Source organism: Oncorhynchus keta, chromosome 19 (assembly GCF_023373465.1).
Source record: "Oncorhynchus keta strain PuntledgeMale-10-30-2019 chromosome 19, Oket_V2, whole genome shotgun sequence".
NCBI classification, from domain to species: domain Eukaryota; kingdom Metazoa; phylum Chordata; class Actinopteri; order Salmoniformes; family Salmonidae; genus Oncorhynchus; species Oncorhynchus keta.
The window spans coordinates 33,011,890-33,072,837 of NC_068439.1; the positions used below are offsets into that span (position 1 = coordinate 33,011,890).

Here is a 60,948-nt window from a genome sequence, read left to right on the forward strand (position 1 = left end):
CTTCTTGCCCTTTGTGCTGTTGTCTGTCTCAACAATGTTTGTACCCTGTTTTGTGCGGTTACCATGTTGTGTTGCTACCATGTCGTTGTTATGTTGTGTTGCTACCATGCTGTGTTTTCATGTGTTGCTGCCATGCTGTTGTCGTCTTAGTGTAGTCTTTATGTAGTATTGTGTCGTCTCTCTTGTCCTGATGTGTGTTTTGTCCTATATTTTTATTCCCAGCCCCCATCCCCACAGGAGGGCTTTATTGTCGTTATTGTAAATAATAATTTGTTCTTAACTGACTTGCTAGTTAAATAAAGTTTTTATTTTATTTTTATGCCTATGTGAAGACGTCACTCACCCCCAAGGTTTTAGGCTCCACCTTCTGGAAGGAGCCCACTTGTCCTGAGGTGAGATTGCTAGTGGGAGGCAGGGGGTCCTGGCTTTTGAGGCCCATGTTGTCGAGGCTGACAAGGCTTTAGATGCAGAAAAGCTACACAAAATGGCATAGATAAACAGTAATGAACTGAGAAAATGATGGACAAGGCAATGAATGGAAGCTGCAGTAAATTACTGGAGGAGTATACAAAGATGAAAATGGTTATGAGGAGGGGAAAATGTATGTTTTTTGAGGAGCCCAGCAATAATAAAGACAGCTAAAATGAAACTACAGGAAATCTTTTTGCAGGATAATATGAGGAATTTGGGATACTTCATTGACATTGGTTGTAAACACGCCATATTTAGTTTGAACAAATATGCATATGCATTAGTGGGCAAAACCTGCAATTTGTCTTGACAAAGGTTATTATGAACTCTGGGAACAACAGGCAATTACAGGTCATTGTGATCTTGAACATGCAGGCTCTCAATTATATTTAAAAAATAACAAATATATGACGTAAATGATCAAGAACTCTTCGTTAACATAAATCAATATCATGTTTGCATTCCAATTAACTTCAAAATATTTCAGATGGAGGTAAATTGAGACGTCTGCCGCCGGTGACAAAAGAGCAACATCAGGACCACAGTCGATTCTGGCAATTCTCCAAACCCTGTACTGCGCCATCATCACACAACTTTAACCCATGTGAGGACGAGCACATCACCATAACTATAGATTATCTTCTAAACAAATATCGAACATAAAGCTTTAGTCAGAAAACCGATAAATATCTGCAATGTTCTGTGGTCGTCAAATTAGATACATACGGGTAGGATATTGTAAGTTTAACCATACACCTGCTAATTTGGGCTACATAAAACAGGAACGTGCTACGTCATGTCCCAGTTAGACCATCTCACAAAGCATGCCGCATTAAAGTGTGTATTCTGTCTTACCTCCTCTGGTTCGAACAAGAAAGTTATTCCTTTATTTATTTTCTGATTTATAATGTCGATAAGGCGCGTTCAGCTACTCCTAACGCGTTGGTGTTGATGGGAGCTAAAAAAAATAACTAGCGGAGACGCAATGCGTGTGTGCTGTAGGTGGATGGGACGTTTTTCACTGCAGTGAGGCGCGGGATGCGCTGCTGCACCGAACTGCGTGTGCATGTGTGCGCGTGTGTGCTGCGGCACTCTGGAAGAAAGACATGCATGACTCATGCTTTTTAAAAAACTTGCAAAGCAATGGAGTAGTTGAGATGAGACCCGTGTAAAATAAAATAACATATATTCACTATTTGCTGCTAGACCAGAGAGATAAAAATCAGAGAGATAAAAACGCCTGTAGTTAATAGTGATCAAACGTATTCCCAAAAACGCAGCACAGGGGCAATGTCCTACATTTTATCGGACATTTATCCCACATTTTTATCTGATGCAAGACGACAAGCATCATGGCGGTTCCATACTGAATGCAGGTATCATGTATAGTAGCGTGCTCTATGCAATCTAAACTCAAGGACATGTGAAGCTTTACCTAAAGGGGGTTCCTCTGCTCAGATGCATGCCAGATTTTACACCGCATCAGATTTACCACCACATCTGCTAACCACATTTTATGTTATAGCAATCTGTGGCAACACGTCATTCAGGGAACGTGGGGGGGCCTTCCTGTTTTGCATGTTATTTTGGCTTTAATATGTGTCCCATATCAGTTTGCAAACAATGTAAAAAAATATATATAATTGAGTTAATAAAGCCGCATACAAACATGGTCTCTTTTTGTTTTCTTGAGTAAGGCAGCTCCAAAAGGCAGGTGTTTCAGCCTAGCGCAGTGCTTTCTGTGGAGGTGAGGCAAACCAGCAGAAATATGGAGCATTGCACCGTGATTGGCTCAGTGTTCTGTCACCCATGGAGACAATACGTCAGCACCAAGTCTAAGGGTAGACCTAAAAGATTCTAGCCCCTGGGGTGCTGCCGTGGAGTTGCATTAGAAGTGCCCATCCAAGAAGGCTCAAGGTCATTGGCCACAGATAAATGACATCAAATCACATTATATGTACAGTAGCTTTGATTGGACTGATCATGTCAACATCATACTTTCAAAATCTTAGCTAGCAGTCATCATCATAAATCAAGTCAACAATCTACTGGCAAATCCTTTTTAATCCTTGTCATATGAAAATAAATAATGAAGAGAAATTATAGATAAAATGTTTCGGTGCTCATCGGCCATTGGACATAAGCATTCCACAACAAATTCAACAATGAGTGGTTTGAAAGGAATCCATGGCTAACTGCAAGCATTGCAAAGCCTGCTATTCAGTGGAGTGGCTGTGTGGTCCCAAGTCTAAGATTAAGGGTCTCTTCTCCTAGTTTAAAATTATAAACATTCAACATTGACCATGCTGTCAATGAAGCATGATTTGTGCCATGCCCAAAAGAACTGTTGAACTCGGAACTGCAAAATCTGACTTTAGTGAGTTCAAGACAACTGGGAACTTGGGAAAAAACGATCTACGACTGGGAAAATAAATGTTTAAGTTTCTAGAGCTATGACCTGAAGATCACTGACATCATCACGATTCAACCCTTTTTATTCTTTGAGTTCCCAGTTATCTTGAAAGCACCATAAATCCAGAAAATGGCAGCCTTTGATGACAAAATTTGCCCACGAAGGAATGTCGCTCCACCTTCCTGTTCCTGCCGGGGCGGCAGGGTAGCCTAGCGGTTAGAGCGTTGGACTAGTAACCGGAAAGTTGCGAGTTCAAACCCCTGACCTGACAAGGTACAAATCTGTCGTTCTGCCCCTGAACAGGCAGTTAACCCACTGTTCCCAGGCCGTCATTGAAAATAAGAATGTGTTCTTAACTGACTTGCCTGGTTAAATAAAGGTTAAAAAAAAAAGTGAGCACAGCACAAGTCCAAAAATGTATTGTATGCTGCTGCATAAATTATGTAATATGCCAAGGAGATATGTATACTGTAGCTAAGAAAGTAATACTAAGTATATGTTGTGTAGTAAGCCTTGTGCCTCACCCTAAGAATTTGGTCTATTTTCACCCAATAAAATTCCACCTACTGTTCTGACTTGTTGGTGCACATGTAGCCTATAACCTGTTTCTGAGAAAAATAATAATTTAATATTGTAATAGCCTTCATTGTTTGCTTATATGCCCCCTTTATTTATTCTACAGTTCTGCTTTGGTGTACAGGGAGAACATCTGGATTCATCTGGATATGTATGCAGCAAAAGTTAAACATTCACCTTCCGCTACCATTTCGGTCAAGCCATCTAGGCATACAGTTTGAAGCATACAGTTTGATGCATATGTTCGATAAATCCAATGTATGCACCACACCGAAATCTCTGCAACTGCCTCTACAACGCAATGCTGCAAGGCAAACAGTGTTTCATTGCAAATTAATGTAATTCTGGTGTACTAAAATGCAATGACGCTGTCGGTGTGATCGAAGTGTTATGGATTACGGATTGCCTCTTATACGCTTGTCGTCCCTTTATGCCATAGTTTGTACATCTCAATTGTCAGTAGAAACCAATTTTTTTTAAGCAAGTCAGCCATATCAGTTGGTAGAGCATGGCGCTTGTAACGCCAGGGTAGTGGGTTCGATTCCCGGGACCACCCATACGTAGAATGTATGCACACATTACTGTAAGTCGCTTTGGATAAAAGCATCTGCTAAATGGCATATATTATTATTATTATATCAGCTATGTTTTTTTAAAGGCAGTAAATGAGGCTGATTGAACTGTTTCGCTGCCAGATAAGGCTCAGCTGATAGACAGGTGTAGCAGTGGTAAGGTGTTGGGACTGCTGTTGGGGCTCTGTTGTTGGGAGAGCTTTATATAGGGCTCCCGGGTCGCGCAGCGGTCTAAGGCACTACATCTCAGTTCAAGATGTGTCACTACAGTCCCTGGTTCGAATCCAGGCTGTATCACATCTGGCCGTGCTTGGATGGAGCACAATTAACCCAGCATTGTCCGGGGTAGGCCGTCATTGTAAATAAGAATTTGTTCTTAACTGACTTGCCTAAACCTGTTGTGACGAGCCATCCCGGATCCGGGATCGTGAATACAGCCTCAAGCTCATTACCATAACGCAACGTTAACTATTCATGAAAATCTCAAATTAAATTAAATCAATATGCTAGCTCTCAAGCTTAGATTTTTGTTAACAACACTGTCATCTCAGATTTTCAAAATATGCTTCTCAACCATAGCAAAACAAGCATTTGTGTAACAGTATTGATAGCTAGCGTAGCATTTAGCATAGCATTTAGCGTTAGCATTCAGCAGGCAACGTTTTCACAAAAACCAGAAAAGCATTCAAATAAAATCATTTACCTTTGAAGAACTTCGGATGTTTTCAATGAGGAGACTCTCAATTAGATCGCAAATGTTCAGTTTTTCCTGAAAGATTATTTGTTTAGGACAAATCGCTCCGTTTTCTGCGTCACGTTTAGCTACGAAAAAAACCTGTATCTAGGATTGTGTAAATCTATCCACAAGCTCATTAGCGTAACGCAACGTTAACTATTCATGAAAATCGCAAATGAAATGAAATAAATCTATTTGCTCTCAAGCTTAGCCTTTTGTTAACAACACTGTCATCTCAGATTTTCAAAAATATGCTTCTCAACCATAGCAAAACAAGCATTTTTGTAACAGTATTGATAGCCTAGCATAGGATTATGCCTGACATTCAGCAAGCAACATTTTCACAAAAAACAGAAAAACATTCAAATAAAATCATTTACCTTTGAAGAACTTCAGATGGTTTCAATGAGGAGACTCTCAGTTAGATAGCAAATGTTCAGTTTTTACAAAAATATTATTTGTGTTGACAAATCGCTCCGTTTTCTTCATCACGTTTGGGTAAGAAAAAAAACTAAAATTAAGTCATTAAAACGCGAGCGTTTTTCCAAATTTACTCCATAATAATCGACAGAAACATGGTAAACCGATGTTTAGAATCAATCCTCAAGGTGTTTTTCACATATCTATCGACAATAAATCCATCCTGGCAGTTGACTTTCTCTTCTGAAGAAATGGAACGGCGCATGGACCTAAAGATTACGCAATCATTTTTACACAGGACACCGGGCGGACACCTGGTAAATGTAGTCTCTTATGGTCAATCTTCCAATGATATGCCTACAAATACGTCACAATGCTGCAGACACCTTGGAGAAACGACACAAAGGGCAGGCTCATTCCTGGCGCATTCACAGCCATATAAGGAGACATTGGAACACAGCACCTTCAGAATCTGGGGCATTTCCTGTATGAAACTTCATCTTGGTTTCGCCTGTAGCATTAGTTCTGGGGCACTCACAGATAATATCTTTGCAGTTTTGGAAACGTCAGAGTTTTTTCTTTCCAACGCTGTCAATTACATGCATAATCGAGTAATTTTCGTGACAAAATATCTTGTTTAAAACGGGAACGTTTTTTATCCAAAAATTAAAAGAGCGCCCCCTATCTCAATGTAGGCCCTAACAATTGTGGGCAACGTTATAGTGCAATTTTAGTGTTGTGTAAGTGGCTTTGCTGGCATGCATCCCACACAACAACAAAAAAAATCCCCCCCACCAAAACAGATGTCTGCCCGCTTCCCTTTTTAGTTGAATTCTCCTGCACTCTCTCTCTCCTCATTAATACATCTCCAACAGCATCCTGTAGAGGTGTGCTGGGCATGGACAATCTAAATATTTTGCGCCACTGCATTTGGTAAAGTGGGCACTGTTTATCACCGGGCGTCATCAGCACTCACCTAAATAGCCCTCATGCCACTGGGTGAGAGAAGTTTCAATGTTTTTAGGCAGAACATTTAAAAAAAAAAAAACATTTTGTTGTCATATTATTGTGATAGGCTCATGTTTTACAGGTATAGAGTACCCTCACTATTTATTTTGCCGGGATGCTATACCGGACCGTACCGTTTTATATTCACTGCTTGCAGTGTATGTAAAGTGCTACCCCCTTCAGTAACAGAACTGGCCTTGTAAAGTTCAAATTAATTGGGCATTAGAGAGGCCCAAACTTTGTTCTTTGGAGCTGGTTTTCCTTATCCTTAAAAGCAGATTAATCATGTAGGCCACTAGCAACCATGCACAAAATATTAAACTGAACAAAACTATTAATGCAACATTCAACAATTTCAATGATTTTACTGAGTTACGGTTCATATAAGCAAATGAGTCAATTTAAACAAATTAATTACACCCTAATCTATGGATTTCATATGACTGAGCAGGGGCACGTAGGCCTACCCACTTGGGAGCCAGGCCCACCCACTGGGGAGCCAGGCGCAGCCAATCAGAATGACTTTTTCCCCTCAAAAGGGCTTTATTACAGGCAGAAATACTCCTCAGTTTCATCAGCCATCCGGATGGCTGGTCTCAGACAATCCCGCAGGTGAAGAAGCCGGATGTGGAGGTCCTGGGCTGGCGTGGTTACACATGGTCTGCGGTCCTGAGGCCGGGTTGGACGTACTGCCAAATTCTCCAAAATGACATTGGAGGCAGCTTATGGTAGAGAAATAAACATTCAATTATCTGTAAACAGCTCTGGTGGACATTCGTGCAGTCAGCATGCCAATTGCACGCTCCCTCAAAACTTGTTTTGTGTGACATAACTGCACATTTTAGAGTGGCCTTTTATTTTCCCCAGCACAAGGTGCACCTGTGATAATGATCATGCTGTTTAATTAACTTCTTGATTATGCCACACCTATCAGGTGGATAGATTATCTTGGCAAATGCTCACTAACAGAGATGTAAACATGTGTTTACATAATTTGAGAGAAAGAAGCTTTTTGTGCATATGGAACATTTCTGGGATCTTTTATTTCAGCTCATGAAACATGGGACCAACACTTTATACATGTTGCGTTTATATTATTGCAGTATATTATCCCGCTTTTTAGAGTTGCTTTCAACACGAATGACAGATCTATAACTCACATGGCTATGTGACCTTGGTCAGCTCACCCAAGAAGTTCCATATTGCAACTTTAAGAGTCCTCGTTTCCATATATGTTTTTGTTTAAAAAACAAAAGAATGTGTCAATTTTTCATTGTTTGAATGGGGGGGTGTCTGGAACTATTGGTCAGGCAGTTTCTATGCCCTGAGAGGCTGACGCTGGTCATGTTCACAGCACTCTGTGCCCATATCATGAGAAGTTTGCACGTCCTTGTTGAGCCCCATTGTCCTGAAGATGTTGGAATTACTGTTTCGCAAAACCGTGGATTTCCATACTCCATAATGCAATCCACCATTTGCATGATGACAGCCCCCGTCAGATGGGTGGCAATCAACTCGTATTCCTCAGCGTGGCAGTCCGACAGTCCGACAACTTTTTGTGTTCTCTCCGATTGTTGTTGCTGAAGTTCCAGAGGTCTACGGTGACCCCTTCCAACTTACAAAGTGTCAGGGCCAAGTCGACCTTTCCACGAAAGATTGGGACAGTTCTCTGCTACACGGAGCCTTTTAAATTGTCTTCGCCGCAGGTCGAGAGGTTTGACTGTGAACACCTTGCTCAGTTGCATCAGACGGGGTTGCCCTGGTTGGCTGCAAGTAAATAGGTCAAAAGATTTTTGGAGATTAGTGGCCTCAACGGTGGCCTCGGACAATACCTTGCCATGGTCAATGATTTACAGAATCTTCATGTTTACTGCTCGTTTTACCTCAGAGCTCGTTCCAGTCTCATTGACCTCCACATCTGTGAAGATACAACCCAACTGTATAGTAAAGTAGAGGTAGCCATAGTAAAACTGAGCACAGAATTAGAATTACTGATTGTCTGTACTGTAGGTGTGTATTACCTGGCATTCTCAGTAGCTGTATGGTTGCTGCCTGCACCCTTGCTCTTAGTATCAAAACACAGATACACACATTTAAGAAAAGCCTACCCTTACCCTACAAAATAACATACCTACCATAAGCATAAACATCACTTTTCAAAAATACCTTTGGATGACAGATTGATAACCACAGGTCTTTGAGTGACATCAACCTTCATTTATTTTCTGTTAATTGGGGTACTAATATTACTCAAACACACGTTATTAAATCAACCAACAGGACTTGGCACTTCAATAACTATACCTTTTTCGATTTGTTCCCTCCCATGGTTGACCACCTTAAGTTGAAAATGTTACTGGAACGTTGCATTCAGAGAACAATGGTAGTAGGTAACATGTCATAATGCATGATGTCAGTTATTCCAGGGTGGAACATTCTAAATGATCCACATGTTCTGAATGGATTTCTATAATAAGTTAGCAGAGGTCTTAAATGATACGGCTACGGAACACACGGCTAGCATTAATGGGATGTTTATAATCGACTTGTGTGTTTGATCTTCACCGGTTATTGTGTACCATTAAAACTAATATATATATATATATATATATATAAAAACATTACACTACATAGAGTTCCATGCCTCAATCCAAGTCATATCAGGAAGGAATTACAATGTATTATGGCTAACATCTTGTGGCCAGAACAGGACACAACAGTTAACCATACATCATTGTGAAATAAAATGGCTGTCATAAATACACTGAAGAGTTCATTTATTAACCCATTGAAATCACTTATGATTTACCCATTCCCAGGATAAATAAGAAAATGCTTTGACAGGAATCTACAAACATATTTTCCACAAGTCAAGAATGACACTGTCGGAGAGTGGACTCTTCAGTAAAAGATGCAGGTGTTCTCGTACCCCCCCCCCTATCTTACATTTGGTGGCAGCTGTGGGATGAACGTTAATGTCCAGGTGGAACGATAAGAGGGGAAGATGCACATTCTATAAGGAAAGGCACTCCTGGTGAAAGTTAAACATGGCAGGCAGGTGGACTCATTTTGTAATCAACATGTTTATTGGTTTGAAATAAAATGGACTGGCGGCTAGCTACAAATGGTAGAACTAAGCAAGAAGCGTGGCGGATTGACAATCAGTGAAAAAGATCCAAAGAAAGTAACTGGAATTTTACTCCCCTTACATTTTTGGGGGATTTTAAGTCCACTGTGAATTGCTGAGGATCTGGCTATGACCCACCAAAAATAGAATCCTTTTGACAGCATTAGGTTTTGAATGTTGAAATGTAAAAGGGAAAAAATAATGAAAGGTCCAGAATCACGGAGCAGGTCAATCAGCGTACAAAGTTGACTATGAATGAGTGACGGTCTAGAAGTTGAAAGGGAAGCCTGGTGTAAAGGTCTGGGCCATATTCAGTACAGACAGAGCAGTTCTAAGGCCTGTTCCTGAAACGCCCCTCTGTGTGTCGTGGTTCAGTTAATTAATGACTTATGGAATTCTAAAAAGACCTGATGATTGAATGCATGTATGGATTTCACCAAACAAGGGCCACAAAATTGCAACAACGAATTAATAACATATCCAAAAATCATCCAATCATAAAACTGAAGACGCAAAGCATACATAAGGGAGGGACCAATAAATGTGACAAAAAGCCCCCCCTGAAAAAAAGAAAGACATTCACATATTGCATTTCAAATATCAACACAAGGGTTATATTCTTACGACAACACAAAATAATAAAACATTTGGTTTAGCAGCCAAAATCACAGGACAAGTCTCACTCTGTTTCAGTTCAAAAGGTTTGAAGGGCAAGTCACTCACACCAAAATATTAAGCTACACACAGTTACCATACTCTAAGTATGCCCCACAGTGAATAGTATAAGGGAAAAAGCAGAGCAACTTCAAATCAGAATTGTGACAATCATGTACCCAAAGACAGAGCTATTCTGCACAGTGTTGAAGTGTTCGGTTTTCACAGGTGCCCCAATATCAAAATAACCTGAACACCATCTTGTTGGCCACAAGGCTGATGTCCTTTTCACAACATTGTCACCATTAAAGCACCATAAGAGATGGATGACATGAGATTGTAAAATGTCTGGACCAATGAACAGTGCAGTTTCTATCAAGAAATGTAAATATTTTTTTCAAGAACTCATTAAAATCTGAACCTTCCACTGCTTTTTTCCACTTTTCATTATTCCCTTTCTAAATCAGGTTTAACCTGGGATATCAGGTAAACTAAATGAATTAGGTGCCATTAATAGAACTGAAAACCAGCAGTACTCCAGACCTCCAGGGTAGGAGTGAATGCCCCTTCCATAGAACATAGTCCCCTTCCTAGTCATCTTCCAGACCTGAAAGTATTGCGCTTCATCAAACATGTCACTGGTTAATACCAACATTGTCACAGAAACATTCAGGAATGTTTTTCTTGCTTTTAACAATGCACATTTCATTTTGGGGTAGTTTTTGAAATATAGATTTCCCTTCATTATTTAAATGTCGGAATTTACCTATATGGACAGTGATAAAGTGTAATGGTTCTGATAGAAGCAATATGAAAATGCATAAGCATGGTAGCAATTGAAAGGGAAGAGTTTGGAGATTATGGAATCATGTTTAGACCAACGCTGAGGACAACAGTTCACCTGACATCCAAACATTACACTGCTGATTTTATGTGTATTTTACATTTAGTGTGCATTTCTTCGCATTTGTTGATACCAAAATCTGAAATATACTCTGGATACAACCAGTACGGGAGAGATGGGGACAACTTCTGAACTTGAGCACCGCACACGACAAGAAAGGCTGTCAGTCAAAACCCATACAGCGCTGTGACACGCAGAGCCAGAGCTCTGACGTCATTTATAGCATGTTACTGTAGAGCCACTGCGTTCCAATTTAAACTTATCAGTGCCCAAATCTGCCATTTTCAACCCATATATGGGTTTGAGTGTAAAGGGTTAAGAGAGGGGTTTGCAAAGTGGTTTTCGTTTCCTTGTGCTTCTCTAAATAGATGTGACATTCAATCAAAATAGGGAATTCGGTGTCATTGAAGGCGCATCATTTGGTCACCTACCATGTACAGGTAACATGCAACATGTTATATAGCATTAAAACGATAGTTGTCGCTAGAAAAACTTGCTAATGATCTAGGCAATGTTAAATATCTTAAAAGTGCAACACACCATGAGTAAGAAAATACATCGTCTGTTTCAAAGTCAGGCCGAGGAAAGGGGAAGAAAAGCAAGTACAATTACTATTATGTATACACCTTAAAGCCAAGAACACATCTTTTTATAAAGCACAACGACATAGCAAAAAGCTATCAAGTCTAACACCAACAACCCTCATAACTAAAAACCTATTCAAAAACAGGATTTTTATGTTAAATGGAAATTAATTATGAATGTAATGTTTACTAGATTTCCCCAAATTTGTTTTGTTTTTGTATTCATTTGCTTATGTTTAGATTCTTGTTAAAGAAACCGTATGTGTAAACTGTAATGCATTTGACACCTAGCAGCCAGACATCATTGGACAAAAAAAAATAATTATACATCCGAAACACATTTCCTCTTGAGCCTTGAATTTCTCATCACTATTGGTTTGACTTGACAATTTCAATCCTGGGATATACAATATCCCCAACTGGCAAGTAAGTTTTTTTTGCCTTTCAATATATATCTATCGATATATAGCAAGTACAATTTCTATATAGGTCTTAACACTTTCCAGTTACTTAAACAGCAGAAAACTAGCATTCAAAGATTAGCTAATTACTGTGTGTTGTCACCCCAAATTCCACAGAGAAGAACCAAGGGTTCTTGGTCATCCTCAGAGGCTTGATGTTAAGCACTGTCCGTCACAGGCTGAGAAGAAAGCATGGAGAAAATATTACATCGCATCAGTAATTTCATACTTTTTAAAAATAATGTTGGATATGAACCAGGTGCGAGTTTCTCGAAAGCCTCGTTGCCAGTGCAGTAGTATATACAGTATCTATTGATGAACAATTCCGCGTAGAACAGCAAAGTGCTTCATTTGTTCAATTTCGTTAGTTCAAGCACAGAAGATTGTCAACAGAAATAACAGGCCACATTAGCTAGAAGGCTTTTGGGAAACTCACCCTGGACCAGGCCCAAGAAGAAGACCAAATTAATAGATCTCCTCTGAACAGGAGATCGATGTAACTCATCGGTCAAAAGACAACTTCCCTTACCTTCTCTGATGTTAGTTGGCCCTCGGTCGGTGGTTTTGATTCACCCGGCGCAGAAGAGAGCTCAGTGGGCTTATGCCCTGCCTTGTCATTAAGCTTCAGCTCACTGTCAGACTTCTTACTATCCACCTTCGAGTCACCTTTGCCCTCTGTGTCCTTAGGTCGTTTAGGAGAGCTCTTCAGGGAAAGAGAAAGACGCATCACCCTTATTCAAGTGACATGTTTCCCCAAGTGGCAAGAAAAAGCATGTGAACCCTTTGGAAATATCTGGATTTCTACATGAAATGGTCATAAAATTTGATCGGATCTTCATCTAGGTCACAACAATAGACAAACAGTCTGCTTAAACTAACAACACACATACAGTGATGTGTTTTCAAGTCTTTGTTGAACCCCCCGTGTAAACATTCACAGTGCAAGGTGGAAAAGTAAGTGAAACCTTGGATTTAATAACTGGTTGACCCTCCTTTGGCAGCAATAACCTCAACCAAACCTTTTCTGTAGTGGAATTTTGGACCATTCCTCTTTACAAAACTGTTTCAGTTCAGCAATATTCTTGGGATATCTGGTGTGAACTGCTCTCTTGAGGTCATGCCACAGCATCTCAGTCATGTCGAGGTCAGGACTCTGACTGGGCCACTCCAGAAGGTATATTTTCTTCTGTTGAAGCCATTATGTTGTTGATTGACTTCTGTGTTTTGGGTCGTTGTCCTGTTGCATCACCCAACTTCTGTTGAACTTCAATTGGCGGACAGATAGCCTTACATTCTCCTGCAAAAAGTCTTGATAAATTGAGAATTCATTTTCCCGTCGATGATAGCAAGCTGTCCAGGCCCTGAGGCAGCAAAGCAGCTCCAAACCATGATGCTCCCTCCACCATACTTTACAGTTGGGGGGTTTTGATGTTGGTGTGCTGTGCATTTTTTCTCCACACATAGTGTTATGTGTTCCCTCCAAACAACTCAACTGTAGTTTCATCTGTCTACAGAATATGTTGCCAGTAGCGCTGTGGAACATCCAGGTGCACTTTTGCAAACTTCAGACGTGCAGCAATGGGTTTTTTTTGGACAGAAGTGGCTTCTTCCGTGGTGTCCTCCCATGAACACCATTCTTGTTTAGTGTTTTATGTATTTGCGCTGTGCTCTTGCAGTAATCTTTGCAGGGCGGACACTCCTGGGTAGAGTAGCAACAGTGCTGAACTTTCTCCATTTATAGACAATTTGTCTTACCATGGTCTGATGAACATCAAGGTTTTTAGAGATACTTTTGTAACCCTTTCCAGCTTTATGCAAGTCAACAATTCTTCATCTTAGGTCTTCTGAGATCTCTTTTGTTTGAGGCATAGTTCACATCAAGCAATGCTTCTTTTGAATAGCAAAATATTTTTTTTGTTGAGTGTTTTTTAAATGGCAAGGCAGCTCTAACCAACATCTCCAATCTCACCTCATTGATTGGACTCCAGGTTAGCTGACTCCAATTACCTTTTGGAGAAGTCATTAGCCTTGGGGTTCACATTCATTTTGTAGGTTGGGAAAAGTATGTTTAAATTCTGTATTCAATGTAGACAAGAAAAATACAATAATTTGTGTGTTATTAGTTTAAGCACACCGTTTGTCTATTGTTGTAACTTCGACGAAGATCAGATCAAATTTTATGACCAATTTATGCAGAAATCCAGGTAATTCCAATGGGTTCACATACTTTGTCTTGCCACTCACTGTACACGATTGCTTATTTGTTCGTTTTTATTTTATTTGACTTTTTTACTGTTTTAAATAAACAACAAAAACTTTAAAATGCCATGCAATGATAGTTTCATTATGACAAGCAAAGTGACCCACACCTGCCACTCGTCTATTGAAGTCAGTAGTACTTTGTTAGAACACCTTGAAATACATTTCACAAGGGATTAGTTAATAGCTTATTCATCATTACTCCCACATTTGTTAATGTTAGCAAGCTAGTTATTCACACATGTGTAAACAACTTTAAAAAGTAATAATGATCATATCATTTAGAAGATGTTTAATAGTAGGTTCATAAACCATTTACTAATCATTTATACTTTATAAATGCTTTGAGTGAACAGTGTAATTTATCACAAAAATAACTTCATTGGTAGACATTCCAGCCGTATCCGATTATACTTAAGGTCTCAAAATAGCCTAGAACATATCAATGGTAAAAGAATAAGCACACAGGATGTTGAAGGAAATGTAAAGCATATTGTTTGTAAATGAAGAAGTGTTGTAATGCAAATGTTTTGCTAATGTCAACCTTGCAAACCCAAACTAATCATAAATCAGGGAGATGTAACCTACACAACAGCTGGCCGGATCGGCCCGTTTTCCTCTAGTGGTTTTTCATTCCTTCATTACAGCTGATATGTGATTGAAGTAGAAATGTTACATGTATGATTTGCAGGTGGAAATGTTACATGTATAACCTTTAAACGCAGACTATTTTCACACTTTGGTTTTGGTATATCACTGGCAAGAAAAAGTTAATACAGTGGGGCAAAAAAAGTATTTAGTCAGCCACCAATTGTTTTCCACCATAATTTGCAAATAAATTCATTAAAAATCCTACAATGTGATTTTCTGGATTTTTTTTCTCATTTTGTCTGTCATAGTTGAAGTGTACCTATGATGAAAATTACAGGCCTCTCATCTTTTTAAGTGGGAGAACTTGCACAATTGGTGGCTGACTAAATACTTTTTTGCCCCACTGTAATTCCGTTTTTGGACGAAAATGTTACTTGACCAGCATAGAGTGCGTCTGAAGTTACACATCACACTATTACAAGTGTGACTGTTTGAATGAAATTATAAATAGATTTCCTTAAACATCCTCTGTAGTGTGTGATTGTTTAACCAATGATATGTTCAAGGCCATTCTAGGATAAAATATGCACTACATATTCTGCTGTTCTTTCCCCCACCTTGCACGATGCTCCTCACCTCCACTTCGTTCAAAAAAGAAAGATTCCCTTACTGCAGATTCAGTCTAAAGAGCATCAGGTACTGCTGAATGGTATACCAAATGGCATTATTTTATGAGAATGTGCACTGTTCACTCAAGACATTATGAATAATTATTGCATACTTAAAAAGGTTGTTTATAAATGTGTGAATAACTAGCTTACTAACATTTACACATGTGGGAGTAATTATTAATTAATTATGAATAAACTATTATATACTACTTATCGTTATTATAAAGTGTTGCAAAATATTCCTGTGGAACATGTAACTCCGTTTAAAGCAGAAAATGGTAACGTAACATTGCCTGTGAGGCAGTTCTTCTGCGATACCGGCCATCAATGTTTCCAAACATTTTTTGGGCACTGAGCAAATTTCAGGTCTTATGAGCAGAATCTTGAACACTGTGAGCATTCTGTGCAACTTACAGCATGCTTTTACTGTGAACACTGAGTCTGTGCCCACTTTCAGTTACAGTTTTAGAAAATGTCCAAGTAGACAACTGAAGCTATTTGGAGCCTATCAGGACATTCACAGTTGCCTATCAGCAAAAACAATGGATCAAATGCATTGCATAACCTTTTCAGATGAAAATAGTTATTGGTTGAGGCCTGTATTCCATGAGACTTTTTAAAAAACATGATGCAGGGCTTAACATTAACCTTAGGTTTTTTATTTGTCTGAAAGCTCAAGTCACATATCAGAAAACAGAAAAACTTATCTGTAAACAGTGAACACCATGGGCAAAATATGTGACTGGAAATTGTGTTGTATTGTGACGAATGAAGGAAGAAACTACTATACAAAATAAAAGTATCATTATTGGTACCATACAGAGAATTGTAAAAAATATTGTCTTCTCTGAATATTCAAGCCCGTCTCAAAATACACTACTGCCCATTTGAGACAAAAACAAAGGTCTTAACCTGACGTGCTTTTGAAAGATGGCAAGAAACGCGTCGCGGCGGTCTAAGGCACTGCGTCTCAGTGCAAGAGACGTCACTACAGTCCCCGGTTCAATTCCAGGCTGTATCACATCCGGCTGTGATTTGGAGTACCATAGGGCAGCGCACAATTGGCCTAGCGTCGTCTGGGGTTGGCCGTCATTGTAAATAAGAATTTGTACAGACATGCCTAGTTAAATAAAGGTTAACAAATGAATAGCGTTTGTATTAGCTATAACCTGCCTAATAACTTGCTAACTAGCAAAGAATATGAAAACATTTTCACACTCGGCTCTGCTCTTTGATCTCAAAAGAGCTTCTATTCCAACAGTGGGTGATTCCTGATGGGCTGGCCCCAGGTGGTAAGTGTATGCAACAACACATCTGCCACACTGAACTTCAACAAGGGGGCCCATCAGGGGTGCATGCTTAGTCCCCTCCTGTACTCCCTATTCACCCACGACTGCTGTGCCAAGCACGACTCCAACACCATCATTGAGTTTGCTGACGACAACAGTGGTAGGCCTGCCTGACCACTAACAACGATGAGTCAGCCTATAAGGAGGAGGTCAGAGACCGGCAGTGTGGTGCCAGGAGAACAACCTCAACGTAATCAAGACAAAAGAGCTGATCGTGGACTACAGGAAAAGGAGGGCCGAACATGCCCCCATTAACATCGACAGGACTGTAGTGGAGAGGGTCAAGAGTTTCAAGTTCCTTGGCGTCCACATCACCAACAAACTATTATGGTTCAAACACTCACCAAAACAGTCGTGAAGAGGGCACGACAACACCTTTTCCCCTTCAGGAGACTGAAAAGATTTGTCATGGGCCCAGAGATCCTCAAACATTTCTACAGCTGCACCATCGAGAGCATGCTGACCGGTTGCATCACTGCCTGGTATGGCAACTGCTCGGCATCTGACCGTAAGATGCTACAGATGGTAGTGCGTATGGCCCAGTACATCACTGGGGCCAAGCTTCCTGCCATCCAGTACCTATAATACTAGGCAGTATCAGAGGAAAGCCCAAAAAATGGTCAAAGACTTCAGTCATCCAAATCATAGACTGTTCTCTCCACTACCGCACGGCAAGCGGTACCGGAACGCCAAGTCTAGGTCCCGAAAGGCAACTTAACAGCTTCTACCCGCAAGCCATAAGACTGCTGAACAATTAATCAAAATGTCCACCTGGACTGTTTACATCGACACCCCTTGCCCCTTTGTTTTTACACTGATGCTACTCATGGTTTATTATCTATGCAGTCACTTTACCCCTACTTACATGTACAAATTACACCAACTAACCTGTACCCTTGCACATGGACTCAGTACCGGTACCAGATGTATATAGCCTCTGTTATTTTATTGTGTTACTTTTTATTTTTTTAATTACTTTAGCTTATAAGGTAAATGTTTTCTTTATTATATTTCTTGAACTGCACTGTTGGTTAAGGACTCGTAAGTAAGCATTTTACGGTAAGGTTATATTCGGCGCATGTGACAAATACAATTTGATTTTGAAACGGCTTGTGCCGGCCAATGCAATAGAATGCTATTCTGATGCGCTCTGCCTACGAAAAAATCACTGACAATCTTGCCAAGTTGGGTTTGATGCATTGAAAAAGACTGATATGTTCATTTGATAATAATTCCCACACTACTGTAGAAGGAAACGTTGATCTGTTTCAGGAAAGAATGTAAACTAACGGGGCAACTAAAGGTCAGTAAAGTTAAATTTCATGCAACAGGATCTCTGCGCAGGCTGGAATTTCTTCTCCACTGCAGACCTGAAGGAGCTGCGCAGCTTAGAGGGGACATTGTCATAAATTACTACCTACAATAGTGGCTATATAGCCAATTGACTTCTTAGTAAATGCTCAGCCGTTTGAATGCCCAATCAATTGAAATTGGCAAAATATAAACAAATACAGTAGCGATATGGGGTATGGTTCTACTTGTTAAGACTGACTAGACATGTGAATGTTTGACACTTACCTCGCTGGAACCCCCAGCTTTCCTCTTGGCCACTCCCTTGTCATTCTTCTCATCGATGACAAGGGTCCCTTCGTCCTCGTCACTGCTTCCTTCTGCATCCCCCTTTTGTGCCCCTCCTGCCTCCACCGCCCCCTCTGCTGGAGTCTCCTTCTTTGCTGGCTGGGGGAGAAAGAACAGAATTAAGGATGGGAAACGTGGTGAACTATTCCCAATGCACACCTGTATTTGCTGAGGTTGAGTATAGGTAAATGTGTATTTGGGAGTACTTTATCATTGATGATGAAATAGTAGGGTTTTTGTGTTCCCAGAATAACAAAGAAAAACATTGGGTGGTGTGCGTCTTAATATCTGCTAAAATCATATACCATCATGTGTTACACAGGAACAAAGGCTCAAGCATGTCAGCAGGCACACAAACAGACACGTCCCTTTCAGTCTCTAAGCACACACCTCATAGCCCACGGGTTCGTGTATCACTGTAGGGTTGTTCTCAATTTCCCAGAGACCCTCGCTGAAGCCTTTCCTCTTGGTGGGCTTGCCAAACTTCTCCTTGCCCTCCTCATAAGGGAACAGGTCCTTGGGACCCAGGAATGCCCTGAGAGGTTGAAGGTTATAAAGTTCAAAAGTTGACGCATGCAACCACCTACAGTGCTTCAAAATACTGTTCTATGGAACTACCAGGTAAACGACTAATGTGTCATTCCAAATGAACCACCCAGTGCACTCATGGAGATCTGGAGAGAATTTGATAGGTGTAAGGAACGATATGGTGGTAGCTCCAACTTGTTCTCCGATAGGTATAAGTAATATGGAGAAAATACAGACTAGCCTATTAAAGCCTCTCATATCACGACTATTGTATAGAAGGTAGGGGCTAGGGATTCATTTGGAATTAGGCAAGACTATGTGATAGGATTCATTGCATCAAAAATGATTTACTTACGTCTCATGTGTCCCAAAGAAGAACACTTGGTACTTGTTGGAGGGGGACTTGACCACTCCTTCGGGTAACTCGTTAATCTGCGGAAGAAGGAAACAATGAGTGTAATTGTTAGGGAGTGCTTCAAACTAAATAACTAGGGGCAAAAGTGCAAATATGGTGATTTATGAATTTCAGGAGCTACCGCAAACAATATAAGTTCATATAAAATATTTTGTTTGGCTACTGAAACAAAGAAAAAGGCAGACCAGCGTAAACTAAAAGGCCAGAGCTGCTTTAAGAATTAGGTCATTAAAAATGTACTTCATACACTCACTTGAGAGGCCAGGTTTCAAGTTCTTTAATGACTGACACACACTTTCATTTTCTCAGTCAAATACACACATAGCGTAAATGACTGACATTCAGAGTTCTGTCAAAATGGTGTCTCTCCCCCCAAGGCAAATATTGGGCACTGGACACAGTGGCACATCAATGAGTCTCTTCACCGACCCCCTTCACCCAATTTGAGCTGAACAACAAAACAGATAGCCCTGTGTGTATATGTATGGCATAGTTTAGGGAATAGTAAATAATTGTTGTTTTGTGTCCTGTGAATGTATTATGAATGTGAATGGGATCATGCACAAATGTATTGATAACCCAACGCTTGGGTGTGTAGTGAGTGTATACTTTTCTGAGGGCTCATTTGAAAAATTATTTGGTGTAGTTGAACACAGACACACAGAAATAGAATTTCAAATACTAAGAATTAACATTTCAGAAGTAGGCCTAAATTAGTACTACTTTTATCTCTATTTTACATTACAATTACATGCGATGTATCCACAGGCACACTCAAGATACATTTCTTATGAGCAAGATACAATAACCCTGTTGTAATCTAAGGAGGAAAAGAGATGACGCCATTATGTCAAACATGTAGGGCAAACCAGATCACACTATATATTTTTTTCTTCACAAATAGCCAGGGAAACACTCCAACATAATTTACAAACTAAGCATTTGTGTTTAGTGAGTCCGCCAGATCAGAGGAATTAGGGACGACCATGGATGTTCTCTTGATAGTGTGTGAATTGGACCAGTTTCCTGTACTGCTAAGCATGTAACGAGTGCTTTTGGGTGTCAGGGAAAATGTATGGAGTGAAAAGTACAGTCTCAGGCAATGCATCTCAGTGCAAGAGTGTGTGCAAAATTGTCAGCAAGGCAACGAGTGGCTACTTTGAAAAATCTAAAATATCAAATATATTTTGATTTTTTTAACACTTTGGTCACTACATGATTCCATGTGTTATTCTACAATGTAGAAAAATTGTCCCAAAAAAATAAATAACTGTTGAATGAGGTGTGTCCAAACTTGAGGTACTGTCTGTGTGTGTGAGACATACATATACACACACACACACATTTTAAAAATAAACAAATGGCAATTCTTAATGAAAATACATGACCTACTTTACACTAATTTGCAATGGAGTCTGAGCTAAAACACCCATACACCATTTACATAGGCTCATGCATTGCTGCCAGACAATCAAATGCCACCGCTGCCTCCAAATACCCTATATATATATATATATATATATATACACAAAAGTATGTGGATACCACTTCAAAATAATGTATTCAGCCACACCCGTTTGCGACAGGTGTATAAAATTGATTACACAGTCATGCAATCTCCATAGAAGAACATTGCGCTTACTGAAGAGCCCAGTGACTTTCAACATGGCACCGTCATAGGATGCCACTTTTCCAACAAGTCAGTTACTCTAATTCCTGCCCTGCTTGACCTGCCTGTCAACTGTAAGTGGTGTTCTTGTTTAGTGGAAGGGTCTAGGAGCAACAATGGCTCAGCCACGAAGTGGTAGGCCACACAAGCTGACAGAATGGGACCGGCGAGTGCAGAAGCGTGTAGCACGTTTAACTAGTCTGTCCTCGGTTGCAACACTCACTACAGAGTTCCAAACAGCCTCTGGAAGCATCGTCAGCACAAGAACTGTTCGTCGGGAGCTTCATGAAACCGGGTTTCCATGGCCGAGCAGCCGCACACAAGCCAAAGATCAACATGCACAATGCCAAGCATTTGCTGGATTGGTGTAAAGCTCACCGCCATTGGACTCTGGAAACACTTTTTCTGGAGTGATGAATCACGCTTCACCATCTGGCAGTCCGACAGACAAATCTGGGTTTGGCTGTTGCCAGGAGAAAGCTGCCTTCCCCAATGCATAGTACCAACTGTAAAATTTGGTGGAGGAGGAATAATGGTCTGGGGCTGTTTTTCATGATTCGGCTAGACCCTTTAGTTCCAGTGAAGGGAAATCTTAATGCTACAGCATACAATGATATTCTAGACGATTCTGTGCTTCCAACTTCGTGGCAACAGTTTGGCATTCTGTATTTTAGTAGGATCCCCATTAGCTGTTTCGAAAGCATGAAAACACAGAACATGAATAGACAAGAACAAAACAGTTTGGGGAAGACCCTTTCCTGTTTCAGCATGACAATACCCCTGTGCACAAATAGAGGTCCATGCAGAAATGGTTTGTCGATGATCGGTGTGGAAGAACTTGGCTGGCCTGCAGAGCCCTGACCTAACTCCCATCAAACACCTTTGGGATTCATTTGAACGCTGACTGCGAGCCAGGTTTAATCACCAATCAGTGCCCGACCTCACTAATGCTCTTGTGGCTGAATGGAAGCAAGTCCCCACAGCAATGTTCCAACATCGAGTGGAAAGCCTTCCCAGAAGAGTGTAGGCTGCTATAGCAGTAAAGGGCGGGACCAACTTCATATTAATGCCCATGATTTAACAATGTCCACATACAAGGTGTCCACATACTTTTGGTAATGTGTATTATCCATTCGGAATTCCCACACTAGCAAACTCAGTTACAATGTTTCAAAGTATCCATTTCGCGACTCGACTAGTAGCAACTTTGTATCACAATCACATTTGAAATACTACTGGTTGGACTTGGAATAGTCTAATATCTTGGAAGTCGAGGGGTAACTGACATTAAATGTACTCCAGCCTATTTGTTACAAGTTCAATATATAATATGTTTGTTTACTTGAAGCCAGGATCTATCAGACAGCCTATACTAGGCCTCGTATCAATTATTAAATTAAACAGCATCTCTGCGAAATGAATTGTACTCAGGACGGCATTTGCTAGGTAAATGTAAAAGTATGTTTACTGCTACAATTTAGATTTCCCAAAATGAAACACCAAATGTATAACAAAAAACATGTCACTAGCCTATTTCACAGCGCGCAGTCATACGCAAATAAACTTTGCAAAGACCAGGGGTAGGCCTCAATGATCTGATCTAGCAGATAGGCCCATATACATGTGGGATAGAAACAAGAAGACGTAGGCCTACTATTAGCGTTTGGTTAAGAAGTAAAAGTCTGAAGTCGCTTACCCTCGCGGGCCAATGTGGATAACCCTTCATTTTCGCAAACACGAGATCCCCAGGCTTATACTCTTTTTGCCTATTCGACCTCGGCATGGCTTCTCAGTGGATGAATAAGATTTTTTTATATATATATATATAAAAAAATGGACAATGTCGGTTTACTGTTGCAAAAACAACGAAATATAGCAACCTAGAGGATTGCACTTGTTAGGTTAGGAGCTCCAACTTTCGGTTGCTTTAGGTTTTCGCGTCAAAATTCAGCCACGCGTAGAAAATTAGAAAGTGGACGCAATCGAATTGGTAACGTTGCGCGGTCTAGTGCTTTGCAGAGTGTGGTTACAAACTGCACCTATCAATTGTAATTTTCGTATGTTTTATAAAAAAATCCCGTTATTCCTGCCGTCCTAATCCTCTGTATATAGAGACTTGTTTTTGTTTGAAATTGGAACCGCTTCCCTCTTCCGAGCAGACTCATTATCTGAAATTGACTAGTATGGGCTAGGCTTGAAACCGAGGTAGCAAAGATATTGGAATTCTGCAAGATTACATAACCTCCAAGGATTTTAAGCTAAATAAACCTACCAAAACACCAACAAAATCCTTATTTTGTATTTGATTTGCTTTACCTCAGATTCAAATTGTCTATAATATTCCACTGATACAATATCATTGATGTATCTGAGTAGCCTATCTAGGGAGATCCAATTCAATTTTCTCCACTATTGTGTCAATCCAAAAGGGGTACTGTATTTGGCTTTATTTTCTTTCACACCGTCCTTTGTAGCATGGTTCCAGAAACCATATGGTGAATGAATGTGTAACCCCACAATTCAGCTTGGTGCAGCTCTGCTGGCTAGTAGTGTGAAAAGGGTTGGGTAGTACACAAGTTTCAAACTGACAATTAACTCTGAAATGTCCAACTGAACTTTTTTTTATTTTAAATGTAACCTTTATTTAACTAGGCAAGTCAGTTAAGAACAAATTCTTATTTACAATGACCTGCCTACCTGGGAACTGTTATTCAGGGGCAGAACAACAGATGTTGACCTTGTCAGCTCAGGGATTTGACCCAGCAACCTTTTGGTTACTGGCCCAACACTCTAACCACTAGGTTACCTGCCACCCCAATTTTATGTCCCAGGGTTGCTCCTGGTATTTTCAATTTAAGACAAAGTGTGGGAATATTGAAAACTCCAAAGAACCTGTACAAATCTGTGTAAAAATGATTGACATTAATGGATATATCAAGTAAATGTAGTTTTAGCAGTACTTTCACAGGGTTCATTAGTGAGCACTGTCCAGGCGAATTGCTGAATTTCCATCAAGGGTGGAAGAAATTTAATCTTGTAACAACATATTTTTATGCCCTTAGGGAAGACACACCACAAACACGGACAAACACCCTTACATCAGAACACTCATTTGATAGCACTTGACAAGGAGTCCTACCCCATTGCAACTGGGGTAGTACATCTTGGAACTTAACAGAGTCTTTGTAACTATGCCTCTTTTAAGACATTATGCATCGAATAAAGATAGACTCTATTTGGAATACCTTGGAGCAGTGAGACTCATCACTCTTTACATTTACCAGAACACAAAAGCAGTGTGACCATCAGTCGGCTGAAAGAGTCCAGTCTTCCTGTTAGATATTAGTAAAAATCCAAGACCAACCAAAATATATCCAACTAAACCAAACCCGTTTGATGTGATGCCAGACTAACCATAGTGCCTTAGTCTCGCCTATACACTTTTGACACTTCATCGTATAGCATCTCAAGTATCTCGTTTGACAGGTTCTTAGCAGCACAGACAAAGGTTGCAGAAAAACCTGTCAGCAGGTTTGGGTCCATCCACACTTATGCCTAAGGATAGCTTCCTGGGTATTCCAAACAAGGCATCTGCAGCTACAATTTGAGTCCCATTTGCCTCAAATAAATTACTCCCACCTGTCAAATCCATATGGTTGTTTCTTGCTGTATACCCGAGGACATAGAGAGGTTCTTCTGACATCTGAGGAGGCTGGTGGAATCCAACTACTAGTATTGAGTACATGCCCAATGGGAAAAACTTGGTTGAAAGGATGTCAGTATGATGTCGTTTTATGACATCTTATTTTGGTGACAAACTGGTTGAAAAATTATGTTTTTTAAACCAACCAGAAAATATCGTATTTTTCTGACCACCATATGACCAGTTGGTCATAATTGTGACTATCTGACCAGCTGGTCATAATTCTGACCACTATAATATGTGATATATTATGTAGCCTACTGGTCATAGTTAAGACCCCATCATAGACCCCATTATTACCTAAGCTGCTAGTCGTAAATCCTTGTACGACTCATTTGTGAAGTTCCTGTAAGATCGAATTTCTCCTCCAAATAAAGTACAGGAAATGAGAACCACAAATGTTGTTGTTGGGTATTCATGGATCAGTATTTCAACCCAAACACGGTGTGCTGAGTAAAGACAGTAAAAGTTGCTAAAATACACTCACTTTGGATCAACATGATAGCAACATTAGATTTGTAAATTATCAGTACTATTATATATTCTATGCAGAATATCACGACTACAGTTTGTCAGATTATGCAGAATAGTGCAGAAAAGCTAGAATGATCAGCTGCTGATGAACAGGTGCTCTAAGGTCAATTGAAAGCTCATTGGATACAGTACATACCTCCCACAATTCCAAATGAAGAACAATGTTTCTACCATTGCGAAACCTAAGGATGCCAGTGCCACAGTCTCTACAACACCAGATCTCACCGCCTCCCTCCTGTGACACTCCACAACTGACACAGCATGCTGTGTCTAGTGGAGTTGAAGCTCAACAGCTGGGATGTGAAGCAGCAACTCCTGCAGGGTCCTGCAGTGTCCTCTGTATCAGTCTCTTGGTCTTGGTCTTAGTGTTTGTATATTTAAATGGTTAATTTCCCTGAAAGGTTTAAAGGATGTCCATGTACTTGAAAGATACCATGTACCAATAGCTTATTTTTTGTCAGATCACCATAACAATGGTAGATTTGTACCTGCTGGACCTACTGGACCTAATACACAATAGCTACCTACTGTTCTCATTCAATAGGGAGATTTGTTTTTAGGGTTAGTGTTTGGAATTTTTAAAAACATTTTTATGGTTAGACCTGTTCAGCATAGGGCTGAAATCTATCTACATGTCAGAGTCCAATCTAATTGTTTTGTATCCTTTGACAATACCGACAATTATTTAAATTAACCCTTTTTTTGGTTTGATATGACTTTTATGAATATTTGATAGGATATTGTACCATAGGATATTGATCTATGGGGGGAATAACATTTTCCATGTCAAAGTCAAGGTGCACAGAAAAGGTGGGTTTGCAGAGTCTGATGGTGTGTTCAGTAAAGTTGATGGATGTGAGTGGAAGACTGTGACATTGGAAAATGGAGCAAATGGGAGATTTTGGGAGACCCAATTGCTTTCGCGCAAATGGTGGAGGATGCATTGGAAAAGGTGGAGTTAACCAGAGTTACCAGGAGTGGTATGTGGTTGATTTATTGTGTATCGGAAGAACAAAAGGAACAGGTAAAAGGTGTCATCTCTGGCATCTCGGTGGAAATTGAGGCTCCATGTCATAAACACCACATACCAGGAGCAGTGGAGGAACGTAGGAAATGTATGGTGAATGGACAGAAGAAGGGAAGTCTATATGTTATTGATATTTGATGAAGAGTTTCTGGGGTTTGCTGGGGTATATGAGATACGCAGTGAGATGTTTGTGAACAAGCCGTTGCAATGTCGTAATTGTAAAAGGTTTGGGCATTTGTCAAATGTGTGTAGAAGGGATAAATATGTTACTGAAAACCCAGTCAAATCAAATCAAATTTGATTTGTCACGTGCTTTGTAAACAACATGTGTAGACTAACAGTGAAACGCTAATTTACAGCCCTTCCCAACAATGCAGAGAGAAAGAAAATAGAAAGATAATAGAAAAGTAAAACACATAATAAAATAAATAATAAATACACAAACATGGCTATATACACGGGGTGCCAGTACTGAGTTGATGTGCAAGGGTACGAGGTAATTGAAGTAGATACTCCATATATACAAAAGTATGTGGACACCCCTTCAAATTAGTGGATTTGGCTATTTCAGCCACACCCGTTGCTGACAGGTGTATAAAATCAAGCACAAAGCCATGCAATCTCCATAGACAAACATTGGCAGTAGAATGGCCTTACTGAAAAGCTCAGTGACTTTCAATGTGGCACCATCATAGGATGCCACCTTTCCAACAAGTCAGTTCGTCAAATGTATGCCTGCCCCAGTCAACTCTAAGTGCCGTTATTGTGAAGTGGAAACATCTAGTCGCAACAACGGCTCATTCCGCGAAGTGGTAGGCCACACAAGCTCACAGAATGGGACCTCAGAGTGCTGAAGTTGAAGCGCGTAAAAATCATCTGTCCTTGGTTGCAACAATCACTACCGAGTTCCAAACTGCATATGGAACCAACGTCAGCACAATAACTGTTATTTGGTAACTTCATGAAATGGGTTTCCATGGCCGAGCAGCCATGCACAATGCCAAGCTGGGGCTGGAGTTGTGTAAAGCTCGCTGCCATTGGATTCTGGAGCAGTGGAAACATGTTTTCTGGAGTGATGAATCACGTATCACCATCTGACAGTCCGACAGAGGAATCTGGGTTTGGCGGATGCCAGGAGAACGCTACCTGCCGAAAAAAACAAAGAAGTTTCTTCTGAAACTCATCAGTCTATTCTTGTTCTGAGAAATTAAGGCTATTCCTTGCGAGAAATTGCCAAGAAACTAAAGATCTCGTACAACACTGTGTACTACTCCCTTCACAGAACAGAGCAAACTGGGTCTAAACAAAATAGAAAGAGGAGTGGGAGGCCTCGGTGCACAATTGAACAAGAGGACAAGTACATTAGAGTGTCTAGTTTGAGAAACAGACACCTCACAAGTCCTCAACTGGCAGCTTCATTAAATAGTACCTGCAAAACACCAGTCTCAACGTCAACAGTGAAGAGGCAACTCCGGGATGTTGGCCTTCTAGGCAGAGTTGTAAAGAAAAAGCCAAATCTCAGACTCTTTTTATTGGCCAGTCTGAGGTGTGTCTTTTTCTTTGCAACTCTGCTTAGAAGGCCAGCATGCCGGTACTATTTAATTAAGCTGTCAGTATATGGCAGCATGCACAATTAACGTTTGTTTGCAGCCCGTTATAATACCATAGAAGAAGAAGAAGAAGAAGAAGGGAGCACGGCAGCGAAATGGTTACCAACATAATTAAATAGGATCATAAACTGAGTTGTTCGAGACCTGAATGCTGATTGGCTGACAGCCGTGGTATTTCAGACTGTATATAACGCATATGACAAAGCATTTGTTTTTACTGCTCTAATTACGTTGTTAACCAGTTTATAATAGCAATAAGGCACCTCTGGGGTTTGTGATATATGGCCAATATACGATGGCTAACAGGCTGACGACACCGCTCGCGTCGCAAAATAAATGTAGAAATCTATATTATTCAATTATTGCACCCACACTGCTCGCACGCGGCAATGAGCGTCTGCATTGCCAAAGGCTAAAATAGAAGATAGTTCTATTTGTGATGCAGATCGCGCTGCAAGCCCTGCCTCTCCCATGTCCTCATTCGTTTATAGAAGCAGGTACCCACGTGCCATCTCCTCATTGGTTATACCCACGTGGGTGACTGAAAGACGATCGAGATCGGTGACGGTAATACATCTAATTTATGAAAGTTGCCAATAGCAATATAAAGTCCAGAGAAGAAAAAGCCTGGAAGGAGGAGAGATGACTAGAAACAATTCAGTTGACCATTTTATATATGGATTCATTGTCAGAGTAGAGGACCTTGTGCATTTCAGGTAAACTAACAACTCAATGTTTATATCCCTGGACAATTTAGCTAGCAACCGAAAGCAAGCTAAACAGGACAAATTAGCTAGCAAGTGCAAGCTAGCTAGCTAAATTGCCACACATGTTTAATGCTTTCGACCTGTCCCCAAATTAATGTAATTGGTTCAGAGTTTGTTTTGATATTTTAACCTGTGTGTCGTGATCGCGTTTGGTGTGGGGGGGACAAAATACATTTATGCACGATGGAGCACATGCAGAGACGGTTTTGGTTCCATGTAAGGACTGTGTCCAGGCATTCTGCATTGCGCATAAGAACAGCCCTTAGCCGTGGTATATTAGCCATATACCACATCTCCTCTGGCATTATTGCTTAATTAGATGAAATGTCCTTTTTTCCCCCATTTCCATAAAAAAAATGTGCAATCCCTTTTCCAAACTATGAAAGGCAGCACCACCCAACAAGGAAGCATCTAGTCTGCCGGAAAACCAAACGAAGAAGATGGATTTGCGTCGAAGCTGCGCAATTAGTAGCAGCTTGAACACTTCTGTTTTGCACGCATCCATCCATGGTATTAGAGACCCCAAAAAGGATAAGCAAGCGATTGCTGTTATTGGATGGAACGAGCTATTTTGGTGGAGGAAAGAAACCATGGGTATTGACTGCATAATATTCCGTGTAACGTTAAACTAGAACTGGCTTAACATTCACATTAAAGGTATGTTAAGCACCTGCCGAGGCCTTGTTTGCTTCGAGTCTAGTCAGTAATCGGCCTGTTTGGAACATTATTAACTTACTCTGCAGAGGCTCGACTTGAGCCGCAGGATTTAGCCTCTAGCGAGTCAATTGTTTACAATTTGAAAATTAGCTCTAAAGTTTGTCATAAATGTAAATTGTTGTCCACAATTTATTGGTTGTTCTCATGAAGTAAGCCTCGGATACGTGTACGGCCAAACAATTTTAGCTAGCGAACGTTAGCTATCGTAAACTTGGCAGGTGTTGGTCGGTGGGTGCAGCTAGCTAGTTAGGCCATATCAGTATTTACCCGCTACTTATGCCAAAGCTGCTCCAGAAACATCAACAATGTCTTTGGTAGCGTATGCTAGCAGTGATGACAGTGATTCAGACGAAACGTCTAACGTTAGTTCCATCGTCCCGGGTAGCAAACGTGGGGGTCTTTTCGCACGCCTCCCTGACCCCAAAAGATCTGCCTCAGAGGCACTAGGAAACGTGCGACCATGCAAAGGGACAACACACTTCTCTTCACGGAACACTGTGTCAAACGATGGCGACGAGGACTCAGTTACCCGTTCTCAACCATCCAAGGGAGGGTTGCCTTTCGACTTACCTAAACCGAAGAAGCGAACAGAGCCTGTCAAAATCCCTATACCTGAGATAAAGAGAGGGGATGTAAGTAACAGGGCCACAGGCTCATAACCATGCTAGTTTTTAAACATGTAATGTGCTTGTTTTGAAATGGATTAGAAGTGTTGATTTCAAAATGATCCTATGTCTTGTCAACAGTCTGACTCTGATGAAGATGAACCAAGGAGAAAGAAATCCCTGCCCCAGGTAAAACATGATTTGCATTTTAGATCATTTTCAGTGACAAATTCTCAGTATATTTAACCTTTATTCAACTAGGCAAGTCAGTTGAGAACTAATTATTATTTACAATGATGGCCAAACCCGGGTGACGCTGGGCCAATTGTGTGCTGTCCTATCACGGCCGGTGACTCCCAATCACGGCCGGAGGTGATTAAAAAACTATATATATATTTCACCTTTATTTAACCAGGTAGGCTAGTTGAGAACAAGTTCTCATTAACAACTGCAACCTGGCCAAGATAATGCAAAGCAGTGCGACACAAACGACAACACAGAGTTACACATGGAATAAACAAACATATTCAATAATAAGGGGGGGAAAGTCTATATACAGTGTGTGCAAATGAGGTAAGATAAGGGAGGTAAGGCAATAAATGGGCCATAGTGATGAAATAATTACAATATAGCAATTAAACGCTGAAGTGATATATGTGCAGAAGATGAGTGCAAGTAGAGATACTGGGGTGCAAAAGAGCAAAATAAATAACAGTATGAGGATGAGGTAGTTGGATGGGCTATTTACAGATGGCCTATGTACAGGCGCAGTAATCTGTGAGCTGCTCTAACAGCTGGTGCTTAAAGCTAGTGAGGGAGATATGAGTCTCCAGCTTCTGTGATTTTGCAGTTTGTTCCAGTCATTGGCAGCAGAGAACTGGAAGGAAAAGTGGCCAAAGGAGGAATTGGCTTTGGGGGCGCATAGTGAAATATACCTGCCGGAGCTCGTGCTACGGGTGGGTGCTGCTATGGTGACCAGTGAGCTGACATAAGGCGGGGCTTTACCTAGCAAAGACGAATAGATGACCTGGAGCCAGTGGGTTTGGCAACGAATATGAAGCGAGGGCCAGCCAACGAGAGCATACAGGTTGCAGTGGTGGGGAGTATATGGGGATTCGGTGACAAAATGGATGGCACTGTGATAGACTGCATCCAATTTGCTGAGTAGAGTGTTGGAGGCTATTTTGTAAATTACATCGTCTAAGTCGAGGATCGGTAGGATAGTCAGTTTTACGAGGGTATGTTTAGCAGCATGAGTGAAGGATGCTTTGTTGCGAAATAGGAAGGCAATTCTAGATTTAATTTTGGATTGAAGATGCTTAATGTTAGTCTGGAAGGAATGTTTACAGTCTAACCAGACAGGTATTTGTAGTTGTCCACATATTCAGAACCATCCAGAGTAGTGATGCTGGACGGGCAGGCAGGTGTGGGCAGTTATCGGTTGAAGATACATCAGCTACTTGGGTGAAGGAGAAATGGGGGAGGCTTGGGCAAGTTGCTGTGGGGGGGTGCAGGGCTGTGGACTGGGGTAGGGGTAGCCAGGTGGAAAGCATGGCCATCCATAGAAAAATGCTTGTTGAAATTCTCAATTATCGTGGATTTATCGGTGGTGACAGTCTTTCCTAGCCTCAGTGCAGTGGGCAGGTGGGAGGAGGTGCTCTTATTCTCCATGGACTTTAGTGTCATAGAACTTTTTGGAGTTTGTGCTACAGGATGCAAATATGTGTTTGAAAAAGCTAGCCTTTGCTTTCCTAACTCCCTGTGTGTATTGGTTCCTAACTTCCCTGAAAAGTTGCATGTCGCGGGGGCTATTCGATGCTAATGCAGTACACCACCAGATGTTCTTGTGCTGGTCAAGGGCAGTCAGGTCTGGAGTGAACCAAGGGCTATATCTGATCCTGGTTCCAATTTTTTTTTAATGGGGCATACTTATTTAAGATGGTGAGGAAAGCACTTTTTAAAGAATAACCAGGCATCCTCTACTGATGGAATGAGATCAATATCCTTCCAGGATACCCGGGCCAGGTTGACTAGAAAGGCCTGCTCGCTGAAGTGTTTTAGGGAGCGTTTGACAGTGATGAGGGGTGGTCGTTTGACCGCAGACCCATTACGGACACAGGCAATGAGGCAGTGATCGCTGATATCCTGGTTGAAGACAGCAGAGTTGTATTTGGAGGGCAGACTGGTTAGGATGATATCTACGAGGGTGCCCGTGTTTACGGATTTGGGGTTGTACCTGGTAGGTTCATTGATCATTTGTGTGAGATTGAGGGCATCAAGCTTAGATTGTATGATGGCCCAGGGTGTTAAGCGTGATATAGCCTGGAAGTGTGGACGTAGGCCTTGCCAACCATACCTATCATGTTCTAAGCCCTCATCTAAGTCGCCACTAGCCGGCCTCTGCCCAGTACCCTGCCCTGAACCTTATTCACTTTTCTAGCCGGCTACCACTTGGTACTCTACCCTGCACCCTAGACTGCTACCCGATATAGTCATGAACACTGGTAACTTTAATAATGTTATACGGTTTCACCCACATTATATGAATACACAGTATTTTAGTCATGATTCATCCTAAATAACTTATTTAAAAAATGTCAGGATTGTGTGTATTGTTTGTTCATCTAGTTATTAATGCACTGTTAGATCTAGGAACATAAGCATTTTGCTGTACCCGTGATAACATCTGTAAATCTGTGTATGTGACCAACAAACTTTGATTTTTTTAGGACCTGTTTTCTTTCTCTTTTTCCATCTCTATCTCAGGGTCCTGGCACTGGCCTTTCCTCCCTCCTGCCTCAGCCAAAAAACATGGTTGTGAAGGAGATGCAGAGGGCCCTAGTGCCGCACACCCTCACCAAGCGGCCTGAGCCAAGGAAACCCACAAAGCCCTCCTTAGGGGCCTCCCAGGGCCACCTCAGCTCCAGTGCATCCCCCTCCGCCATCAAAGCAGCAGCTAAATCGGCTGCCCTGCAGCTAGCGAGGCAAATAGCTGCTGAGGAAAGTGACGAAGAACTTGCCCCCGAGAACTACTTCTCCCTGGAAGACAGCGCCAAGCCTCTCCCCGCTGTGGTCCCCAGCTTGAACCCGGAGCCTGTCCCCACCTCAGGCCTGCTACCTGCTCCTCCAGGCATGCAGCGTGGTACATTCCAGTCAGATGCCCCTCTGGACTTTAGCGCAAACCAAGAGGGAGCTTGGGGAGGTCAACAGCTAGGGGTGTACCAGCAGCCCTCGGCAGAGCCTCAGGTACGGAGAAAATGTTGGGTCAATGGATACACTACATAACCAAAAGTGGACACATGCTTGTGGAACATCTCATTCCAAAATGAGCATTAATATGGAGTTGGTCCCCCTTTACTGTAATAGCAGCCTCCACTCTTCTGGGAAGGCTTTCCACTAGATGATGGAACATTGCTGAAGGTATTTGCTTACATTCACAAGAGCATTAGTGAGGTTGAGCGCTGATGTTGTGCGATTAGGCCTGGCTCGCAGTTGGGTTTATCAATTCATACCAAAGGTGTTTGGGGTTGAGTTCAGGGCTCTGTGCAGACCAGTCCAAGTATTTCCACACCGTTCTCGACAAACAATTTCTGTATGGACGTTGCTTTGTGCACGGGGCATTGCCATGCTGAAACAGGAAAGGGCCTTCCCTAAACTGTTGCCACAAAGTTGGAAGGTAAGAATCGTCTCAACTGTCATTATATGCTGTAGCATTAAGACTTCCCTTCACTGGAACTAAGGGGCCTTGCCCGACCCATGGAAAAACAGCCCCGGACCATTATTTCTCCTCCACCAAACTTTACCGTTTTCACTATGCATTTGGCAGGTTGCGTTCTCCTGGCATCTGCCAAACCCAGATTAGTCCGTCGGACTGCCAGATGATGAAGCGTGATTCATTACTCCAGAGAATGCGTTTCCACTGGCGGCGAGCTTTACTCCACTCCAGCCGACACTTGGCATTGCGGATGGTGATTTTAGGATTGTGTGCAGCTGCTCGGCCATGGAAACCATGAAGCTCTCAACAAACAGTTTTTGTACTGACGTTGGTTCCAGAGGCAGTTTTGAACTGTGCTGCAACTGAGGACAAACTACTTTACATGCTTGGGCACTCGGCGGTCCCGTTCTGTGAGCTTGTGTGGCCTACCACTTCGTGACTAAGCCTTTGTAACAGCACTTACAATTGACCCGGGCAGCTCTAGCAGGGCAGAAATTTGACGAACTGACTTGTTGGAAAGGTGGCATCCTATGACGGTGCCACGTTGAAAGTCATGAAGCTCTTCTGTAAGGCCGTTCTATTGCCAATGTTTGTCTACGGAGATTGCATGGCGGTGTGCTCAATTTTATACACCTGTCAGCAACGGGTGTGGCTGAAATGGCTGAATCCACTCATTTGAAGGGATGTCCATAAACTTTTGTGTATATATAGTGTGTAGCTCTTTATCCCTCGAGCTAGCGAGATGGACATATATAAGCTTAGCAATGCATTGTGTAAAACTATGTTGCCAATACATCAAAATAAACACCAATAATACTCAACTTCCACAATAGACCAAATACAATAGACCTACTGTGCATTACCAACTCAAATGTCCAACTACAACTTATTTTAGATGAGAGCAAATTATGGATATCAGTCGTACCAAGCTGATATTCAGTTTCAAACATCAGATGTACTATGCCCAGAATTGATCGTTATTGACCCCTGTGAATTTGGCACACAGCAGTTTGCTGTAAAATCTCTTGTTCTCATCCGTTGAGATGACTCAGGGTGGCGTAATGCTCTTGTGTCATGTTGCATTGATACAGGCTAACACAAAACATCCTCTTGGATAGGGTTACTACAACGAGGCTTACTACCAGGATCCAGAGTCTGACCCAGCGTTGCCCGAGCCAGAGCAACCTAGTTCCTCCGCCCTGTTTGATGACGAAGCGGTAAGTATGTTTCTTGACTTGACATTGGTCTGTTGGCTTGTTATTGATCAGGATCGTGATTTTTCCCTGATCAATCAGGAAGCCTTTCCCTTCTGACATCCTGTATATCACTGAATTTGACCTACCGTGAAACCAATATCTTGCTCTTCTTGATTTGTTTTATATTGTCCTGATTGCATCCATAATTGTCAGCATAGTTCATACACTGAATAGAGGTTGCTGCTTCAAGATATAGAAGAGTGTATTTTCTGGTTGCAGTTCATGAGGCTGCAGGGGAAGAGGAACAGGGGCAAGGAAGAGGTGAAGTTCCTGGAGATTAAGGGAGATGACCAGCTGAGCGGCAACCAGCAGTGGATGACCAAGAGCATGACGGAAGAGAAGCAAGAGCGCAAATCCTTCAGCAAGGTGAGGGAGATTTGCACTGGAACCATCCCCATATTGCTTACACTTGTCCATTCTTTTCAGATCTGTTAACATCAAAGGGTTAGGTGCTAGGAGCTGAATTGGAACCTGGATTGTAGTAGTAGTGATGATGTGGTAGGGGAATGTAAGGCGACAGTGGATTTAGAGTTGAGGAGTTGGTAGGTTAAGACTTTTCATGTCGCTTAGTGAGGATTTTGTTATCTGATCTCAACCTTGCTTGGGCTGACTCCCTAACCTCTTCCCTATGTCTGTAGAAAAAGGGAGACCAACCCACAGGGCAACAGCGACGCAAGCACCAGATCACATACCTCATCCACCAGGTGAGTAAATACTGTTTACATTGCTACAGTACTGTCTTGAACCCTAACAACAAGGTCCCATTCAGTAGACTCAAACCGGAGAAAAACAAAATGTGTTCCCACTGGACAAGTTGTCCTTCTGTTGAGAATTTAAAAAAAAATGTTTTTCCCTGTTTGGTGCCTACTGAACACAACTTGGCACACCTATCACTGGCAATCATTTTGGAAACACTTAACATGCATGGTTATTGGCCTCATATCAACAGACCTGGATTTGACCAGATATGTGATTTGTACAAGCAAAATGTGTCAAAGTTTGAGTTAACTTGTAATTCTGATCACCTATAGGCAAAGGAGCGAGAGCTAGAGCTGAAGAACAACTGGGCTGACAACAAGCTGACTCGCCGGCAAACACAGGCCAAATACGGCTTTTAAGAACCGTAACAGAAGGCTTGGTGGCATGCATAGCCCCCCTGGAGATTTAGAGTAGTACAGTCCAGAAGATGTTCTCAACATGGGGCAGATACCCTTGCCGTGGGGGAGGGGTTACACACCTCATAGACCCATCCTTGGAGATGTTAGCACTGACTTTCCTTTTTGTCCCCCCTGTTTGTGGGCCTCCCTGGATTTGATACTTAAAACATTGCTGATATAAAGTAGTTTTGGTGGTCTATTTGATATTTGTTTGTTGGCTGCATAGGAAATCAAACTAATCAGACTGCACACATGCTTTCCTGGGAAATTGTATTTAAATGCAATTTTATGTGCTGGTGGTGGTGGTATTTCACCAGATTACACATTACTGATAATTGGTCGTTCCAGTCTGAGCATAAGAGGAATGTTTTCCTTGGTGGGACAGTGACCTGCTCTAAAATTGTCAATCCAACCACAAGCTTCCCCTAGTTTTTTTAAATGTTAGGAAACACTTTTTTTCCTTGGTGGAATTTCCCTGTTGTGGAGATGTATTCCAAACAGGTCAGGTTGAAGCATCTCTTTACTGGATTTTGGGGGAGAGTTAGTCTTTGAAAGGAGCCAGAAACTCCTGTCTGCCAATAAACACAATCATATACAGTGATGACTTATTGGTATTATAATGAACTGTGCAATTTGAATAAATACTGCCTGTTGCTCAGCCTGTGGAGAATCTTGTAGGACGTTGCCTTCTCTTCAGAGGGAGCATGGATGTGAAATTGGATCCGTTTTGTATTTTACCATCCCGGCTAGCTAACCAGGTTCTCTTTTGCCAGACCAACATTTAGTGAGGATTTGGGAATCCATGCTTCTGAAGGGTGCTCTCTGCACATTCTGCTGGTGTTATAGCGTTATATGATAGCAATTCTGGATCTAAAGACAGATACTGTATGTATAAGAAATATGCTATGGTACATTCCTTGCTTACACTTACCCAATCCTCTCAGATCGTCACGGGTGTGAATTAAGAGAAATGCTGAAAACCCCCCCCCCAAAGAAAATGCTGAAAACCAGCATCTCGGTTCTACCTTTCGTGATGAGCTGGCTCGTGTTTTGTATATTGACTCCTATTAAGTAAAAGCAGATATCATGTAACCATGTTCACAACTTGGCATTGGCAGGGACAAAGACTGGCGCTGCCAAAAGCACCCCATTGGGGACAATGCTATAGACAGACTGCTAGATTTCTAAAGGTGTTACGGCTAACTATTTTAGGCACTCAGATCTTAAAGGTCTGTGCTTTTGCCAAGATAATTAGGAGGCATTTCAATACTGTATATCTATGTAAGAGGCAGGGGAAATACCTTTTTGTTTTACCCTACACTGTTACATGTTTTGTGCTGTTACAATAAATGTATTTCATTTCCTGACTTGCCAGATTTGATACGTATTGTCCAACACCTCAGCTCTTAACATTAAGGACAAACCGAAATAAAAATCAGTCGATGGTGCTGACACCTGGAAAACCAGACCGAGTTAACAGCTCCATCCCAGGCAGTTGCACTGTAACTACTCATGTGAAAGTGATGGCATGCATATGAAAATAATGAAATGACAAAATGAGACTAGAATACAATAACTCAATCTTGCACTTTCAAAACAGATCCAAAGATGCTTTAATCATTTGTCAGGAGTCAAACAGTAAACCGTCCCGGCAGCATCTAGTAATGACAAAGTAGCTTTGGAGTACTTAAAGTTTAGTCCTCAATCGTGGGGTTCTTTGTCTTTTTCCTGAGTCCCTTCTGGAATCAGGGCCTCTTGTACTGCAGCTGCGACAGTCTCCTCCTGCTTTTGCCTTTTCAACAGTTTGCGCCCAGTCGCTGTAGGGTCTTCAAAGGGCACCACCGACATGGGGATGCGCACAGTATCTATCCCATTAACCTGGGGAGACGAGAAAAGGCATATGAACACTGGAACCACAGGGCCAGATTACCACACAGGACACTAACCTTAACCCCCCAGATATCATATGAACATCATAAGCCATGACACAATGTGTAGAATTGTAGGAAATTAGCTATAAAAAGGCAAATGTGTAGATGTAAAACTGCAAATGTTTCTCTGCACCATGGCAAAAACTAATTGCAGCAAATTAGTTTCCCCAAATAATACAAAATAAAAAAAGCTAAATCTAATATGTGTGAAAATAGTTTTGATATAGGTGTAGTTTTGATGGGACGTTGCTAGATGGGCAGCAAACTTTCGGGTAAAGGAAGGGCGGGAGGGGAATGACATGTCTTCATAAAACTGCTTAGAACAAACATATCTAAATTCTAACAACGTCTGTGTTAAATATACTTTATTCACAAAAGTCAGTGGTGGTTCTAGTGTTAATGGAATGCCTTAATTCATCTCAATCATGTTGGCTCCTCAGTCTCCAGTTTCTGTTCTGGTCTGATACCAGACCAGAGCCATTTGAGCTGCTGCTCTCTTCATTAGTAATGAAAGAGAAGTTATTTTGGTAGTAAAAAGCCAATGCTTTCATTGGAGAAAATTACCAATAGAACCCACAGTTCCATACATTTAGACCAGACAAAATAAAATGTCAACACAGTGAAATATGAAGTTGTGCCCTTACTGTGACCTCACACCAGTAATCTCCCAGGTCTTTGATTGACTCTTCTGGTAGTCTCAGTGCATGAGGTGGCACAAATATGCCCCGCTGAATAGGAAAAAGATGAGAAGACTAAATCAAAAGATTGAAGTGAAAGCAATGACTGCTTCTCAGTCACCATTGGCAACCTTTGTTACAGAACATGGTAGAAAATGCTACCAAACCGACACCACTTAATCAGTAGAGGATGATTAGACATGAGTGAATGTGGACAATTCCACAGTAACATTGTTGCTGAGACTCCCAATTGTTTTCACTTTAATATGTCAACAAAAACCAATCATTGAAAAGTTGAAACATACAACTACGCACAAGGACTACTTTTAACAATTTTACAAAAACACATTTGCAGTTGCAAAGGTTGGTAACAGAATGACGGTTTGTGCCATCATTCTGCTACCCAACTTTGCATCTGCCCTGTTCTTCAAGTAAATGTGTTTTTGTAAAATGTTCAGTGAAAATCGTTAAAAGTAGTCCTTGTGCATAGAGTTGTATGGTTTGTTGGAGCAATTTCACGGTTGAAAATGTTCATTACTGTCTGTTTGATGAAAATGGTGATAATCCAACCCTCGCAGATCTGTGACTGCTTCAAGGAAGGATGAATGTCCTCCATTTTTCATTTTACTGAATAATCTACAAGCCCGGTCTTACCTTCTGGAGAATCTGTCTGCAGACCATCTCTTTGGTGATGTCATACTCAATGGAGGTTCTTTTCTCAACCTTCAACTCCATATGCTTCAGGATCTCCACCGTCTGCAAACAAGACACACAGCTCGGTTGTAGACAACTGACAGACTAATGGGTAGTAGGAGCGATGTTCATTTGCAAATACAGAAGTACAAATAGGATCTATTAAATATTATTCTAGTTGTTTCAGACAAACGGTTGGTGATGAGCAACACAGCCACAGTACACCAACTTAGAAATGAGAACTAAAGGAAAAAGGAATGCCCTGCTCACCAGCTGTCCTGTGCGGGTTTGGATTCTCTCCTCGGGCCTCCCTTCATGTAAAAGCTGTAGAGGGAAATGATACATCTGTTTTAGGAGGTGCAATATAAGGACTGCATATAACATAGGATCCAGCTATGTTTCATCAACCCTACAATAAAAATGGCAGACTCACACCCATGAACCTTTTTCTACAAACCATACCCCCAATGCATCTAAAGACTCAGAAGAAAACACTCACCCTCAACTCCTCTGCAAACATCGCTTTGTTTTCTGGTGATGGGTAGACTGCCAGGCCTTGGGCCAGGAGGTTATTGCGTCCAACAGACTTTTTCACAAACACAGTGTCACCTCGCCCACCAAGCTCTTATAATAAAGCCACAAATACATTAGAATGCATGCATGCCCAATACTTCATGCTAAGTAATATCCTTGTCCGGATATTGGAAGAACAAACAGGCATACGTACTAGCCACAGTCTGTGAGAGGATGAGTTCCATCTTCTCCTTAGGAGCATGCTTTGTGTCCTCTACCACTTTGTAGACCCGATGTCGCCGAGGGTATAGTCTTGGTGGGCGGCCCTCTTTGGACAATGGGACCTGCCACCAACGCTCGACCACAACTGTATTCTGTGCAAGAGAGAGAATGGGGTATAGTAGGAGAGCTTTGTTCCCCAGGGATATATTCATTACAGAAACCGTTTACTGTTTAAGAACCAAATGGAAACAAACATAAAATGTAACTAAAACGGGGAGGGACATACCTGAATTTGTCCAATACAAACTCTTGTTTAGGAATCATGACATTGTGTACTTTAGGAAAATAGGCATCTTTCTCGACTCAAACCCTGACTTTAAAATATGATCGATGGACAAACAGCTTAGCAACCACACAACGCAGCATGACAACGTGAACACGATTGATCAAAAGTCTGCTTGGCAGGGTGTTATACGTTCCTCCATTCGTTGCAACCTGGTCTCAGAGCATTTCATACTATTCTGTATGTAAAGCCGGGATAATTAATTCAGTATGTTACATTTTGTATGGTTACAGACAGATGCTTACTTTTAAAAAACAAATGGAGGGTGGTTGGTCGGGTAGATAGGTGGGGGTTGCGAGTTCAAATCTCATGTTCAACTTTAGCAACTTTTCAACTACTTACAACTTTTTAGTTACTTTGCAATTACTCAGCATGTTGGCTAACCCTTCCTAATCTTAACCTTTTTAGCTAACTCTTCCCCTAACCTAACTCCTAAACTTAAACCCTAGCCTAGCATATGTTAGCTACCTCGCTAGAATTCATAACATATCAAATTGAGCACATTCGTAACCCATTGTACGTTTTGCAAATTTGTAACATATAATCCAAATTTTAATTCCCATATCATACGAAATGGGTAATGGACAGCCACAAATTAATACATACCGTACTAAATGGAGAGAGTCTCAGATTTATGTACAGAATAATACGAAATGCTCTGAGACGAGGTTGTTCATTGTCCAATGGGATTCCAGACTCCTTTCTCTAATATCTCTGTCTAATTCACGGGAGGCTGCTGAGGGGAAGACTGCTCATAATAATGTCTTGAACGGAGCCAATGGAATTCCACAAAACACATGGAAACACTAGCAGTGTTTGAATACTCATACTAACAAATCAAAATAAAATGTTATTTTATTTGTCACATACACATGGTTGGCAGATGTTAATGTGAGTGTAGCGAAATGCTTGTGCTTCTAGTTCCGACCATACAGTAATATCTAACAAGTAATCTAACCTATCAATTTCACAACAACTACCTTATAATACACACACAAGTGTAAAGGAATGAATAAGAATATGTACATAAATATATGAATGGCAAGATGCAGTAGATGGTATAGAGTACAGTATATACATATGAGATGAGTAATGTTGGGTATGTAAACATTATATAAAGTGTCATTGTTTAAAGTGCTACATTTATTACATCACATTTTTCCATTATTAAGGTGGCTAGAGTTGAATCAGTATGTTGGCAGCAGCCACTCAATGTTAGTGATGGCTGTTAAACAGTCTGATGACCTTGAGATAGAAGCTGTTTTTTAGTCTCTCGGTCCCCGCTTTGATGCACCTGTACTAACCTCACTTTCTGGATGATAGCGGGGTGAACAGGCAGTGGCTCAGGTGGTTGTTGTCCTTGATGATCTTTTTTGCCTTCCTGTGACATCAGGTGGTGTGGGTGTCCTGGAGGGCAGGTAGTTTGCCCCCAGTGATGCTTTGTGCAGACCTCACCACCCCCTGGAGAGCCTTACGGTTATGGGCGGAGCAGTTGCCGTACTAGGCGGTGATACAGCCCGACAGGATGCTCTCGATTGTGCATCTGTAAAAGTTTGCGAGTGTTTTTGATGACAAGCCGAATTTCTTCAGCCTCCTGAGGTTGAAGAGGCGCTGCTGTGCCTTCTCACCACGCTGTCTGTGTGGTGGACCATTTCAGTTTGTCCGTGATGTGTACGCCGCGGAACTTAAAACGTACTAATTGTTTACCCCTTTTTCTACCCAATTTCGTGGTATCCAACTGTTTTTAGTAGCTACTATCTTGTCTCATCGCTACAACTCGCGTAGAAGGTTGAAAGCCATGCGTCCTCCGATACACAACCCAACCAAGGCGCACTGCTTCTTAACACAGATCGCATCCAACCCGGAAGCCAGCCGCACCAATGTGTCGGAGGAAACACCGTGCACCTGCGCCCGGCCCGCCACAGGAGTTGTTGGTGCGCGATAAGACAAGGATATCCCTACCGGCCAAGCCCTCCCTAACCCGGACGACGCTAGGCCAATTGTGCGTCGCCCCACGGACCTTCCGGTCGCGGCCGGTTACGACAGAGCCTGGGCGCGAACCCTCTGGTGGCACTGCAGTACAGCGCCCTTAACCACTGCGCCACCCGGGAGGCTTGTCTGCTAACTTGATGATTGAGTTGGAGGCGTGCATGGCCACGCAGTCGTGGGTGAACAGGGACTACAGGAGGGCTGAGAACACATCCTTGTGGGGCCCCAGTGTTGAGGATCAGCGGGATGGAGATTTTACCTACCCTAACCACCTGGGGGAGGCCCGTCAGGAAGTCCAGGACCCAGTTGCACAGGGCGGGGTCGAGACCCAGGGTCTTGAGCTTAATGACGAGTTTGGAGGGTACTATGGCGTTAAATGCTGAGCTGTAGTCGATGAACAGCATTCTTACATAGGTATTCCTCTTGTCCAGATGGGTTAGGGCAGTGTGATTGCGTAGTCTGTGGACCTATTGGGGCGTTAAGCAAATCGGAGTGGGTCTAGGGTGTCAGGTAGGGTGGAGGTGATATGGTCCTTGACTGGTCTCGAAGCACTTCATGATGACGGAAGTGAGTGCTACAGGCGGTAGTCATTTACCTCAGTTACCTTAGCATTCTTGGGAACAGGAACAACGGTGCCCCTTGAAGCATGTGGGAACAGCAGACTGGGATAAGGATTGATTGAATATGTCCGGAAACACATCAGCCAGCTGGTCTGTGCATGCTCTAAGGATGCGGCTGGGGATGCTGTCTGGGCCTGCAGCCTTGCGAGGGTTAACATGTTTAAATGTTTTACTCACGTTCACGTTGGCTACAGTGAAGGAGAGCCCGCAGGTTTTGGTAGTGGGCCGTGTTAGTGGCACTGTATTGTCCTCAAAGCGAGCAAAGAAGTTGTTTAGTCTGTCTGGGAGCAAGACATCGTGGTCCGCGACGGGGCTGGTTTTTCTTTTGTAGTCCGAGATTGACTGTAGACTGCCACATTCCTCTCGTGTCTGAGCCGTTGAATTGCGACTCTACTTTGTCTCTATACTGATGCTTAGCTTGTTTGATTGCCTTGCGGAGGGAATAGCTACACTGTTTATATACTGATGCTTAGCTTGTTTGATTGCCTTGCGGAGGGAATAGCTACACTGTTTATATTCGGTCATGTTTCCGGTCACCTTGCTCTGATTAAAAGCAGAGGTTTGCGCTTTCAGTTTTGATGCTGCCATCAATCCACGGTTTCTGGTTGGGGAATGTTTTAATAGACGCTGTGGGTACAACATCACCGATGCACTTGTTAATAAACTCTCTCACCGAATCAGCGTATTCATCAATGTTGTTGTTCGACGCTATGCGGAACATATCCCAGTCCAGTGATTGAAGCAATCTTGAAGCGTGGAATCCGATTGGTCGGACCAGCATTGAACAGACCTGAGCGCAGGTGCTTCCTGTTTAAGTTTCTGTCTATAGGCTGGGAGCAACAAAATGGAGTTGTGGTCAGTTTTTCCGAAAGGAGAGCGGGGGAGGGCCTTATATGCATCACGGAAGTTAGAATAACAATGATCGAGGGTTGTGCCAGCCCGGGTAGCGCAATCGATATGCTGATAGAATTTTGGGAGCCTTGTTTTCAGATTAGCTTTGTTAAAAGCCCCAGCTACAATAAATGCAGCCTCAGGATGTGTGGTTTCCAGTTTACATAGAGTCAAATGAAGTTCTTTCAGGGCTGTCGATGTGTCTGCTTGGGGGGGAATATACACGACTGTGATTATGATCGAAGAGAATTCTCTTGGTAGAGAATGTGGTCGGCCTTTGATATGTGAGAAATTCTATGTCAGGTGAACAAAAGGACTTGAGTTCCTGTATGTTGTTATGATCACACCACGTCTCGTTAATCGTAAGGCATACACCCACGCACCTTCTTCTTACCAGAGAGATGCTTGTTTCTGTCAGTGCGATGCGTGAAGAAACCAAGTGGCTGTATCGACTCCGATAGCGTGTCTCGAGTGAGCCAGGTTTCCATGAAACAAAGAACATTAGTCTCTGATGTCTCTCTGGAAGGCAACCTTTGCTCTGATTTCGTCTACCTTATTGTCAATAGACTGGACATTGTCGAGTAGTATGCTCGGAAGCGGTGCGCGATGTGCCCGTCTACGGAGCCTGACCAGAAGACCGGAAGTAAGACCATACTATTTGTGACAAAAGTGGAGTATGCTTATTGGACATAGTACTGTATGCCAAAAGTTCCCAGATGTCATACTACATGAACTAAAATACAAAGTATACAAGCAGTGGACACTATTTCTGTGCATTTATGGCTCATAATGCAATTCTTCATAAAAATTAGTGTGGCTTCATTTTCAGATTTGAAGTAAATGACAAAAATACAAATACATTGCTTTAGGTAATTAGCACAAATATTAAGATGTAATTTTTTTCAGCAATGTAATAAAGTGATTACTTTTCAAATAATTACATTAGGTTGGCTGACAATTCGTTAGCTATGCTAGCCTCACTACTGCAGTTGCTTGTATGTACCATTGTTAGTTAGCTACTTAACATTAGTTGGCTACTCAAACTTGCTGGTATATTAACTAAATGCTATCTACACTACCCAATGTTTACTGTCTTGATTTATTCACGTCATTCTTAGCTTAGCTAAGTGGTATAGTCGTGTGTTAATGGACATTTTCAATGAAGTCGTCAGATCTCTTGCTAGTCATTTTTTTATTCTAACAAGATGCATGGAAACAGCATCAACTTCCGGTAGGCATGCGAAGCGCTAGTACACTCAACTGAAAGGATAACATTAATTTACAGTATACTAAAATTAACTAGTAGTATATGCTCATTATGTAGTATACATTATTGGTATTCTTACACAGCTCATGTGTTTGACACCTTTCCACACATTCTGCTCCAGCCATTAAAGTGCCCATCCTCCCCAATTGAGGTGCCACCAACCTCCTGTGTTGGCTATAGTTAGCAGCACCCATTTAGCTTGCCAACGTATATATTATTCCTGCCTACGTTTAAAAAACAGAAAAATGTTATCATTCACTCAAAAGCAAAACTAACTTTACCTTGCATGATGTTTGTGAAAAACACTGAACCGAGGAATGTGTCTTTTTCGTAAACTCCCGGACTAGATCCTGAAGGACATGACGGCTGGTGCTCCACATGGTTGTCAGATTAGCTGCCTATAAAATTCCCGTTTGTATTCAACACTGCACAAATGTTATTTTCAAACTGTACTAACGCAAGGTGGCGTAATGCACCTAAAGTTTGATGTTATGAATCAAACAAGATCTTGAAATTCATGCTAACCGGCTAGCTGGTTACACTTGACTAGGCGCTGTTGATGTGCGTCACATGAGCTACTACGAAGGAAAGGACCCCAGATAGGAATCTTAAATGAAGCCTGCAATAACTTGTATCTTCCGTCAAAATGTTTAAGGATAATTTATATTAGGAATGATTTGAATGAAAACGTTGGAATTATTTTATGCAATTTCATAAACATACCTGTGTGAGAGAGAGAAATATAGGTTGTGTGTATGTGTTTTGGTAAAGGCCATGAATTCACCAGTGATGATTAAGATGAGGGAGTACATTCTTTACATGTTTTTTTGCATGGCCATTTCTATTACCAGCATATTGGATGACTCATTCATATTCCATTCACCCAGCTAAATGTAACATAGATAGGTTTAGGCTACTACAGGACTCAAGTATTCCCTATACCTATCATGATGTTTTTACAATTTAGCCTATGAATTAGTTTACAACATAGACGCACGCACAGGTCGACAGAAACATTTGAGTAGGTGACAGACTGACACATTTAAATACCACTTTTCACACTCCTGCCTGCATCTAGCTGATCTAGTGTGTAATCATTAGTCCAACAGTTGCAAACAAGAGTATCTATTGGACAAATTCAGGTATGTCAATCAAATCAAATGTGTCACATGCACTGAATACAACAGGTATGCTTACTTACAAGCCCTTAAACAACAATGCAGTTTTAAGAAAATGCCTATAAAAAATAAAAGTAATGAATAATTAAAGAGCAGCAATAAAATAACAATAACGTGGCTATATAGAGGGGGTACCAGTACAGAGTCAGTGGGCACCGGTTAGTCGAGGTAATGTGTACATGTAGGTAGAGCTACAATTAAAATGGTCTGGGTAGCCATTTGATAAGATGTTCAGGATTCTTATGGCTCGGGGGTAGAAGCTGTTTACAAAGCCTCTTGGACCTAGACTTGGCGCTCTGGTACCGCTTGCCGAGCGGTAGGGCCTTCCTCTGACACTGCCTGGTACAGAGGTCCTGGATGGCTGGAAGCTTGGCCCCAGTGATGTACTTGGCAGTATGCACTAGCCTCTAGTGCCTTGCGGTCGGAGGCCGAGCAGTTGCCATACCAGGCAGTGAGGCAACCAGTCAGGATGCTCTCGATGGTGCAACTGTAGATCCTTTTGAGGATCTGAGGACCTGAGGGGGAATAGGTTTTGTCGTGCCCTCTTCACGACTGTCATGGTGTGCTTGGACCATGTTAGTTTTTTGGTGATGTGGACACCAAGGAACTTGAAGCTCTCAACCTGCTCCACTACAGCCCCGTCGATGAGAATGGGGGCGTGCTCAGTCCTCCTTGTCCTGTAGTCCACAATCATCTCCTTTATCTTGATCACATTGAGGGAGAGGTAGTTGTCCTGGCACGACACAGCCAGGTCTCTGACCTCCCTATAGGCTGTCTCGTCGTTGTGTGCAATCAGGCCTACCACTGTTGTCATTGGCAAACTTAATGATGGTGTTGGAGTCGTGCCTGGCCATGCAGTCAAGAGTGAACAGGGAGTACAGGAGAGGACTGAGTACGTATCCGTGAGGGGCCCCCGTGTTGAGGATCAATGTGGCAGATGTGTTGTTACCTACGCTTACCACCTGGGGGTGGCCCGTCAGGAAGTCCAGGATCCAGTTGCAGAGGGAGGTGTGTAGTCCCAGGGTCCTTAGCTTAGTGATGAGCTTTGAGGGCACTATGGTATTGAACGCTGAGCAGTTGTCAATTAATAGAATTCTCACATAGATGTTCCTTTTGTCCTGGTGTGAAAGGGCAGTGTGGAGTGAAATAGAGATTGCATCATCTGTGGATATGTTGGGGTGGTATGCAAATTGGAGTGGGTCTAGGGTTTCTGGGATAATGCTGTTGATGTGAGCCTTGACCAGACTTTCAAAGCGCTTCAAGGCTACAGACGTGAGTGCTATGAGTCGGTAGTCATTTAGGCAGGTTACCTAAGTGTTCTTGGGCACAGGGACTATGGTTGTCTGCTTGAAACATGTTGGTATTACAGACTCAGACAGGAAGAGGTTGAAAATGTCAATGAAGACACTTGCCAGTTGGTCAGCGCATGCTTGGAGTACACGTTCTGGTAATCCGTCTGGTCTTGCGGCCTTGTGAATGTTGACCTGTTTAAAGATCCCTGTTTTGTTCTGTTTTCTTCCATTTAAGAAAACATTTTTCAACCGACTCTGTGGAATTAAAACACCCCTGATCACATGCAAACACATTTCACTTTCATAGCAGCCACATAAAAACAGCATGATCATTTGCTCTTTGTAGAGTTCCTACTCGCATCTAGGGTTGGTCCTGGTCAGTCCCTGGATGGGAGACCAGATGCTGCTGGAAGTGGTGTTGGAGGGCCAGTAGGAGGCACTCTTTCCCCTGGTCTAAAAAATATCCCAATTCCCCAGGGCAGTGACACTGCCCTGTGTTGGGTGCTGTCTTTCGGATGGGACGTTAAACAGATGTCCTGACTCTCTGAAGTCACTAAAGATCCCATGGCACTTATTGCAAGAGTAGGGGTGTTAACCCCGGTGTCCTGGCTAAATTCCCAATCTGGCCCTCAAACCATCACAGTCACCTAATAATCCCCAGTTTACAATTGGCACATTCACCCCCTCCTCTCCCCTGTAACTATTCCCCAGGTCGTTGCTGTAAATGAGAACATGTTCTCAGTCAACTTACCTGGTAAAATAACAGAAAAATAAAATAAATATACATGCTCTCCTCCTCTCACCTTTTACCTTCGCTTGTGGACTTCAGTGCACAACACATCAACTGTCTGTGACCGAGCAAGAAAATCTTTCCAAGCCAAACCTTCATATTATAACCGCTACACACAGCCTACATCATTGTCACCATATTAGCTAACGTCATAGCTAGTCAACATAGCTACTAGAACTAACGCTTAAGTAAAACCGCTACAATCATGCAGTACAGGACAAGCAGTTTAGCAGTTACACCGGCGGGACCGGAAGCAATAAATTGATCAAACCAAAAGCTTACCTTGACTTGGAAGAGTTCCAGTGTTGGATAGCTATAGCCAGCTAGCTAACATAGCATCCCTCTCTGTTCGAGCTGGGTGTTTGAGTAGACTAAACTAGCTAGCTGCATTCGCTAGCTAAGTGAAAGAAAAAAAATACAATGAAATATAGCTAGTTCTATCTCTCTCTTGCTTCTCCTTCATTTTTCAAGAAATATATTTGATCAAAACTGTTCAACTATTATCTTTCTCTCTCAGTGAACTACTCACCAGAATCTATACACCGCAGTGCTAGCTAGCTGTAGCTTCAGCTTTCAGTACTAGACTCATTCTCTGATCCTTTGATTGGGTGGACAACATGTCAGTTCATGCTGCAAGAGCTCTGATAGGTTGGAACATGTCCTGCGGAAGTTGTCATAATTACTGTGTAAGGCCGTGAAAGGGGGTGAGAACCATGAGCCTCCTAGGTTTTGTATTGAAGTCAAATTACCCAGAGAATGATGGAAGCTAGCTGTCCTCCGGCTGTCTACACCATGGTGCTACCCTACAGATTGCTGTTGAGGCTACTGTAGACCCACATAGCAAAACAGTGTATTTTAATCAATTATTTGGTGACGTGAATATATTTAGTATAATTTTATCTAAAAAGGATAACTTTATTAATTTCACTATTTTCAATTTCTGAAATTCACAGAGGAGGATGGTCCTCCCCTTCCTCTTCTGAAAAGCCTCCACTGGAATTCATTGTCTCATGATAATGTCCACCAGGCTGCTGTCTTGCTGCCATCATCAGGGTTATAGTCTACCAAAAAATGTCTTCAACTGCAAGCGAATTGGTCCCTCAATAGTTTTATTCATACTTGCCTCTTCACCAGTTCTGACAACAATTATCGTTTTACATTGCAATGCCTCTTCTAATAACTTCCAGAGAATACTCAAAGCTCCCAAATGAAATCCACTGAGTCCTCAAACCCACATAGGCCCATTTTAGCTGTTGGAGCCATATGTCTACCAATGGATCCCAAAATAAGCCTTCCATCTGGCCCCTTGGACCAAAGCAGCTGCAGTGTGATACATAAAGCTTGTGGCGAACACTGCCATGTTTAGTTTTGCCCAACCTAGGTCGAGGCACAGACCAGGTCTCAATGGGGATAGCTGAGCTGACTACACTGACTGTGCTAGTGGCAGACTCTACTATGCTGGCAGGCTGGCTAACAACCTGCTGCCTGGCCTGCATCCTATTTCATTGTAGAGCTAGGGGAGTTAGAGCCCTGTCTATGTTCGTAGATAAGATGAGAGCACCCCTCCAGCTAGGATGGAGTCCGTCACTCCTCAACAGGCCAAGCTTAGTCCTGTTTGTGGGTGAGTCCCAGAAAAATCTACAAATTATATATTTTGGGAGGAGCAGAAAACAGTTTTCAACCAGCGATTGAGTTGTGAGACTGTTGTAGAGCTCATCACTCCCCCTAACTGGGAGGGGGCCAGAGACAATTACTCGATGCCGACACATCTTTCCAGCTGATTTACACGCTTAAGCTATATTGCGCTTGGTGACCTCTGACTGTTTCATCCTAACATCGTTGGTGCCGACGTGGATAACAATATCCCTATAAAGTATCAGGATTTAACACAGTGCACCTCTTCAGGGTCACATGAGACATTGTCTCTTCATCATGTCAATATTCTTCCTCCTGTTCTTGTCCTGGATTGCACAGGGTCTGCCATTGTCCAGATTGGCCTCTGTCTTGGGGATCCCCATGGTGGCGGATTGGTTGGGTGGCGGCTGCCATTGCTGTTGAGCAGGGGGATACCACAGCCCTTGTCCTCCGGGTGGACCTCCTCCTCGAGGTGCCCCCCTTCGGGGCTCCTCTGCCTCTTGGTCCGCCTCTGCCTCTACCCTCAGCTGCTGGGCTTCTTTGCATTGTGCAGCGAAATGGCCTGTCTTGCCACAGGTGAAGCAACTTCCAAGTTTGGGTTTTCCTCCACTTGCACCACCTCCCACTCCAGCAGGCACCTGCCCTTGGTAGAATGTCAACTGGGCAGCTTGCAATGTCTGAGTCTTCACTTTTTCTTGTTGTCGCTCAGCATGTTTGCAATGTTGTACCACAGTGGCCTGGGGTTCAGTTTCCAAACTGATACAGGTGGTTCTCACCACTTTCTCCAGGTCTGGTGTCAGGCCTCTCACAAGGGCATCCTTCAACAGATCTCCATATGCCAGTTCATTAGGTCTGATGCCGCTGTGCAGCCTGAAACAGGTTTCCAGTCTCCTCCGATACGCTACCAAGTGCTCATCCTTCGCCATGGTGCATTCTCTGATGTCGTCCAGTCAGTTTTGGTGGGATACAGTGCCCCTATTCTTCCCAACACGGCCACCAGTTGGTCCTGATAATGGCCATTCTCATCCCAGAGCTGGTTGTAATCAAAGTCCCCTTCTTAGTTCCCTCATAATCTGTTAATCTCTCCCTAACCTCATCCAACAGTGTCACACTCAGTGTCCCTGTCAAAGAAAAACCTCCTTCGATATGCCACAATTTCACATGGTACAAAAATATCCCCTCCCCACTTATCTACCACAACTTCAAGGGCAGACGTTGGGGGATCTGGAATGCTGTGTCCTCTGCACACATGTGCTCCCATGGTTCTTGCTCTTTCACTCATACACACAGAAAACACAAACTAGACACACAGGGGACAAGACAGAACCCCCCCCGATAACTGTGGTACAGATTATATTATGTCTATCCAAATGTGCAAAACCACCTACAGAGTACCCATGTCTTGCATAACACGATCCTCAAAAATCCAATCTTACTTCGTTCATTTTAACCTCCACCTCCGGTGAAGTGCCAGGAATAATAAAAAACTCACAATAATATCTAACAATAGTAGTAGTAACCCATCAAAACATTGCACGTTATAATTTTAAATTCACCAAGCCAGATGACCTCGCAAGGCGTCACCTGCACTGTAGTTCCTCATTCAATGCATTATGGGGTGGCAGGGTAGCCTAGTGGTTAGACCGTTGGACTCGTAACCGGAAGGTTGCATGTTCAAACCCCCGAGCTGACAAGGTACAAATCTGTCGTTCTGCCCCTGAACAGGCAGTTAACCCACTGTTCCTAGGCCGTCATTGAAAATAAGAATTTGTTCTGAACTGACTTGCCTGGTTAAATAAAGGTAAAATAAAAAACCTCACCAGTCCTACTGTGATCCAACCAGTACCACGGATCTGGACTTTTGGGAGACCGCAACTGGCTAATTAACAATCATGTCCAAGGATACCTCACTTAAGAACACTCTTATCAACTCAACTCAGTCCTGCTAGTTACCCCAGCCTTGGCCCTCTTAAGGAAGACCTTGCTCTGAGTGTACCCTCAACAGGGGCTTTTGTTATTTTTCCCCTTCATCTACACTGAATGAAGAGGAGTTAACAGTTGGCATCAATAAGGGATAATATCTCTAACCTGGATTCACCTGGTCAGTCTGTCATGGAAAGTCTGTCTATGTCATGTTTTGTTCACTCAGTGTATATATACAGGACATTAGGAAACTATTCAGACCACTTGACTTTTTCCACATTTTGTTACGTTACAGCCTTTTTCTAAAATTGATTAAATTGTTTTTTCCCTCATCAATCTACACACAATACCCCATAAAGACAAAGCCAAAACAGGTTTTTAGACATTTTTGGACATTTATTACAAATAAAAAAATGTAATATTACATTTACATAAGTCTTCAGACCCTTTACTCAGTACTTTGTTGAAGCACCTTTGTCCGGGCTCTGGCTGGCCACTTAAGGACATTCAGAGACTTGTCCTGAAGCCAATTCTGCATTGTCTTGGCTGTGTGCTTATGGTCATTGTCCTGTTGGAAGGTGAACCTTTGCCCCAGTCTGAGGTCCTGAGCACTCTGGAGCCGGTTTTCATCAAGGATCGCTCTGTACTTTGCTCTGTTCATCTTTGCTTCAATCCTGACTAGTTTCCCAGTCCCTGCCGCTGAAAAACATCCCAACAGCATGATGCTGCCACCACCATGCTTCACCGTAGGGATGGTGCCAGGTTCTCCAGATGTGATGCTTGGCATTCAGGCCAAAGAGTTCAATCTTGGTTTCATCAGACCAGAGAATCTTGTTTCTCATGGTCTGAGAGTCTTTAGGTGCCTTTTGGCAAACTCCAAGCGGGCTGTCATGTGCCTTTAACTGAGGAGTGGCTTCCGTCTGGCCACTCTACCATAAAGACCTGATTGATGGAGTGCTGCAGAGATGGTTGCCCTTCTGGAAGGTTCTCACATCTCCACAGAGGGAATCTAGAGCTCTGTCAGAGTGACCATCGGATTCTTGTTCACCTCCCTGACCAAGGCCCTTCTCCCCCAATTGCTTAGTTTGGCCAGGGGCCAGCTCAAGGAAGAGTCTTGGTGGTTCCAAACTTATTCCATTTAAGAATGGTTCAGGCCACTGTATTCTTGGAGACCTTCAATGCTGCAGACATTTATGGTACCCTTCCCAGATCTGTACCTCGACACAATCCTGTCTTGGAGCTATACGGACAATTCCTTCAACCTTGTAAATAAGGTATTTCTGTTTTTTATATTTTATAAATGAGCACAAATTTCTAGAAACCTGTTTTAGCTCTGTCATTATGGGGTATTGTGTTTAGATAGCATTTAAAAAAATGTAATCCATTTTAGAATAAGGGCTGTAACGTAACAAAATGTGGAAATGTCAAGGGACCTGAATACTTTCTGAAGGCACTGTGTATATATATTGTGCATAGTAATGTTGTAGGTCAAACTAGGCTTGTTATTTATTTACAGATTCATAACGATAAAAGCAAAGGTTTCACTGTGGGAAAATTACTAGCATCGCACCTGCTTGAACACAGTTCAATTATTTCTACAGCTGTTTTCTTTCAAAATCTCCATTCAGTCAATTCCCATTTGATTAGTAATTGTATTCACAAACAAAGCATACATTTGATGCGGATTAAAGCTATTTATTTTCTATTGACAATTTTGAATAGCCTGTCCAATCATACAGCCATTGTGTCATTGTTGTGACTGAAACACTGCTGGGTTTGAAAGGGGTTAATATCTTAATGACATCACTGTCCAACAGATATTAAACAATACCACATGTAAGGATTGAAATCAATAACATGTCAGAAATTACTCGATGTCCTAGCGGTTTTCCGTTTTGAGTTCATGTTTTGGGGTGTGGCATTCTTCCCAAATGTGTCAGTTTTCTTTGAACATTAACACTTAAAGTAATGTTCACTCCAAAATTAAAGTTTCAGACATTTTCAGATCTACTGTTGTGTAGGTCCAGCTATATGCATCAATCCCAATATGAATGAGAAAGATGGGCACCATAGGCATACTAGGGCTGTAGCTGGATTTACACAACAGATGGTGTGGGATATAGATTCATCTCGACAGACAACTTTTGAAGTCCAAACATATCTGGAAAACTTTGATTTTGGAATGAACTAGCCCTTTCAAATAGTGATAGTCAATTCCTATAGTTCTTTTCTTGATGAGGTGCTACACAAATTAGAATTGCGACTCGTCCTTGATCACCTGGCCAGCGGTCAAAATTAGCTATCGGACATCTTAACAATGTTATTTTCTGGTTGTATCTGGTTTTCTGGTTGTGGGGACCAGATAACCAATTTATGATGTCTTACTTCCTTTTACAGTTAGTACACAACCTGACCATGACGTCAGAAAATATATCAGTCTGACATCATTGCAACCAGTTTTGCCCGCTTGTTGGAAAGTCAAGAGCGATGACGAACCTCACCAATAAACAACTGCTTACTTAAGTAGCAAGGTATAGTGAAAATAAGCATACAATGAGAAAAATGGACTCCCAATCATCATGTAGTGTCCCAACAATTTTAATTTGAGAGTATCTATGTTGATTGTATGGTAGCAGGCTTAGTAGATGAGGGACCTCTCTCTCAGTTGAAGTTGATGATCATTTGAAGGAGGGGAGAGGCGGGGAAATCCATGGTGATGATTCCGAAGCGCCTGTTCTGTCCTATCAGTGCCATCAGGTAGTCGTATAGGCGGGCATTGATTCGCTGGGCGATGGCGTTGGGGTAGGCAAAGATGCCCGCTCCGCTGCCATAGGTGAGGAAGATATAGGCCTTGTTGCCAACAGGGGCAGCCTCCAGGTGTTCGTGCACACTTTGCCATTTCTCAGCCACATGCAGGAGGGTGGGGACCTGAGGAGACAACAAGCATATGAGACTCAACAAAAATGTTTAGCCACAATTTAATTTTCAAAATGACCGTCTCCTTACCTTCCAGTCGTCTGCAATGTCCAGGGAGCCGTAGCGCATGCCGAGGTCAGGTCCGCCAAAGTCCTGGAGGACAATGAGCTTCCCTCTCACCTGTCCCACAGTTGGCATGAGCCGACTGTGCCACAGCAGGTCCCAATCGGCGTAAAGGTGAATGTAGCCGACCACCGCCCCGTAGATGTCAAAGGTCTCACTGAACTCCTCCTTGAGCCGCATCAGCACCATCTCGCTGGGGTACTCACGTAGGAAGTCAGCCACGCCCTCCAGCACGTCACCGAAGTGCGCCCGCTGGTAGGACACGCCGTGGTGGATGGTGAGGTTGCCACGCACATGGCGCACACGAACGTCCAGGAAGCGCACACCGGCACGCAACTGTGACGCCAGGCTCCAAGACTGGCACTCGGCCAAGGCGCCGCCGTAGATTGCCATGGTGTTGTGGGTGCCAGGCATGGTGACCTCGGAGAGCGGGCGGCTGTCCGGGAGGTCCGCCATCCAGGAGGGGTTGAGGAACTCGGGGGCCGCAGTGTCGTCATAGTCAGGCCTCTGGATAGCGCTGTTGCTCAAACCAACAGCCCTGGTGGGTAATTAGATCAAAGGTCAATACTTAATCCCAAAGCTAGCTAATTATATTACTCATAACTGACTCTCACACCACTCTTACACTATTTCCTTTGCTTCATAACTACATAAATCTTAGATTGGCCTCTTCTATATTATTCTGTCCTCTCCAGTCATTCAGATTAGTGCGAATGAAGGAAAGAAGACTGAGTCCCCTTAAACTATTCAAGAATATTGAGACACAACCCTGGACTACCTTTGAAATAAGATACTCACCCCAGTAGGGTCATCAGCTCAATAAGCATCTTCCCCATCCTGGGGACTCCTTTGGTGCTTGCCATGTCTGATTCTTCAGTTATATTAACGGGGACTAAGTTTGGGGACAAAGAAAGGAAGCACAGATGAATCTCTGGGAAATTGTTTGACGCTTCAGTTTTAGAATAGCAGCGATACAGGAAATGTTTTGTCATTTTTGGTTTTGGGGGTTACAGGTACAATATCCATTTCCATTATAATCAGTTTATATAAAATGTACCCGTGGGCTGTCACACAAGAAAAATGCAAGCAAGAAATACATAGAGTTTTAAGTAATAATAAATTCAGTATAAACAGGAAAATATCATTGACATCATTATTTTACAGAATTAGGTACATTTGTCCAGGCCTCAATTATTCCTTGACTAGCAGCACCATTCATTTTCGCTGTCGATAATTCTAATGTTATCAGTTCTAATAGTAACGGTATCCACTGGTGAACTGGGAGAGAGTGAGGTAATTGCCATCTAAGAGCCAACATATCTTTTTGCGCTCTCATTATTAAGTAACATAATAGATGCAAAGCATTGAATATTTACGATGATGCATTTTAAAATACATTTTGTAACTTTGCCCCAGAAGCAACTAACTGCAGGGCACTCCCACATCATATGAAGGAATGTGCCTACCTGATTCAGGGGACAGAGTGAACAGTTGGGGACAATTTCACCGTAAAACATTTCCTTGGTGTTAAATAGAGATAAATACAGATACCACGGTCATATTTTTTCATATTAGGGTTTTTCAGATTCAATTATATCTGTCGACCATACTTTAATGGCTAGTTCAGAATATGAGCTTTCCCAAAGTTGTTTATAGAGATCAGTCCTTTCGGCAGCCCAGATCATTCATTTATAAATACCATCATTGGATGGTTCGGTAGTTGGGTTTCCCAAGAGACTCCATAGGCCAGCATAGCTGATCTAAATTGTAAATATTGAAAAAAGGAGTTGCCTGGTATTGTGTATGGCTCCTTCAAATCTGTGAATCTTCTCAAACCATTACTGTCCATGATATTGGCTAGGGAACAGATTCCACATTTGGACCATGGGGGATGCAAAAGGCTGCCCTCCAGATCCCAAGTCATTATTGAAATATTGGAGTATGGGTATGCCATTTTGATTCCCAGTTCCTTTGTTTTCAATTTTGCGCCAGATAGAGATTGTGTGAGCAATAATAGGACCAAAGCGTAGTATAATGTCACGGCGGTATAAAGGATCAGGAGACATGCGTAGGAATGGCACGGGACGAAGAAAACAACACAGCACAGGTACTCACACGAACCAACGGACATTGGAACAATAATCGAAAGGACAATGGTGAACAAAGGTCACACTTATACAATTACTAATCAAATGGGAATAGGGACCAGGTGTGCGTAATGACAGTTCCGAAGTGATCCGTGACATTTACATTGTGCAAGGGATATATGAGGGAAGACCATCTCTTCCAGGGCAATAGGAGACACCATATGTCTCTCTATACTCAGCCAGGGAGCGGTAGAATCATGTCTAAACCAATTTAGGATGGGACGAAATGCTAGTGCCTGGAAATACAATTTAAATTTATAAATACAATTTAAAGTTTGGTACGTCTTTCACTTGTAAGTTTGTTAATTTTAGCCAGGATTGCTTACCTTTCCATATACATTTAGATACCACACTATGTAGTTTGTCCCAATAGCCAGAAGGGGGAGCAATGGGAAGCATTGAACTACAGAAATTCAGCCGTGGCAGTAGACTCATTTGACAATAGATATTCTGCTGGTTAAAGCAACTGGGAAGTTATTCCATCTACTGAGGAATGGATTGAATTGATTTAAGCATTCTATTAAATTTAAGACAATGCCATTATTTATTAAATAAATTGTATCAATAGCATGTCAACTATTAAGGGGTTTATGAATGCTTATTCATGAAAGTTATTAGAAAATGTTAACAAAACCTGTTGTCTGAAATCAACACAAGCAACTTATTGTCAGCCTGTTGCTCTTTTGTTTTTCGTAAGAGGCGCAAATGCAACAGATACATGTTTTTCTGCTTTTTTGGGGAGGAGGTCAGGTGGTTATCTCAATTGGAACTACAGTGCCTTCAGAAAGTATTCATACCCCTTTACGTATTCCACTTTTTGTTGTGTTACAGCCTGAATTCAAAATTGATTAAATAGTTTTTTTCTCTCACCCACACACTATACCCCATAATGACCAAGTGAAGACATGTTTTTAGACATTTTTGCAAATCTATTGTAAATGGAATACATAAATATCTCATTTACATAAGTATTCACATCCCTGTGTCAATACTTTGTAGAAGTACCTTTAGTGATTACAGTTGTAAGTCTTTTTGGGTCTCTAAAGAGGTCTCTAAGAGGTTTGCACACTTGGATTGTACAATATTTGCACATTATTCTTTTTTTAATTCTTCAAGCTTTGTCAAGTTGATTGTTGATCATTGCTAGACAGCCATTTTCAAGTCTTTCCATAGATTTTCAAGCCAATTTAAGTCAAAACTGTAACTCGACCACTCATGAATATTCAATGTCGTCTTGGTAAGCAACATCAAATAAAATTTTATTGGTCACTTACACATATATAGCAGATGTTATTGCGGGTGTAGCTAAATGCTTGTGTTCCTAGCTCCAACAATGCAGTAGTATCTAACTATTTGGTACATCAGTGTAGATTTGGCCTTTTGTTTTAGGTTATTGTCCTTCTGAAAGGTTGGAAAGCAGACTGTACTAGGTTTTCCTCTTGGATTTTGCTTGTGCTACTACAGACTACAAAGGGAAGCACAGCCGAGAGCTGCCCAGTGACACGAGCCTACCTACATGTATTGCGTTTTGTTTTATCCCCCCAAACAACTAGTCCATGCTGATGATAAGCATACCCATAACATGATGCAGCCACCACAACACTTTAAAATATGATAAGTGGCACTCAGTGATGTGTTGGATCTGCCCCAAACATAGCGTTTTGTATTCAGGACAAAAAAGTGAATTTCGTAGCAATTGTTTTTCCAGTATTACTTAACAGGATGCATGTTTTGACATTTTTGTTTTTCTTTACAGGCTTCCTTCGTTTCACTCTGCCATTTAGGTTAGTATTGTGGAGTAACTATGTTGTTGATCCATCCCCGGTTTTCTCAAACTCGAGCTGTTTTAAAATGACAAATTGGCCTGATGATGAAATCCCATGAAATCTCTCCAGAAACTGAGTTAAGAAGAATGCCTGAATCTTTGCAGTGACTGGGTGTATTGGTACGCCATCCAAAGCCTAATGAATTGCTTCACCATGCTCAAACGGATATTCAATATGTGCTTATTTTTTATTTTGTTCACCCATCTACCAATTGGTGCCCTTCTTTGCAAGCGATTGAAAAACCTTCCTGGTCTTTGTGGTTGGATCTGAACATGAAATTCACTACTCAATTGAGGAACCTTGCATATAATTGCATGTGTGGAGTACAGAGATGGGGTAGTCATTCAAAAATCATGTTAACCACTATTATTGAACACGGAATGAGTCCATGCAACTTATTATGCAATTTGTTAAGCACATTTTTACACCTGAACTTATTTAAGCTTGACATAACAAACGGGTTGAATACGTACTGACTCAAGACATTTCAGTGTAGAAAAATTATTATAATCATTTTAAATATGTTCTACAAAGAAAATTTCACTTTGAAATGATATGGTATAGGGTTTAGATCAGTAACACAACATCTAAATGTAATCCATTTTAAATTCAGGCTGTAACACAAAAAAATGTGGGAAAATGAAAGTGGTGTGAATACTTTCTGAAGGCACTGTATACCGTATGCACTTGTGGACACAGGTGAAACCAAGAGTAGTTTTCCCACCACAAAAGGTAAAGGTTCTGTAAAAGGTAAAGATCACACTATTGATTATCTAACTCTTGTCAAACTTAAGTTGCATAAATAGAAACATAACAACTTTATTTCTTATGCTGACTGTGCTAGTTTAAATTATTTGTCACTTGTTACCTATTTTAATACCTGTGCTTATAGATTTGTTTTAACTTACAGTAGTTTATTTTCAGTTATTACTTGCTTTGTCAGAGTTGACCGCAGAGTGATTTCCTAGATGATCCCTAAATTAATATATCCTCCTTTTCAAAAACATGGTTAACCTCAAAACCAGACTTAAAGATAATATAAACCTAGGATGCAATTGCATGTGGCTCAAAAACAGCACAGATGTACACTAGGCGTTATAAAAGCAAGCAAACCCATGAAAAAGTTGGCAGCGATATGGGCAAAGTGCAGGCAATGAATGAATTTGATGTGAACCCAGTTCACCCCACAAGGAATTTCTATGTCAGGCTAAACCTTTCTAAGCCCAGATCCAAACATGAGTTCCTCCATTCTAGCCACCACAGTATCAATGCCCTTGTTACCTGAACCCAAAAGGTGTGAGTCTTCGGCCTGACAACCCTGCAGCCAAAGGAGGACAGCGAGCAAGAGAGAGACAGAGACGGACTGAGTGAACGAGTGAGGGGGCATGTTGATGGGGTATGTTGATGTAGCAGAGAGGGGGGCACTCGCTCGCTTGACCGATCACGCCACTGTTGTTTCAGACCGACTGTTCGGCGTGCTCACACACACACACACACACACACACACACACACACACACACACACACACACACACACACACACACACACACACACACACACACACACACACACACACACACACACACACACACACACACACACACGTAGTTCATAACCACCCAGGCAACTGCGTAACCATAAAACGTCACATTGTCATATGTTTGCTGTGCTTGTGTGATATTAACTGTGCCTTAGGGCCAAATAGAAATATATTAAGTGAATATTAACTTTTTGGTAACACTTTACTTGATGCACAGCATCACAACACGTTATGACACGGTCATAACCATGTCATAATATGTCATAGCAGCTGTCATAACCTGTCACAATATGG

The 60,948-nt window shown here is 42.0% G+C and overlaps 5 protein-coding genes across 9 annotated transcripts in view; 1 reads left to right on the plus strand and 4 right to left on the minus strand.

The window, feature by feature from the left end:
• The window catches only part of LOC118398082 (uncharacterized), an 11,037-nt gene extending 9,503 nt beyond the window's left edge, over window positions 1-1,534 (minus strand). For 2 of the 4 annotated variants that reach the window (XM_035793089.2, XM_035793087.2), the window contains exons 1-2: window positions 1,327-1,534; window positions 344-475 (exon numbers count right to left, since the gene is read on the minus strand). In XM_035793089.2, coding sequence (XP_035648982.1) covers window positions 344-439 — 96 coding nt within the window. In that variant the 5' untranslated portion in view covers window positions 440-475; window positions 1,327-1,534. The remainder of the gene's footprint in view (window positions 1-343; window positions 476-1,326) is intronic. The other 2 variants (XM_035793086.2, XM_035793088.2) reach the window with 2 other exon arrangements.
• Window positions 1,535-9,260: 7,726 nt separating this feature from the next.
• Window positions 9,261-23,224, minus strand: LOC118398083 (hepatoma-derived growth factor-like). Its single transcript, XM_035793090.2, has 6 exons — window positions 22,743-23,224; window positions 19,318-19,394; window positions 18,825-18,969; window positions 18,375-18,533; window positions 12,456-12,629; window positions 9,261-12,105 (listed from the first exon to the last, which is right to left on the minus strand). Exons 1-6 carry the CDS (start codon window positions 22,827-22,829, stop codon window positions 12,085-12,087), a joined length of 663 nt encoding a protein of 220 aa, XP_035648983.1. The 5' UTR covers window positions 22,830-23,224; the 3' UTR covers window positions 9,261-12,084.
• Window positions 23,225-29,093: 5,869 nt separating this feature from the next.
• Window positions 29,094-37,504, plus strand: LOC118398084 (proline-rich protein PRCC-like). Of its 2 annotated transcripts, XM_035793093.2 has the most exons (8): window positions 29,094-29,281; window positions 29,790-30,036; window positions 30,151-30,198; window positions 32,776-33,255; window positions 34,843-34,941; window positions 35,200-35,346; window positions 35,619-35,684; window positions 36,012-37,504. In XM_035793093.2, exons 1-8 carry the CDS (start codon window positions 29,244-29,246, stop codon window positions 36,096-36,098), a joined length of 1,212 nt encoding a protein of 403 aa, XP_035648986.1. In that variant the 5' UTR covers window positions 29,094-29,243; the 3' UTR covers window positions 36,099-37,504. The 2 variants fall into 2 exon arrangements, with proteins under 2 accessions (XP_035648986.1, XP_035648984.1); XM_035793091.2 differs by having other exon boundaries at window positions 29,133-30,036.
• Window positions 37,505-37,733: 229 nt separating this feature from the next.
• On the minus strand, window positions 37,734-45,880 carry mrpl9 (mitochondrial ribosomal protein L9). Its single transcript, XM_035793094.2, has 7 exons — window positions 45,565-45,880; window positions 40,166-40,325; window positions 39,938-40,062; window positions 39,709-39,762; window positions 39,400-39,501; window positions 38,713-38,796; window positions 37,734-38,015 (listed from the first exon to the last, which is right to left on the minus strand). The coding sequence occupies exons 1-7, from the start codon at window positions 45,661-45,663 to the stop codon at window positions 37,839-37,841; spliced, it is 801 nt and encodes a 266-aa protein (XP_035648987.1). The 5' UTR covers window positions 45,664-45,880; the 3' UTR covers window positions 37,734-37,838.
• A 7,895-nt stretch (window positions 45,881-53,775) lies between these two features.
• si:dkey-266f7.9 (uncharacterized protein LOC100006223 homolog) lies at window positions 53,776-60,563 on the minus strand. The gene is made up of 4 exons (XM_035793095.2): window positions 60,395-60,563; window positions 55,939-56,032; window positions 55,108-55,678; window positions 53,776-55,029 (listed from the first exon to the last, which is right to left on the minus strand). The coding sequence occupies exons 1-4, from the start codon at window positions 60,498-60,500 to the stop codon at window positions 54,763-54,765; spliced, it is 1,038 nt and encodes a 345-aa protein (XP_035648988.1). The 5' UTR covers window positions 60,501-60,563; the 3' UTR covers window positions 53,776-54,762.
• Window positions 60,564-60,948: the final 385 nt, after the last annotated feature.

Bases quoted from the DNA above. Each gene is read 5' to 3' on its own strand.
- LOC118398083 (XM_035793090.2), bottom strand. From the start codon at position 22,829: ATGCCGAGGTCGAATAGGCAAAAAGAGTATAAGCCTGGGGATCTCGTG. The intron at 18,970-19,317 runs GTAAGTAAATCA...TCAACCTCTCAG, and splicing joins TTCTTTGGGACACATGAGAC to GGCATTCCTGGGTCCCAAGG. The intron at 12,630-18,374 runs GTAAGTGTCAAA...CTTTCCCTGAAG, and splicing joins AAGCTGGGGGTTCCAGCGAG to AGCTCTCCTAAACGACCTAA.
- LOC118398084 (XM_035793091.2), top strand. From the start codon at position 29,710: ATGTCTTTGGTAGCGTATGCTAGCAGTGATGACAGTGATTCAGACGAA. The intron at 33,256-34,842 runs GTACGGAGAAAA...CCTCTTGGATAG, and splicing joins AGCCCTCGGCAGAGCCTCAG to GGTTACTACAACGAGGCTTA. The intron at 34,942-35,199 runs GTAAGTATGTTT...TTCTGGTTGCAG, and splicing joins CCCTGTTTGATGACGAAGCG to TTCATGAGGCTGCAGGGGAA.
- mrpl9 (XM_035793094.2), bottom strand. From the start codon at position 45,663: ATGTGGAGCACCAGCCGTCATGTCCTTCAGGATCTAGTCCGGGAGTTT. The intron at 40,063-40,165 runs GTACGTATGCCT...CTTTATTATAAG, and splicing joins CCTCTCACAGACTGTGGCTA to AGCTTGGTGGGCGAGGTGAC. The intron at 38,016-38,712 runs GTAAGGGCACAA...TCGTCTCCCCAG, and splicing joins ATTACTGGTGTGAGGTCACA to GTTAATGGGATAGATACTGT.
- si:dkey-266f7.9 (XM_035793095.2), bottom strand. From the start codon at position 60,500: ATGCCCCCTCACTCGTTCACTCAGTCCGTCTCTGTCTCTCTCTTGCTC. The intron at 56,033-60,394 runs GTAACAAGGGCA...CCCCAAACTTAG, and splicing joins CTCACACCTTTTGGGTTCAG to TCCCCGTTAATATAACTGAA. The intron at 55,030-55,107 runs GTAAGGAGACGG...TTGTCTCCTCAG, and splicing joins ACATTGCAGACGACTGGAAG to GTCCCCACCCTCCTGCATGT.